Source organism: Tetrao urogallus (genome assembly GCF_951394365.1).
Source record: "Tetrao urogallus genome assembly, chromosome: 5".
NCBI lineage: Eukaryota > Metazoa > Chordata > Aves > Galliformes > Phasianidae > Tetrao > Tetrao urogallus.
In genome coordinates, this window is record NC_136818.1 from 47,093,610 (window position 1) to 47,165,698 (window position 72,089).

General features: G+C 40.6%; 3 protein-coding genes across 3 annotated transcripts; 2 read left to right on the forward strand and 1 right to left on the reverse strand.

Moving 5' to 3' along the window:
• Window positions 1–6,018: 6,018 nt before the first annotated feature.
• Window positions 6,019–7,756, forward strand: MSMB (microseminoprotein beta; the record flags this gene model as incomplete). Its single annotated transcript, XM_079535903.1, has 3 exons — window positions 6,019–6,133; window positions 6,662–6,764; window positions 7,630–7,756. Coding segments are annotated over 3 exons (345 nt in total), but the record flags the coding sequence as incomplete, so codon positions are not given.
• Window positions 7,757–36,319: 28,563 nt separating this feature from the next.
• Window positions 36,320–37,453, forward strand: NPY4R2 (neuropeptide Y receptor Y4-2; the record flags this gene model as incomplete). Its single annotated transcript, XM_079535197.1, has 1 exon — window positions 36,320–37,453. The coding sequence occupies one exon, from the start codon at window positions 36,320–36,322 to the stop codon at window positions 37,451–37,453; it is 1,134 nt and encodes a 377-aa protein (XP_079391323.1).
• A 22,048-nt stretch (window positions 37,454–59,501) lies between these two features.
• LOC306946576 (annexin A8-like) lies at window positions 59,502–71,396 on the reverse strand (the record flags this gene model as incomplete). Its single annotated transcript, XM_079535649.1, has 12 exons — window positions 59,502–59,558; window positions 60,837–60,959; window positions 61,310–61,368; window positions 61,589–61,684; window positions 62,831–62,924; window positions 63,425–63,484; window positions 64,099–64,178; window positions 64,773–64,863; window positions 65,627–65,740; window positions 67,183–67,277; window positions 67,556–67,649; window positions 71,376–71,396. The coding sequence occupies 12 exons, from the start codon at window positions 71,394–71,396 to the stop codon at window positions 59,502–59,504; spliced, it is 984 nt and encodes a 327-aa protein (XP_079391775.1).
• Window positions 71,397–72,089: the final 693 nt, after the last annotated feature.

Here is a 72,089-nt window from a genome sequence, read left to right on the forward strand (position 1 = left end):
TGTGCATGCACATTCATACTAGAAATGTTGCTTCTAAAGATATTCAAGGATTGTTAACGGACTTTTTAATTGATGGTGATGGTGTGCAGTTGCAGTGCATACATCAGTCCTGACAAACAGAAATAGTACAATAAAACTAGTCTAGCAGATTGTAATATGACATTTCCCTCCAAGAACATAACTGAACTCTTGCTTATACTTTGGGTTACTATGGCTTAACAGTAATGAATTTGAACTAGCTCATTTAAACCAGTGCAAAAACGTTGTTAACATAAAATGAATCTCTCCAGCAGTTGAACTGTGTTTACTTAAACAACTATTGCCAAAGTACTCCTTGAACCTGGTGCTAGATTTAAGTGACCATAAAGTTTACTAGACTTAAAATGGAAGAAAGGGTCTTATATCAGTTTAACTAGAAGGTTTTTAAATGGACTAGAAGTGAAACCAGGGGAGTAAGGCTTTTCTTTCTCTTTCCAGCTCTGAGTGCACTCGGCAAAAGGCCCAATAACAGTGGGTCACCTTGAGCTGCAAAGCATCGGTGGGTGGTGAAGCAGGACTGGGGGGACAGGACAAAGCTAAATGGCATCACCTTTCATTCTGCCACCCTAAATCAGCCCAGTGGGATTTCACACACACCTCATTTCAGCTCCTGTTAACTGAATCCCTTCCACCTTGCTTCCCACAGCTGCTAACTGCCTCGTGTCCCCTGCTGAAGATCTGCTCATCCAGCCAGATCACAGTTTGCCCAGGCAAAGACACCTGATATTATGAATGACTGCCACTGGTTCACCACAGACTGAATAAATAGTTGCTTCTCAAAATTACTGTGTCATACTTGGCTGCCTACTGGAAAGTCCCAGAAAAGTATTTCTAACTACTAGAGAAGCAATACCACTACAGCTGGTCAGGATGAGCTTGTCAGGTATTCCTTTGGGTATCAGTGCTTCTGAGAAAGTGCTTTCTGAGAAATAGAAAGAGACTGGAGATTTAGCAGCATTCAACTGGGAAACTGATGAAGCTCCCAGTATGAAATCCTTAGCAGTTTTTATACCAGCAAAGCCTTAAAATATTTCCTGATTTTTAGTGGTCTTAGTCAGACCTTCAAGGCAGTTTTGTCTCTTTTCTTCCTATGTGAGAACTAACATGGTATTACAGAAGAAATAATTCTTCCAAAATAAGTGTATTAAATTCAGCTCAGTGGAGATGTACCCAGATCTAGTCTTCAGGAAGAGGCTACGGAAACAATTTTCTGAAAGCAAGATCTGCATATCCTGAGACAAGAGGTACAAAGACAACCAGAGGAACACCACCAGCCTACCTAGACCAAGCAGCATGTCTGGCAGGGCTCCAGTGTGCTGATCAAAAACCCACTAGCAGAAGAATAAGGTGTTCTGAATAACAAGTGCCTTGAAAACAAAACCAGTCTTGCTTTGAGCTGTCTATGAAAAACCACAAAAGGACTGGCATAAAAATCCTTGTCAAGCCCATGGTGACCTGGGGTCAACAAATCCTGAATGTGGTAGGTGAAAGGAAGAGAATAATGCAGAACTGATGCAAGCCACAGGTTAGTGCACATGGTCTAAAGTTTCTCTATGCTTTTGTGAGTTATTTGTATCTAGTGATCACAGAATCACAGAACCCTTAGAGTTGGAATGGACCTTTGAAGGCCACCTAGTCCAACTTCCCTGCAGCTGTGATCTGTGAGAAAATATGAAATTGTTGTTGGTAAATTTTGCCAGATAATTTTTAATGCGACAAAAAATGACTAAGTGAGGTTGTCTTGATCGTGAAATAAACTGTGCTTGGTTAATCCTCCATGCTTTAGTGATTTTATACATTTTATAGAAATAGGAATTTTACAGGAGTTTCAGTGGGCCTGAAAAGAATTCAGGGATGGAAAGACAATATTATGTATCTAAAACATACTAGAAAAATACGTGCTTAAGACAGCAATTGTGACCCTTGTGTGTGTATACAGGAAATATATTATTATCTCTTTTCATAATATCTGTGGTCATTTTGACAGCACTGGCAAACTTCCATGCCTCTTTCTCTAATCAGTTATGAAATGAGATGCTGTCAAATTGGAAAATGTTTAGAAATGGGACACAGGAATGAAAGAATCAGTGCTACCCACCCATAGACTAAAAAAACAGTGTACGCATCTGAAAGAAGTTATATTTGATTTCATAGTCTGCAAGTACGGACAAAGGGAAGATTCAATGATAACAGACTATTACTTGGAATGCAGGAAGCAAAGGATGAAAAAGGAAAGTTACTGAATTTTGTCATTGATGTAGAAAGTTTTTAAACACACTAGAATGACAACAAAAAGAGACAGGTGTGTAGTCTGCAAAATGGAACGCTTATGAGCTTTTCATAAATTAGGTATTTTTTTACTAAGAGATTATCAAAACTGCAGAGACTTCAGTTTCAGCATTTTCTTTAAGAAGGTCATGGAATTCTGATGTGATGTACTTCTTTGTTGTTGTTGTTATTCCTGCTGAGTTCTTTAGAATAACTACATCCAAAACTCAATTAATTATTAGTGGAGCTCAGAAATAGGCAATATGAGGAAGTGAGTGAATGATAATTTCTCTTTCCACCACTCCAATGTATTTACAACTCCATGAATTATTTAACCAACTCTTAGAATAAATAAGCCCAAACTGAGCGTATAATACAGACAGATATTGGTTTTACTTGTTCAAACTTTCTGAATGTAATCATATACCCTATTCTGATCTGGTGTTAAATTTCCAGTAGGAAATTTAATGCATAATTCAATGCATAATTTTCTATTTCTTGCTAACATTTATAATGAAATATTTCTTTTTGAAACATAGGCAGGGCCACAGTTTATTGTTTCCTTCTGAAGAGAGGTTGCAGGAGTATGAGAAAGAGTATTTGATTGGCACTCTGATGTTTCCCACTGCTTGTAAAAGCATTCTGCACTTATAAAAATGGCCACATAACTTATCACAAATACGCATAATACAGTCTGCAAAGTCCCACAAGAAAAGCAAGTATTTGGTTTGTGAAATACTTCTTTTGGATGAAGTTAAAGAGAAATTTTGTGGTGTGGTCCTGCTTTGACCAACATCTGATTGTTAAAAAGTTTAATACCAGAAATCAACAATTTTGGTTATCTTACAGTGCATGTACTAGTATTAAATATGAATATCCAAAGATCTGGCAAGAGATCTCTAAGTTACTCCTGATTTTCTTCTCCAATCATGTTCCAGCCCACTGAAAGAAGAAATTGTCAGCACGAATTCTGCCACATCTGCAAATCATTTGGACTAGCCAGTACAGCACTGTCTACAGCTTACATATCAATACTTGTATTTTATCAAAAAGGTTTTTTTTAAAAATTTATTTATTCATAAAGCTTCCAAGAGAATCTTTGTTCGAGGTTCAGCTCTTTACCCAGGTCAGTGCTCCACAGAACCAAACATTTTCTCATTGCCAGCTGGCAAAATTTCAGCAGTTTGTTCAGAAATTTCAACATAAGTAGATTTGAGCTGAACAAGCTATTTTTTTAGACTTAAATTGCTCAATGTAAAGGCATCTTAAAATATCTGCTTTCAGATTCCACAGAAAGCACTTGCAGAGACCTTCTGGAGATTTGGACCTCTCTGGAAGCTGCACATTACACAATGGTGAGTAAAAGGCTTAGACTATTTTTAAAGCAGGGTACAGATCACTATTTGCTTTGAAACTGAAACAGAGGGATATTTAAAAGAATCACCTAATTATGCATTTTTAGGTGTGGGTATATTCCCCTAAAAACTGCCTGAAGATGTCAAGAAATACACTGTTAAGAAGATTACTATGATTTTCAGGTTTTTTTGCTTTGTAATTATTTGAGGAAAAAAAACAACTGTATGTATATCACTGGGTCTTTGATCTGTTGTTACCTTTTTCTCCAAATTGTCTGTGAAAATATTCACAATTTCATGGACAGTTAGAACGATGCTTTCTAAATCTATAGGTGTGAAACACAAGATTCACTTTACAAGGAAAAGTATAGTACTGTGTATTCTGTCTGCTTTTCTCTTTTATCAAGACCTGTCCTGTTTCAGCTTTCCAAGGCTTCAAATGTGTTTGCAGAATCTGAATCATCAGTTAGATATTGCTAAATAGATAGACGAGTCCTAGTTTTCTCTAACTTATGCTTACCTAGTTTCACAAACTACTGACATTAATTACTATCTCTGATGACAATCTATGGTATGAAGTAAATTTTACAGAAGAGGTAGCAGTTTCTGTGACATATGTAGATTTGGAAATGAAGGGAGAAATTATCATCTACTTATTTCTCTGCTTAATTTTCCTTAGAGCTCGATGGTACTCATTGGAATAAACTTAGCTGGTCAAGGTGATTCGTCATTTCATTCCACATCAATTCATCCATCCACTTGCAGAAGACTGTTCTGCAAGATGGTTGGTAGCATTCCCTTTGTAAGAGAGAAAATAAGTACAAAAGATTCCTTGAAGTGCCATGCTTTTGAAAGCCCAGAAAAACAGAAGCCGGATATAGAACTAAAAGTCCTTGTCATTAATGTAACTAAAATAACATCTCTCAATTAAATAAATAATGTCATTTCTACCAGTGCTCTCTTACCCTTTTGATCCTCACTGCTCAGTCTGCTTCCTGCTAGCTGTCTGTTACTTAGCTCATGTATCCTTTGGTCATTCCAGGAAAAGACCAGTTCAGAAGAGATCAAACACCATGTGCTTCCCTTTCTTTCTGTTTGGATTCACTGCTGGGTCCAGAACTTTGTTCTTTAGAAAGAGAAGCATGCCTGATTTCATTTGACTTGCATTTCTTTGGATAACAAGATAAGGACAAATGCTGGAGCAAATAAAGGATAAAACATTCACAGGACCATTCCATAGTCCCTTCACCTTCCTTTCACTACACTGTAAACATCCCTCTGTCCTGTAAGAAAGCAGCACTTTAAGAATTAAAATAGCAAGTGTCTTCCAACACAGAGGAGGTTTCCTTTGTCTCATCATGGTTCAGAACTTTCCATTATTTTTTTACTTTTATGATTTAAGTAACTCAAGGTGGGCAGCAGAGCTACCTAAAAGCAAAGACTCACACTGATATTTTTAATCATGCTTTCAAGTAGAAGCAATTTCAGGAGTTCTGAACAGTGACCTGGAAAGACCTTTTCTTATTACAAAACTACTGTGTAAGTCTGCAAGTGCTATCAAGAAAATTGAAGTACATTCCCCACTGCTTCTCAGCTTCCAGCCATTTCTAAACTCTTGCCTAAATTTATCCATCTCGATTAATTCATCAAATCAATCCTGTGCTCCAATCTCTCTACTCCCATATAAGTGCCTCTACAGAGTTATGCAAGTCTTTCCAAAGAAGTCCCGGATGTCCAGAAGGTCCCAGCTGACATCTCCAAAAAGCTCTTGCAGCTGTTTAGCTGTTGCCACCAATTAGCATGAAGGATGCACGGTTCCCTACCCAGATCTGCGTGTGTGGTTTGACATCATTCAAATGCTGCTAAGTAGAATATAAACTGGTATTCTGCCCTAAGGCACTAATCTACATCTCTCTTCTCTATCCAGCCACTTATTAGTAGAATTTAATTAGCTATAAGGTCCTCTTCTACTGCCACATTCAGTGAAATTGCTGTGCTCAAAAGCAAAACAATGGGTCTGCTACACAGTCCGATTTACAGGAGAAATAGCTACATCTGACTCAAAGGCAATTAAAAAAAGAGATAAGAGGAATCTGACAGGGTTTTGAAGTGTAAACCTCTATGGAAGCTTTTTGTGATTTCTGGAGATTGGACTTTGACAGGGAGTGATGCTGCAGCCAAAATTGTCATGTGATTTTGTCTCTTGTCACAAGGAAAATTAATGCTGTGAAAGATGTACAGTTCCCTTTTAAAACATATTTGTGTTCATATATGGTTATTCCTAATTTCTGTTTCAGGTTCAGTGACTTAGATTTTTGGAATAATTATAACCAAAGTGGAATTAAATTTATGATCTGTATCTCTTTTACAGAAAATCCTTCTGGCCTTCCTTCTTGCAATGGGCATCATAGTGACACAGGGTGATGCTTTCTGCTTTCATCAATTCTTCAAGCCAGGGGAGGCTGAAAAAGGTAGGACAGAAGTGGTCATCTCACTCAATAGTATTTTGTTGGCTCAGTCCTATGAAAAACTGCTGGGAAGGGCTCAAAATATCAAGAAGGTGGGAGATGTCAGAAAGACCTGGACAGGCAGTTCCAGCACCAAGCTTCCAAAGTTAGGGAAAAACAAAATTTTCCCCTGGACTGAATACAGTTGCAGCAATGTTATTGCTGTTGGTGGTAGGTTGCTAATGCTGTTCCTGCACATGGAGCTTCTGCTGGGGGTGAGAGGATTTCTGAATTCAGTCTGGTTGCAGATGGCGGCCTAAGCTGTTTGGTTGCTCACTTTCACCCCAGCTCTGTTACAATGAAATTTTCTCTAAGAATTAAAGAGGAAATAAGTTCATGCTCTCAAAATAATCCAGGCAATAGCTAGGGGAGCAAGATGAATTGCTTTACAATTATCAGGAACAAGCATTTTCAGAAAAAATGCAGTCATTTTTAGACTTTTCAGTCTCTAATGTGGAGGCTTAAAGAACATCTTCTATTGCTGTTACACAGGCTGTATGGTGGATGGAGTATTGTACCCCTTTGGAGAGATCTCAAGGACAGAAAATTGCCTCACATGCAGTTGCAGTCAACACGAAATGCATTGCTGCTCCCTGTAAGTCTGCCATCATTGCCCATAAATAGACAACAGGTTTCCATCTTCCAGGAATAAATGGGTTTCTAAAGACACAAGAGAGCATTTCTTCACCGCCCACAGAGCTGGGACAAGCCATACATAGCTTCTGGCTCCATTCTGTGTTAACCTTAGTTCAATTTCTGCTGACTGGGAGTGGAGACGAGCCTTCCCAGACACATCCAGTTAGTGCTTGCCTTTAACGCTGAGCAACTTATGAGATCCTTTTTCACTGAGGCTAAGTCCTTCCTTCTCAGGGAAAGTAGGAGGTAGAAAGGATTTCATACCTCATAGCACTTAAGATGCTCTGAAGGGTTTGTGATGACCTGAACCCCTTTTCAGTGATGCTTTTCTGCTACGAACACGCAGACTCTAGAGTGACATGGCTCTGCTCTGCTGTCCTCTCTGTCTCCAACATCCTCCTTTCCTCATATCCCACTTTCTCCAAGAGCTAAAATGGAGTGATTATATTCCTCATCTTTGCTCAGGTGACTCCTACTGCCAGGAGACAGAAGCCACACTCCAAGCATACAGAAGGTTGTGAAAAGTTACTGGAAGAGGGATAAAACATGATGAAACCGTGCTTACACCACACTTCAGAGTGCCATGCTAGATAATTTTTAAGCCAGTGTTGACCATACTGATACCTCTATACAGCAGAGTGCAGCAAGATATTTGTTGAGGTCCTGGAAGGTGTAGCTGTAGTCATTCTAGCTAGGTTGGTCTAAGCCATAGTTCAAGAGATTTCTCACTCAACACTACTTTAGGATAAAATTCTCAAACCATGGAATTATTGAATTGCTTATTGTTCCATGTCTAACATTTGCTTTCTCTTTGTTGATGACAGCTATACTACTCCTGTGAATTATGACAAAGAAACATGTAAAGTCATTTTCAACAAGAAAAACTGTGACTATGATGTGGTACAGAAGCACCCCTCAAAGCAGTGCACTCGATTCACTCGTATAGGCTAACAATGTGCCCTGCTTCAAGCCACTCTGTGATGTGGGATTCACCTGTTCCTGGAGAAGCTTTGCCCTCATAGAGATGCTCAAAGACATGAGAGATCTTATAACAAAGAGTACTCCAGTGGATCCTTCTTAATCTCCCAATTATTCTAATTCAGTAAACAAGATGCATAATCAGAGACAAAGTCTTATTTCTTTCATTACTTGCATTGATATCACTGAGCTTTGTTGAACAATAAATCCAGGTGAAATATTTAGAATTGCTTCATAATGATGGCTATTTGTACATAATAACATTGAAGAACAACACCTTCCCTGAGAGAGGAATGTATTTCCCTCACTACTCCGACATGCCAAATATCTGTGCCCTGACAGAAGCCACTTGCATACTTCGCAGGTTCTGTTCTTGCCAAGAATCAGAGCATCCATTTTAGCTCCCCATATGTCAAAATATGAGAATGATGCACTATTTTGTATGTATTCTGCCACTGCTCATACTTCAGGCACACAGCAGTCCTGGGAGGAGAGGAGGACACTGACCAAATTACCTTCAGCAAGCTCTCTTCTCCTCCGTGTCAGATTCTCTGAGACAACCTTCCAATACCTTCCTGAGAACGACTGGCACAGCTGGATCCCACCTGTCAGAAATTCAGAATTTCTGGAGTTTGAAAAGAACCCAGTCTCAACATAATTTTAGCTGTACATTCTTGGGGTGCCCTCTCATCCCAAGATCAATGTCTTCTCCTGGTCTGTAACACAGCCATTGAAACAACAGGAGTCTCCTCCTATCAAACTCAGTCACCTGCAGAATGCCACATCAACTAGCCTGGGATTTGAGGAGGAGAGTTTCTCACAGAGTGAATGGACTAAGTAACACAGCCAGTGACTGGCTGGGTTTTCACAAGAGAAATGGAAAGGAAAACATGCTGCAGGGTGGGTTGATCCTCCGTGTACTTCAGTTTCCATGAGGACAACCTTTTCATTTCAGATTCTGCCCCATCTCCACCTGCCATCTGATGAAATATTAACTCCAGTTCTCTTTCTCCTTTTTCATTTCCTCTCAATATGAGACCTTGTGACCACCTTACCTTCCAGAGTCAGCAAACATTCTCCTGCCTCTTTTTTTACTTGAACAGCCAAGCTGTGCTTTGACATCAGCTTCTGTTCTCCTGCTCTGCCAAGGTTGCCCCAAGTCCAGCCTCCTGCTGCATGCAGAGCTACCTGAGGCCTTGCAAATCCCTTTTTTCCCCCTGCAGACCTAAATTTTGGATTTGGTCCCTCACCAGGCAGAGAAGTGCAGCCATTGGTGGGCTTCTAAACAGAATCTCCCACTCGGTCCTATCCTAAATCAGAATTATTTATTGTGGTACATTTTTTCTAGCTTTGTTTTGGGTAAATTGCCTATGAACACTCTCAGACTTTCTTATGGTTTTGAGATTCCTTTTTTATTTTTCTTTTGGAGGGTGAAAGAGGGAGGGAGAACATCCAAGCATTTCACAAGTGCTAGTACTGCATTCTTAGTCTTTTAAAGTCACCTGCACTGTGGGCTGGATATTGATCAACAATTCCACGTTCCCATAAAACTGCTTCCTGTGAAACTATAGAAAATGTGAGGGGACAGAGAGAGTTAGTTCAGCAATTTTTTTCCAGTGCAAATATTTGCATATGCATTTTTAAAATTTTAGATTCATTCACAAATTTAAGCATGTAATTTCTCAAACTTATGCTTCCCCTCCCAAGAACAGCATGTGGAAATGAATGTTCTCCTGTTGCTGAGAATAAGTTCTCTCCAAAGAGATTTTGATTCTTGCAGAAGAGTTTTGAAGCTTGTCCTGAATGACTTATTCCATTTTCTGCCAGCTCATGTTGCAATTACAAAGAACACAGCCTAAATTGGTACCTGCATGGACCTCCTCACTTAAAAAACAGACAGCTTCTGCCTCTTAGCAGAAGTCATCTTTTGAATGTGCAGATTCCTACTTACAGTAACTCATGGAACTGCTTCTTGAGAAAAATGACTTTTTTTTTAATGCTCATTTCAAACAGAAATATTTTCATTGCTAACAAAAGGGACTTTGATGCTTCTCATGGATTACTTTTTGAATTCAAGTCCTCAAGAACTGCATACAACAGCACTGACAACCAGCTTGTTGTGGTTGGGAGCTGTGGCATGCCATAGAATATTTCAGCATTTCACATTTTGCCTCAGCATAGTATTTCTTCTGAAATACGCAAAAATTATTATCTCATATGGTCATATTTACCATTTTTAGTACGAGGAATTCCTTGGCACAAATCTCAGCTTATAAGTGATTTCCAGATGAAACTGACAGAGGCAAGAGCCACAACATCTCACTTTAGGTTTCTCTGGTCTAGCTGCTATCTATTTGTAGCAACAAGAAAATATCTAGAGCAAGAAATGGAAGAAACAGAACTTCATACATTACAGCGAAAAACAGCTGAAAAAAGAAAAGACAGCAGATACTATCAGGCAAGATTTCCCATGGATGTGGCTGCCCACCCCAACCCAAACTGAATCTATACAGCAGTAACGTCTAATCAACAAGTTTTTATCTTCAATCAGTGACTAGCAGGTTTAGAAACAAGCTGAGACTTTCAGAATAGAGCCAAAATATAGTGTAGTGAAAGATAAACAGAATTAACTTAGTGTTTTGTTGTTTTTTTTTTAAAAAAAAGCCCGGGGTTTCTGAATTAAGAAACTGAGAGTATAAAACTGAAGATAAGCAGGAAGATTTAATTTCATTTTGTGCATACATTGCAGATCTTGTTAAAGGTGCAAGACTGCCCAAATTTAGATATCACCTGGAGGACCAAAGGAGTACTTTCAAAGCTAGGGCAGCTGGACCAAATCTGCTGTTGACACTTGCACTTCCCACTAAACTAGAGGCAGAGGTTTGGATCTGTCCTTGGAATCACTGTATTTTGTCATTTCTGGAATAAGCTTTTCTCTGATTCTCTGGTTCACTGAAGATTTCTGAGATCTTTTTGCTACCACTTGACTTCAGTTGAAAATAAGGAGAGTAGGAAATGTTGCATTTCCCATAAAACAGAGCTTTCTTTTTGGCTGGCTCTGTCACTCCTCACCATTCTGTTTTTCTGCCCCTTCTTGGGGCTCTAGTACCTGTGGCTATCCTCCCAGAGCCGCTGCATTGCAGACAGAGCCATCCTCCTTCCAACACAGCTTGGCCTTCACAGTTGGTCCTTTAGATTATCTTGTTTTTATATCCCTTGCCTAACACTGACTTTCCTTTTGGTATCATGACACAATAGGATTTTCTGGGCCAGTAGAGGAATTCCCATACATTTTAAGAATCATGCCTTAGCAAGAGAGATTTTTTCTTTCCCGCAGTACTAAACAGGAAAAAAAATACATGAAGGGTTTCACTCCCCCTGCAACTGCATTGAATTCAATCTGAAATTTTACTCAGGGACTCTGTTACACACAGAAGGAGGGAGAAATGTCTGGATTAGGAAAGAAATTATGTTGACTCCAGCTGGGGCCTCCCAGACTGAACTGAGACCTCAGCTCAGACTTCTGCTCTTTCAGATATCACCTGGACAAACTAACCACCATCAGTGCTTTGTCTTCAACACTTACAGTTCCTGTATAATTCCTAGAGCAGAACAGATCAGGGGGACACAGGTTTTGAGGTTTGTGGGTGCATGAGCCTCAGAGTTAACAAAAATGTTCCCATAAATGTAAAACCTTTTTCTACCACATTCAAAATATGTTTGTGTGTCAAAAGCATGCCATACCCTTTATTACTGTTATTTAAGCTTCTCCTTAAACAATTGCCCTGTCTCAAGTGCAAATGTGGCAGACATCATTCAACAATTGTAAAACCAATATATATTACACCTAGCATTGTCAGTTTAAGGTCACTGGGAATATATTTGCAAGAGGGTGTTTACCATGATCTGTGTGCTGATATGCTCGCACTTCCTCTTGCTTTCTCACCTATTCAGTGTTGTTCATAGAGTAATCCTTTTCATAGGTAGTAGCTAGTTTTTTTGTTTCTTCTCTTTAAGAATTCTACTCCAAAATCACTCTGTGTTTCTCTGTTGACTGTCTGGCACTGAAAAATACTAATGTTTTTGCATTCCCCCTGTCATCTATGCTCAGTGATATGTATCCAGAAACTTCCCGGTAAAGAATGACTAAATAAAATGTTGAGGTAAAACTTCAAGGAAGTTTCGAAGACTTTTTACCTCCTTCAGAGGAAACAGGATACACTGGAGGCGTTCAGTGATTATGAAAAGAGCTTCTTCACTGTCCCTAGACATTGCAGCTAGTCTCTACTGCATTCCCAAGAAAGCAGCTGACAAGAAGCTCTCTCCATACCAGGCATAGCATGCACCTAGAAAAAACAGGGAAGGCCTCACAATGGGGGCAGCTGAGAGGTCAGTGCTTGTCTGACAGGTTGAAAGAAAATGCTCATGTGTTAGCTGTACTTTTGCCTTTTGAAGTTAAAGCAACAAGCACTTTCTCTGTGACTCAACACAAAACTAGCAATTTGTACTGAGTTTTGACAGGAGCAGATTCCACAAGTCACATTCTAGCGCACCTGCATCACAGATTATGGTGCACCTAGTGGTGAGTTCACATACAAAACCTGTTGCAGAGTATCTGTTAGGCAAAATATTGCATAGAAGATCCGTGTAAGAGAAAAAAAAAACAAACATATAGCTTAGTAATAGCAACAGAATCGAGGCAACATAATTTGATTGCTTCCCTCCACCCCACAACCCCCCCCCAGACTCTGATGGAATACTTGTCTCATTTCTTTGAGGACACACAAGGGCCAATACTTGAACAAGACTCAGTGGCACTTCCCACAGTGTCCTCAGCCAATGTGAAATAGCTACTTCCTCATAATATAAAGGTTACAAAATGCAGACAAGCAAAAATTTTACTTGTCTTCAGCCTCTCCACAGACTTAAGTCAGTTAGGTCAGGCAGCATAAAAACAGGATAATAGAAGGGAAAGCGTGAGCTCTATTTTTACTGCAATCAACACAAAGCAAGTCCTTGGCTGAGGACGAGGGTATACAAGTTTGGTAACCTACTGAACCTTTTCTTTCCTTTAATGGATAAATGCGCATGCTTCACAATACTTCCTCTGATAAGCTGATGGTATCCTAAACCATCATGAGACTTGAACTGGATTCATACGTGTTTGTGAGACGTCCTATAAGGATACTTGCTTTTTGCTGATGTCATTAAAGGCATTTTCAGTGCCTGTGCTCATGTACTAAAATATTTGATTCAGTTATTAGTGTTTAGGGCTCAAGGGTGTGAGCCACATGGCAGTGATGTTAGTCATCTCCTGTTTCAGGGCAGTGCATATATTGACGCCGCCAAATCCAACTTTTCAGTGATAAGCTGGTTCTGGGCAGTTTTCTCAAATTTATGAGTACTTGCAAACTCTTAAAGCTCATTTCACCCATCCTGAAGAAAGGTTTGGAAACTGAAGAAAAAAAAAAAATAGGGAAGTTACAAAGAAAAAAAAAGCTATCTATTCATTATGTGGTAGTTATTTACCCAGCCTACCAAGCTGGAAGCCAGCTCTCTTTACAAGTCCCAGTCACACCACAATACACATTTCAATAATGCTGGCTTTCTGAAATGGAGATCCTGAGCCAGCTCTCAACTCTGGAGTGTGGGAGTAGTCACCCCAGCTTGGAGTTCAGCCTCAACTCTCAAGTCCGTGCAATGAGGCAAAATAATTAAGCAATCAGACTGGTGAAATTACTGCAAATTGTGTGGTCCCGGTAACAAGAAGTCTTGCCCCTTACTAACAAGGATAGCTAGTTCTCAATATCTGAACCAACTAGATCACAGCTAAACAAAAGGAATTTGTACTTGTCTCCTTTACTATCAAATTACTACCCTAAGCATTTGGAAAGAGTGCCTGTTCTGACAAGGCATTGGTACTCGGGTCTTGTACAAGATGAAAATCTGACTAAAGAAGAAAATAGCTATTTACTACCCTTTTCTAAGGGCCTTCAACTCTCCAAAGGCCAGCAACTCCCCAGAGAAACCTGGCTTTCTACTTAACCCTTCCAACCACCATTCCTTTTTCACAAGAGTCTTACTTTTTCTTTAGCTAATGAACAAGGAAGTTGAAAGATTGCTCAAAGTTTGTCTCTTAAAAATCCAGATGGTTTAAACTAAGCGTACAAATTTTAGTGTGGGCAACAACCACAACCACATGCTCACTAATGGTCTTCTCATCATGCCAAGTATCTCTTCTGGTCTTGAAATTCTTTCTGAAGTACCTCCCATAATTCTCTTCTGGATAATGAGTTAAACAAAGCCACACCTACTCAGAACCAAAAAACTTTCCTCGTTCTAATAATGTCTACTGCATGAGATCATTTTGCAGAAACCTCATTGGAGTTATTCAAGTGTGTTCAGTTTACTCAAGGATTGATATCGGAAGCTTCCTTTCTATATAAGACCTTGGACAAGATGAGCTTTCTACAGACTATCTCCTTACTGGAAGCCTCATAATTCTGCAAGAATGGTGAGTCCTTACATCTTATAATGTAAAGGATATTTATAAGTTGCTACAGATTTTCAGAGAGATATTGTTGGGTTTACTTGAGCACTCAAAGATCTAAGTAACTCAAAACTGAGTTTTGAAAACAAAAGTCAGACATACAAGGACAGGCAGGGAGGAACCTTGTGTAAAAGATTTCAGCATTTACAATGCAGGAGATGTCCAATAGGACTGCAGATGAAGGCATGAGATGTTTGAATGTAATCAATTTTCTGGCAGAAAGTAGCTCTGGCCATCACTTTTATGAAGAGTCAGGATAATATTTGAATGTTTACTTAATCTCCAAAATGTTATCTTGATTTTTAGTCATTTTTCAGATCAAGTATAGCCACATTCTCCACACAAAAGAATGTATCTCAGTAAGAATTAAAGTTCTGTTTTCTTCTTTCAAGATATCAGAATATTTCAGTGAGATATGCTTAAATTCTTGATCTAGCACTTACAGGTTAGGTATGACTGTTCCCAGCTCTGTAGTATCCCTAAAGGCCTCGCAGTCAGAGTCATCCAACTAGCTCCATTCTAGCATGGTTCTGTAAATTTCTACCAAAATCCTGCTTTCTGGGTCCAGATCAAGTAGCTGCTTTAAGTGACATCTACAACATCATTTTTCGACTGAATTTACTTTATCATTGTTTCCTGTATTAAGACTATCTGCTCCATTCCATGGCACAGTTCAGTCTATGGAGAAAGCTGAGAAATGAGAACAGGTTCTGAACATGAGTGATGTATTAGTATTTTGCACCAGACTTGTCTAGGATGATCAGATGCTCATGATGCTTATGTTTGTGTGACTGTCAATGCCATGGGATGAATTACCACAAAATACAAATTACTTTATGGATTTCCTGCCTTCCAATAAAATCCCTTGTTTGCAGTGCTCAGGTTTATCTTATCCTTGTCCCTTCAGGAATGTCTGTCAATTTGTGTTTCACTTTTCCTCTGCAAAATTAAATGCTTGTTTATCCTTCCCTCCATATCTAAGGTATAACTTATTTTTAACAAGTCACCAGTTCTACTTTATCCAAAAGACATAAATGCACATATACACACACAAAACACAGGAAGAAAGAGAGACCGTTAAGAACCACATCACGGTTAAGAACCATGACAGAGAATAACAAGAGAAAGGAGTAAGGAGAGGAAAGGAGTAGAACACATTCTCTGTACAGTTTACTTCCATAGACAGTAACTGAGTCTACCAGTCCTGGATCAGGCAACACTTGATTTTAACAGTTGGGAAAGACAGACTTTTTTTTTTTTTTTTTTTTTAAACCCAGTCTCAAATGATGCTCTCCCTCTTATGTCTTCTAAATGGTTTGATATTCCTGATGATGTGTTAAAGTGTCTAAAACACAAATGACAACTGGATTTTCGTTCAAAACCACAATGTATTTTCCTGCTTCTTATAGCAATATTTACCATCAGTAATTTTCAGTATATGCTTCAGTATTTGCAATAATTGTGCTTTCCTCTTCAGAAAACCTTCTTGGCCTGCCTTCTTGTTCTTTCTGTTAGCATGACAGCATCCAATGCTTCCTGCTACTTTCTGCCATTGAATCCAGTGAAGCGTGGAGATGAGATTATAGGTAAGAAGCCAGCTGTCCACATCTTGTCATACTGCCCCACAAGCACTGCCTGATTGGATTTATCTAGTTGGTGCAATCTATCATAATTTAAAAATAAGTGGAAACAGTGGAGAGAAACTCCTGGGAGGAGAGTGCTGTATGGAAAGAAATGAATTTACAATTTGTTATAAAAGAGAAATTTTCAAAGAAATGTGGTACAGGCCAAATTACAAACGGATTTTGTCCAGAGAAGTAGCAAAGGTTTATTTTATACACCTGCATATGATGTATTTTTTCTTGTTTTTAGTTTGAAAAATAGGAAAATAAGTGATCAAAAGTGGCATGCAACAAGAGCTGATTTGTATCAGCATGCTAAATAAACCAAGAGACCCTAGATAAACCTTTTTTACCTCCACTTGGAAAAGCTATTGGTACTAGAGGAAAAAAAGAGCTCACAATGACAAAGAAAGAGAATACATTTGAAGACACTGGCATAGCCTAGAGCTCCCAAATCCTCTCCTCACGCAAGCGCAGTCCTTAAAGTTTTGCTTTCCAAATCACCTCAAAATTTATTTCGTGAATGTTAGACAGGAACTTCATATCCACTACATGCTTTCTTCCTGCAGCTGAGGATCAGGAAGAATTTTCCAGGGAGACTTAAACATGCTCCAAACGATGAGTTAAGAATAGTTAGTGATAATGGTGGGGTGTAGCCAAAGCCCTTGCATACTTCTGATCAAGTCTGTGCCTGGTTTTCTTCCTGCTTGGGGCACCTAGTTCCAAGATGAGCTATTCTAGGAAACTTGATGCTGCTGAGTACAGTGGAAAACAGCAGAGCTGAGGATACTCTTTTTCCTTGATTTAATACAATAGTAGTCCATCTCCGTTATTGGAGAATTCAACAGAGCTCCTATAGAAAGCGTGCAGGCGATAGCATTATTAGTGCAGTAAGTCTGACTGCTGCCTGCATGCTACGTTTTCAGGCAGCTATGACAAGAAGGGAGAGCCACATGAATTCAATTCTCATTGGAAGACTGAAGACTGCTTAGAGTGCTCCTGTTTAAAGTTTGGGATCAGCTGCTGCACCACGTAAGTTCAGAGCAGTGGGGTTCTCTCCACTGGCACAATGTGGCACAAAGCACTTACCTCACACACGTGTCCCTGAGAAACCCAAAGGACCCTCCTCTCATTCACTCCCTTCATATCACAAAAATGAGCATTAACCCAGCATCAACACTGAACACACAAGAAGTTCCTTCAAAAAATAGAGCTCAGGTTTTAAAAAAAAAAAAATTGAAATAACAAAAGGCAAAAAAGGGAATGGTTGTGAACTAAAATTTCAGATAAGATACTTATTCAAGAGAGAACATTTGGTTACTTAAGAGTCTTTTACCAGTGCTAATTAAGACCTTTCCAAGCACAAATTGCCTCTTTTGTCTCTGATGGGCAGTCAGCCACACACTGGCCTGCCTATAGTATTCATGTGACTGCATGCTGTGGCAAAACAGAAAAGCAATGATATTGGAGTAGCAAGTAAACATGACAAGCATCCTGTGGATATAAATCAAATCAGTAAACTATAACTCCACCCTGCTCTTATTTAAGCAGCAGGGCGAGCAGCCTTTTGCTGTCAGCTTCATATAAGCTCCCTTTTCTATCATTAAATAACATCTCAACATCACCTCTCCAAACTACAAGTGTAGATGCCAGATGGAAGCCACTTCCTTCTTGCCCTAATCATCTGCTCTTCTTTTCCCAATGACAGCTATGCAAGACCAGTTAATTTTGACGAAGAGAAATGCATAAGCATATTCAACAATACTGCCTGTGTTTATGAAGTAGTGGAGAAAGCCGATCACTCAAAAACATGCGAAGTACATGAATGGGTGGGCTAACCAAGGAGAGGCATGGATTTGGGGGAGATACCCTCTTTTCATTTCAAGGGTTCTCTCTCACAAATTAAAAAAAAAAAAAAAAAAAGCTGAAGAATGCAACCATAGAGTAAAGTCTACTCAGAAGATTCGTAAGTGATAAAGCAGAACCTAAGTACATAAGATTCCCTGTTTCTCTGCCTTCTGCCTCTCTGTGCAGCAAGAACTAACTTATTACTTCCTAGATATCCAGAATTAAAGCTGACCTTAAGGATCAGCAGCAGCTGATTATTTTGATTTTTCTTCCATTACACTTCAGTGCCAAGGAGTACATTCTGTTACCCACACACAGCTATATTTTAAAGCTAAAAATAAAGCTAGATGAAGCATCAAAAATTTGTGTGAGATTTTTTTTTTTTGGGGGGGGGGGGGGGGGGGGGGGGGGGGGGAGATGATCTAAAGAACGAACAATCCAGAAAACAAGGGAAAGCAATGAAAAGCAGTTAAAAAAAACAACAAAACAAAACAAAAGACAGAACACTTGTCTGAACATTGCCTTTCCTAAGACTATTTCTTTCATGATAACCATTTATACTGCTTGGCTCCCTAAAGCCTGCACAACCTATGGACTGCAAGAAGCACCAGCTACCCCACTTATCCACAGCACAACAGTCCCAGTTCTCAACCACGGGCCTGATTAACCCTAAAAGAATTCAAGTTTCTGAATCAGCCAGTGCTGTGAGTTACGTTCAGGAAAAGTGCGAGCCAGAAAATGAGAAGAGTACACGTGTAACAGTAACCAAAGAACAATGCACTCCAATTACATTTTTAAAGGCTATGCTATATTTTCTCAGTAATTGCAAAGACTTCCTGGGTCACTATGCCTGTTTCTGAAGCCTTGAATCATCAAATTCTTTAACAGCCAGCACCTTTTTGATCAATGTTGCAGCCTGAATTCAATCAACTTAGAATTGTGGCCTACTTTTAATGGAAGCTAAACTTTGTGTTTATGGCTTCTGTAGAGAAGAGATCAAGTTCTGTGCAATCTTCCCAAGAAGGAAACCACTTTCTCCCTTCCTGCTGGTTTTCTCTCAACCTCAGTTAGTTACTTTCCTTCATTACTAGAAACTTTTTTCCACCTCCAGTTTTTCTGAAGGCACTTACATTCTGCTACAGACCATGATCTGATCCCTGAAATAGAATGAAACCCACCTAAATCCATTCAGCCCTGAGCTCCCCACCATGCTCTGAATCTTGCTGGCTGTGGCTCTGTCAGACAGAGCTGGAGCAGATGAGGCATCCCCTTATGTAACCTTGTACAGTTGCCCAGAGGCTGAGTGCATTGCAACTCCTGAGGCATTTCAAGCTCAAAAGACATGAGAGGGAGTTTAAAAAACTAACCATTACCCTCTCCTGAACTTGCAGGCTTATAGAGAGGGCATATTCACAGAGCACAGCGAGTCTTAAGAAAGCTACACACCCAAACTCTAGAAAAATTAGCCTTACTGTCATACTTATGCAGTCCCAACCAATTTAACCACATCCCAAATGCACCCAGATGCCTTCCTCCATCATTTGCCGATTGTTGATATAGTATGAGGATCTACACTACTTGTCATTGGGGGGGGGAAGGGGTAGGAAAAAGAGATTTGTTTTAAGCCTAAACCAAAAAGTCTCCAGAGAGCTGCTCTCTTCTTGTCTGCTCCAAGTTCCAGCACGGAAGCAGATGATGTGATGACGTTACCTATCGCATCTCATTTCAGACACCAGAAGCACAGCAGGGACTTGGCTGTCTTCTCTAGGAGGAGCCAAGCTGTGGGAGAATGACAAAACTTTCCAAACTGAGAAAGCAGAGGCACAGAGAAGAGCTCCGCTCTTCCTCGTTTATCCAAGTGTTTTGTCATGACATTTCTCCTCTTAAATGTACACAGCTACTGTCCCCTACAAAGAACACATCCCCAGCTCAGGCCCTTGTGCTTCATGTGATAGTTCCACTAGCTCCACATAGCAGAGAGGAAACATTCATGTAAGAGTTTCCTGTAATCCTTACATTAACAAGAGGCTGCAGAACATTGGGAGCCTGGCACAGCCCCAGGAATAGACTGTGTGCTCTCTTCCACCCCTTTCCCTCCACACACCTAATGAAGCACTCCCACTAGCTCTGTTAGAAATGAGGTAGAATTTTAGGGGGGCCCTGATCCCTCCAATTGTAGTAATTCTTTTCAAGACAAGACTTTTAAATATCAGTAAGATGTTCTTGCCCTAAAATGAAATGTAATGTTTATCTTACCAAATAGCACATTTTAAACCCAGCACCAGAACACACATGCCATAATCTAAAAGTGTTCCTATTAAAGAGCATATGTGAAAAATCTAGAACAAGGAATGCATATATTTTATTTAGGTTATACTTAGTGGAGAAGCTAGGTAGTTACAGATCACTTTCTGCTTTGTTCTATTTTTTAAATGCAGACACATTCAATTTATTATAGTCCAGCCTTTTCACTTTGCTCTTCATTAATGCATCTATTGGTATGAAGGAATATTTGTCTTGGCACCTGTTGAATGCTTCCAAACTTCTGTTCAAATCTATTGTGTACTTATTTCTCAGAACCATGCTGTGGTTTATTAAGAGCAAAATGATTGGCTTTATAATAGCAATTTATATGAAACTTAAGAACACACAAGTTATATGATCAATGTAAAACACTCAGTAAGACGTATCCCCGCCCCAAAATTCTACTTTGACACTGATTTTCTTTCAGCATATAACTCTCTGTAAGACTGAGTCCTAAAAGAAACATTTACAAGAGTAACACTTAGAATTTCAGTATCTGTTTTGACTGTGTGTTCAGTATCAGGGAACTCTTCCACGATCTTGAGCAGGAAAGGATTTGAAAGTTAGGATAATCAAAATCATATCAAAAAGAGAGCAGAAAACTAGTGCTACTCCACCTGGCGCTCACCAGCAGCCAGAAATTGCAGGGAAGTTCTAACTGACTTCCCAGTAAGTGTTACAAGAAGTATCAAGAACTTAATACAGCAGATTGCTCTATCCCTCTTTCTCTGCTATGAAATCACTAGATGGCATCCTAGTTCTATAACAGTGCTCCTGTGTGTGAAGGAAAGGCTGGTCAAGCAAAATCTACAGAGAGTATGGAAACCTAAAGCCTGGTTCTTCTGTCTGGCAGATCTGAGCTTAATTTTTGTTTGTTCTAGAGGGGTTTAAGAATGCAAGCAGCTTTTTAGAAGTATCTTTAATCTATTAGTACAGAGAGAAGCTTCTGAAGAGGTCATCAACAGGACTGAGTTGGACTTGAACCCATCTTTGGACTTGGCCTGCCTATTGTTATCCCTTATACACAAGAAAGAAAGCTCAATGATAATTCTACTCCAAAGAGTAGAATACTCTTTATTCAGGAATTAAATGTATTAGATCTCTAATTTTTAACAGAGCAGAAACACACACACACACAAAACCATACAAAGACAAGAGTTTGTGATAAGACTGATCTCATTCTTTAAAGTCTGTGGTGGCAAACCTCCTTATATGCGTCTCATCAAAACCTGTATTTTTACCATACCTATTTCTGACTACATTGCCCCCTTTTTTCCCCCACTGTAATTTTCTTGCCTTCTAGAGTAGAAAAAAGAAGATTCCAGAAAGTAATTTTTGCCCTGTTGACAGATTTTTTGATAGTTCACGCTATGAACCACAGTCTGTGCCAGATTTAGAAGTTTCTTGTGCATTGTGTTAGTGCAGCATTCCTTAATTTGGAAGGTAACAGGCTCTGTTTGCTAAGTCCTCTGCTCAGGTCCTAAGGTTGTAGTAGATCACAACACTTAGCTACAATCAGGACAAAGTTCAGCCTGTAGCCCTGCACCCTGAGATTTCCAGCCAAACTCCTCAGAAGCATTAATTTCAAGAGACAGAGATACAACTGCTTGTCTACCAAGTAATCCTGGGCAATTCTTTCTCCAGAACTAGCAGCTCAGAGCTGATAAGACCATGGGCATTGGCTGGAAGGAGCAAGTGCAGAACATCCATCCCATTCACAGTTCAGAATGCATTCATGCCATCAGCTGCTGCCACCATTCTCCCTAGCACTAGTTTTTGAGAGTTGCCAGTCAGGAAACAATTCTATGGACTATCTGGGAACTACAGCATACTGACATACTGCAATTTGACTGCATTATTTAATTAATCAGACATATTTGCAAAGCCATGGATAGAAGTAGGATCCATAGGCATGACTAGCATACCACCAGCAAGAGGAATAAAAAGAGTTTTAAATCAGGGGTAGATTACTGGAGCTGCTACCGGAGTCCTGAGACTTTGTGACATCAGGTAGCTCTGGGAAGCTTGAGAAGGGCTAAATGTACAATGGCTCAAAGGAGCCACTACTAAAGCAGAGATGCACTGGGTACAGTACAGCCAACAGCATAAGATGAAACTGCTCTGGACTCAGATTCAAGGTTTGTGAAGGGTCAATTCCTGAGGGCAACTGGAACCTTGGAAAAGGGAAGAGTTTAAGTCTCCATCCACAAAGGTATGTAGGTCTCAAGCCTAGTAGTGGTGGAGGAAACAAGGTAAATTTTTCCTCTCTTCAAGGAAGTGGTTATGCTGCAGAAGAGTTTAAAGAGTCAGGCTTTCTGCAGGAGCAGCAGTAAGAAGACTCAATTTTTGCTTCAAAGAACATTTCTGCTTAAAAAACAAAACAAAACAAAACAAACAAACAAACAAAAAAAAAAAACCAGACATCCAGCAGACCATGTCTAACCACAGGCTCCTGAAGTCAGGTTAGGTTTTCAACACAAGCAAGTTTCACTTGAGTTACAGAAATGGAGACCTGGCCTGCAGTCAGAGCCCTGGTGACCCAGGGGTGACATCAAAGCACCCTTCTGCTCTGAGGTGTGGAGAGCAGTCCAGCCTGGCTCCAGGCATCTCTAAGTTACTCAGAATCCTCCTAATTGGCAAAAGCATCTTCAGGCAGAACTGCCTCCCTGGTTTGGCAATCACTGCGCTTGTCAAACCACTGCATTATTTAACCAGTTTAGCTTGGCAGCTTCACTGACAAACAGCAAGATAAACAGGGAAAGGCAGGGCTGGATGTTCTTCTCATTGCTTCACAGACCTCAAGCTAAGGACACCCATATATTAACTGCTGCCATATCCCACAGCTAGTGAAAGACTTACAGGCTGTCTGGAGCCATGCTGTGAGCTCCACTGGCACCACAGGTCAAGGAATAAGGTACACAGGCAAGCAGCGAGTTGTGACAGAGAGGCAGTACTCCATGTCTCAGGAGGCACTCAGCCTCCTCAGCTCTTACAGCCATCACTGGGCAAGATTGACTTATCCTTCTCTGAAGAGAAGGGACCCAATGACACATCCTACAGGGAAGTGTTCATTCACACCCACACCACAGAGAACTCCCTTCTCCTTCACTATCTATTTGACCTGGAAAGCCTTACTGACTCCAGAGAAGACTCCCCAGCAGATCAACAAGCATGGACAAAAAGACTGTCTTCGTCTCTGCTCTCTTATAGATCCCAAAAGTAACTCAAAATCACAAACTTTCAAAAGCACTTTGTTCCTTCATTCTCAAGTTTGCAATTTAAGTGACCTTACAGTGCCTTTTTTTTTTTTAAAAAAAAAAAAAAAAAAAAAAAAAAGTACTTTAAAGACAAAAAAAGAAATCACACAGAGCACACTTTAGCACACACCTGAGGTTAAGGACCAGCACCACCAGGCAGCAATGGCTTCAACCATAGTGAGCTTGGCTACCTGAGAAACAGCAGTGGTTTGGAAAAACTCATTAATATAGTTATTTTTTTTATTTTTATGAAAGAAAAATTACAATAAACTTATTGTTTTAGGAGAATTTAGAATGCACCTTGCCCTTCAAGGATGTTAACATTTCTTTGAAGCTATACTTTTATTACAGGCACTGCATACTTCAACTGTCACTCATCAAGGAATATGACAAGATTAGGAGTGACAGCAAGGTCAGCCCAGAAATTTGAAGGCTATCACGAATTCAAAGATTTAGTAGCATAAGAGAAATAGAATTTTCACCTTATTTCCTCTTAATGCTAATACAGTCAACTTGAAGAAATCATTCCCTTCAGACAGGAGTTCATTCAGTCAAGGATTACCCCAGAGTATTTCCTTAAGGTACTTCATCAGACACAACAATTGTTTCCTAAATCAGAACCACACACAGAATGCGATCTACCGAAAGTCACAAGATTAACACAGAACTACAAGATTAAAAGCAAACTGCAATGAAAGCTCTCAAGCTTCTCTCCAAGAACAAGAGCAAAAAACAAAACCAAACTAAAGACACTTACACAGATCAGCTCCTCCACAGTCACCTCCCTTGCTCTGGACCCCTCCAGAGACAACACTTGCTCTGCCACTGCACCTCTTATCCAAGAACCCCCTCCAGGGCAGCTTGGCTTCCTCCAACTATTTGTCAATCAGTAGAAGCTAATGAGTAATCAAGGTGTTTAATCAGGCTTGCTGAAAGAGCCCCATCAGCAGAATTAATGCAACTCATTATTCTGGGAATCCTCTGGCAACTTTCAGAGCTTGTCATGCCTGCGCCCCAGATCAGCAAAGCAGCGGATTCCTCCAGATTCTGGCATGGCCATAGATGGTCTGGGGTCTGTGAGAGTTTTCCTGAATGGTTGTGAGATGCAGCCTCACATAGTGTGTACTGCAGTAGTGCAAAAACCCCTAATACCTGCAGTAAGATATCCTGATGAACTCCAAAACTGACACTGCAAGATCCCAACTGCCTTGGAGGCAGGGTATGTATGAGGTGAAAGAAAGCTGGAATTTTGCTTTCTTTGCCTTTTCTAATCCCTAATGTCACTACTGTTGCTGTAGTGAGCTACAAAAGCACCCTGACTGTTGGCTTCACTTCTGAACTGAGACAATACACATGCAGATCATCTCACTTTTGCTGACAAAAAGGTGCTGTCTGTTCATGGTGATCTGTGCGTGTCTTGTGGGCCAGGGTTTGCATCAGCAACCTAGAGATACAAAACTTTGGCTAGTCCTTACAGGTCATTAAATTTATACAAAATAACATGTCACATATACATTGAAATTCTAATAAATCAGTTTGAGAACACTGGAGTCTCCACTCTGCTGCACTGTAGGAATGACCTGTTCCAGACCCAAGGTGATATCCCGGCAGCAGGTCAGGTGAACAATAGCACACCACTGCCTTGCTGCTCACATGCCCTTTCCCCGCTGCTCCTTGACGGCCTGCCAGGGCTGGAGGTGCAGCTTTTGGGGGGTCACAGGCTTTCTCCAACACTGGTGCTGGTGCGGAGTGACTAATGTATCTCCGGAGTTTCTTCAGATTTACACTGGCATAGTGAAGGTCAAGATGTACATCAGCGCACAAAACAAGCTTCTGCAAGACTTTTTGAGGTGACACCTTCTGATCGATGGTAGGAACAGGTTAGAGTGTCCACTGGCTCCAGGGTGCTCATGGTGACATCACCTCCCTTTGCCTTGACCATTGTTTCCACGCTGTATATAAATACACAGCTGCCCCTCACTATGAAATGTGGGCAGCCCATGCAAGTATGGTAAGTCAGCAGTTTATATGCTAGGTGTGTAGCGTGTGTACATACATGGAAAGTATTTTTCAATCTGAGCTTGTTTATAATAATAGGACTTGTCCTTAATTCTACACAAGTGGGTCAGTTTACTAGACCATTGAAAAAACACTTGGTTTAAAGAAAACTTCCTGCTTCTTTTTTAGAAATTCTTGCTGGTCTTCTGCTTGATCCTCTTCTCAAGGACTCTGTGCGATTCCCGCTGCTACTTTAGAACATCCAGCAAGTATGGTAAGAATGGCAAATACTGGACATCCCTGAAGTAGAAATTCAAAGTCTAATTTTGTTAGAAATGCTGGAATAGTATAATGCATTCTGTGTTGAAGATTGATCCAATCAGCAGGATGGTGGGCTATCAACCCACCTGAAGACATCTCCAGGCAGATAGACAGATGCTATTCCATGACAGAGGCACACCCTCAGGGTTAATGTATAGCTGAAGCCATTTCTCACATGGCAGAACACATGAACTGTCTAACTTGAGTAGGGTACCTAACACTAAAATCAAAGCAAAGGCTGCAAGACTGGTGTTGTTGAAAATTTAGAAAAGTTGAGGGAGAAGAGGGGAGGGAGAAATTACAGACTAGATCTGTATGCTGAGTGTAAGAAAAGGCATAAATATCCTACCATAGCCATCAGCTAATTTCTTTAGATCTATCACAAGAACAGAGGAGTATTTCTCTAGCATGTGGTTGCTACCACTTCATCATGATATTTTGTACTCTCCTGTGCACTTCAGGAGCAAAGATGTGGTATCTGTACTGCAAAGCACCAGGTCAGATTCTCTGCTGATGTAATTCAGTGTAAATCAGAGTTTTGATTGACAGCCCATGAACAGAAGACTGTAAGTTATGTCTATTAATACATGCCCGTATTTATTTGCTGACTATTGCTTTCTGTTGTGTGCATGGAGGTTGCATTTCAAACAGAAACCTCTACGTTTTTGGTGCAGTGTGGAAGACTGAGGATTGTTACCAATGCAAGTGTAAGATGAATGCGATGGTTTGCTGCAGCTTGTAAGTTCCCCCAAATTATTGCTTGCTTATTAAGGAACTGATTGATATGTTCAGACTTAAAGAGCCTTGGTGAAAGCCTGAGCTTGAATATCATATTCACTTGAGCAAAATTCCTCTTCCTATATCTCAGTTAGCTCTAATCACAACTAAGTAGAATTATCTGATAACCACATAGAACTTATTTGGGAAGAAACAAAGTGAAAGACAGCAAAGTTCTTACGGAAGGCACAGCTCTTCCTCATCACAGAATGGTTTGGGTTGGAAGGGATCTTAAAGATCATCAAGCTTCAACCCCTTCTGGTTGCAGCCCCTCAGTGTTGATAGTAATGCAGTCCGTGAGCCAAACCAATCCATAATGTCGCTTGCTACAGGATGGCTGTAGCTCATTAAGCATCCTTATCTCTGTCCAGGTCTTGGCTCCTGATTTGTCTCCTTGCCTTTCTCAATGACAGGGTTTCAGTCCCCAAGAACTATGACAGAGTGAACTGCGTTGGTCTCTTCCACAAGAAAAGCTGCTCCATCCGAGTTGTGAAGAAGACTAATCCTGACATAAGCTGCAAAGTCTACAATGGGGTTGGTTAAGGCTGTTGGATGTGTTTGTCCTCTTTCTTCTGCACATCCCCTGGAAGTTAGATATATTCTACATCTCTTACTTAGAGAAAATAAGCAAAGCAGCATGGTTTCATGAGGAATGGGTTCACCTCACGTCTTTCACAGCTCTAGTTGTGCCATCTGTCTTATTTGTGGCACTAGATGGTTGTCTTATTATATACACATTTGTAACAAGGCTTTTTTTTTCTGTTGGGATGCAGAGATAAATAAATTTTCACATATAGTAAATGATTTATTTTTCTTCCAAGCACTCACTGAATAGTCTTGTTAAAAACAGAAGAATTCATGGTATCTGTAAAAACGTGGCAGTAAAGCTAAATATTGATTTTGAAATAATCTAGCAATTAGAGTAATCGTTATTACACAAAGCTGCCAGACAAAAGGATTCATTATGCTGCTACACTCATTGACATTTCTCCCAAGGACACGTGGACTAGGAGAGCAGGATGGAACAAAACAGAAAAAAGACCTTTGAAAGCCTCTTCCACCTTAGGGTCTTCTGTAGGTCAATCCATTAGCACAAATATACAAGGAAAAATATTTTCAGGAGGTAAATGGTGTCTTACAAAAACAGCCAGCTCATGCCTTAGAATCCAACCTATTGCAAAGAAATGCCATATAAATAGCTCTGTAGCTTTCCATTCCGGGGTAGAATTTCCTGCAATAATCTTGTTTGGATCAAAGTCCAGTGACAAAGAACCCTGTGAAAGCTGTTTGTATGGAAAACCTAGACTATAAAGCATGTTTAGAGAGTAGGCTTCAGGCACGACTTTGTGCCCGGTACAAAGTCCATGAGAGTGGTTTTTATGAAAAATATCCTATAAAACATGTTTAGACAATATGAATAGCAATTATAATAAGAGCACCGTACAGCACAGAAAGCCCATATAAATTGTTTAGTGGGTTCAGTTTATTTAAGAGTAACACGTAGATATTTTCTTCATGTTCTTTTTTCTACCTTGCTGAAGTATATTACAAGGGCGTATTTCAGCTGATGGAAACCCAATATGTTCTGCATATCTGTTGAGGAAAAACACAGTCACACAACCTATTTTCAAAGGCAGTGCTGAGAGCATGCAAATAGAAAAGCTGTACATACTAAGGAACACTGTTTACTAAATTTTAGAAAAAAACTCATTCATGGTTCCAGGTACTTCCAGAAAGTCATTAGGGTGATCTGAGAATCTAAGTAAAATGAGAAATGCAATCTTAGATCCTTAAATCTGTGTCCTTCAGGATTAGCTAGACCTTCTTGGTAGTAACTCCTTCAGACAATACCTCGCAGCCCCTTCTTGGAAGGCTTAGCATATGCATGGACTATGTGCTGCTTTTTGCTACGTTTTCTCCGCAGTATATTTGACATTAAGTACCTTATACTGTTTAAGAGTGCCAGAAAGATCAGGACTCCAAATGCTGAACCACAGTTTGATTTGCTGAATGTGTTGTTGGTGAACTAGCCTCCCAAATACCAAGCGCAGAGGAGAGAAAGAGAGACAGAGCACCAGGGCTCCATCAATGAGGACCAACGTGGATGGAAGGGACTCTCAGAGCATCCAAGGTGCAGTCATAATCCCAGTGCTGTGACATCCCCCTCACTCACAGGAAGGTGCTAACTGTACCAGTGAATGTTTCTTGGCAGGGGCCTTGCTATTACCATAGCCTCTTTCAGAAAGGAGGTCTAACCATCACAAAGAGTGCTGTTTCCCATGCATCCCCCCCAGAAACATGTTGTCTTCAGATAGTCCGAGCGTTACATAAAAGTACAGCAGAGGAAAGAGGCCAGATCTCTATTGTCTTCCTGTATCAGGGGCGCATGCTGTGGGCAGCAACGGGAGCATGTGTGCTTATCACTGAGGTGGGAGGGCAGGCTCACACCATGCCAGCCACAGTTTTACTCCTTTCCCTATCAACAGCAAACAAGGGCTGGTCCGTTGATTGCTAGACTATGTAAACCTATTGACATGAACGGGAACAGCCAGCCTGCCTAACAGAGGACTTACAGTAGCAGAGAATACTGAACTCCAGGCTGCTTTCCAGCAGCAAGTATTTTGCATATGAAGGAATTTCCACTCTTGGAACCCTCATATAAACTCTTCTTGTGCATTTTCCAAAAGTCTGAGCAGATCAGGATCCCCACCAACTTTCTGCAAGTAACAATTCAGTAGTCCCTGTTGAACAGTGCAATTAAACATGTCCACATTCAAATCAGCCAGCTCAGCTACCAGTATCCCTTTCAGCAAGGCACTGAATCAAGCAAGACGACTCACTTGGATGAGGAAAGAGGCATCTACATCTTTGTCTTCCTGCAGCTTCTCTTACCCCGTGCTGCTCCAGCGTTCTCCTGCAGTGCTGTAGTTGGGACAACTGGGCTTGGCAGCCTCAGCATCACCATATCCTGCTTCAGCAGCTGCTGCATGTTTCCAGGTTCAGACACAAGTGCTGCTCCCATATCAACTTGTTAACAGTGAGCATCTGGGCTGCACGTGGAAAAACTGCATGAAACAGGACTCTAACAAAACCCCATCCACCTCACCAAATATGGCCAGAACCTTGATACAGAAATTCATCCCAAAAATCTGTCAAGAAGACAGATCTCGATATTGTAGCCCAGTAGTCGTGGTCAGGTCATTTTCTGCAGAATCCTAAGCAGTCTTTCAGGACCAGGGCTGCAGCTTTTCTCTTTTGACCATAAGAGGAAAGCAGATGCTAATTTGATGGTTGCAGGCTATTCCCAAAGGTATGGGTTGAGAGAATATACATGACACAGCATAACTTTAACTGTTTGGGAAGAGTGGAGAGACAGCTGGCTGAACACTGTTGCAAGCTGAAGGAGACAGGACGAACAGCTCCATAAATCAAAACATTCCCCAGAAAAAGTTTTGTCTGCTTCTTAGCAGCTTCTCTCCCCTTCTTTGATGCTTGGAACAGCAGAACTAATAAACATGATAAACAAATTAAGGAAGAAACAGAAGTGAGCAGGCCAGATAAATCATTCCAGCTTCTCTGGCTCCAGGAGGATGTGAAGCTTCTACTGCCCAAGGAGTTGGAAAGAAGATCTGGGTCTGACTGAGTGCCTCCTGCCGTGCTGGCTGCACACCGCCTTCCCCGCATACGGGGAGATGCTTGTGGCAAGAAGGGAGATGCTGCTACAAACCAGCTGGTAAATAAAGCTCCTGAAAAGAAGGCTGGGAAAAATACTTAATAAGAAAAAAAGCAGACATGCACTGAAGAAAGGAGCAGCAAATAAGGACTGTTCTCCAGCTTAAAGCATTCAGCATATTTCAGTTTTGAAAGCTCTCAGCATCACAAAGCACAAGAAATACAAGCTAGAAATACCTTACATATTTCTACTTCTGCTTTATTCCTTTAGCGATGAAAAATGTCAGGCAAGTGCTTAAAGTAGATTGACACATCTCCTCTAACTGGTACCAGGAAAAAAAAAAAAAAAAAAAAGGAAGGAAGAATACAGTACAAATAAATGACAATTTTCACAATTAGTTTAGTTGATAAGAGCCTGTCATTATTTTTGATATTGAAATGTTTGATTTCTGTCAGCATACAAATGTAACTACATATTTGCTACAGCTACTTATCACACCTTGAGAAAAACACCAGAAGAGCAGCAGCTACAGGACCAAGTGGCTGGCTTCAGCTTAAAGCACATTTTAAGTAAAGTTGAAAATTACATTACCCTGCTATAGCTCTTGGAAATAAAATATTGTCTCTATGTTCTGTCAATGCAAGTGAAAAATTTGCAGCTCTGATTTCTGCCTTGGGTTTTCACAAGAAAGAAGCAAGCTAAGAAACAAACAATCCAAGGAAAGCTGGTAGTGGTGCAATCTATCCTCTCTATTTCCAAATCTTACATTTCTGAGTTGTTTGCTTGAGTTACAGTGCACCTCTCCCCTTTCACAAGCTGGGTGTTTAGAGTTTGAAGCCTGCATCCTCCTAAACTAAAATTCCAATTGTGGTCTATGATGAACTGCAAATAAAAATGAGAAAACCAATACTGGCAATGTTAAAAAAAAAAAAAAAAAAAAAAAAAAAAAAAAAAAAAAAAAAGTAAAATCCTCTTCGAAGCCTGCAGAAATCTTTCCTCAAGAAGAAGAGAGTGGGGCTCGGTTCCTCTACTTTCTACTACTATCTATCTGCTTTAGCAATTCCACTCATACACGTGTTAAAAGTGTAGCATGAATGGGTGTTGTGCTTCAATCACTTTGTAGCTCTTTCCTGAAGCTGCTCTCCATCTCATGTATCTGTAGAATTTCTGCACTTACGGAACAGCAGAGGGAGCCAGAAGTTCGAAGTCAGAGCACAGGGATGAAGCTGGATTCATTGGCTAAACTGAAGAGGAGAAAGGAGGGAGGGGGGTAAAAGGAAGAGAATTGCCACCCAAAATTACCTACTGAAGCAGCGAGCAGAACATCTCTTCTAGATTGCTGAAACACAGATGGTCTTACTTTGCTGCTGTAACAGCTCTCCCTTCTTCCAAGACAGAAACGTGCAGCAACAGAGGTTGTTTCCTCCATCAGAGAGAGGTAAGAATTCTTTGAAGTGTTTATTTCAGATTTATTAGATCTCAGATTTCTTTAATAAAGGTATCACTTTTGATTGTCTACATTTGTTCAGCTTCACTTGCTGACAGATAATGATATCATTATTAATTCCTTTATGTTCTGATCTCCCTCTGTTTTGGATGATGTTTCCTGGTCAGAAACCAGTCAGCTCAGTGAGAATTCACCTGAAATTTTAACCTAGGACATGAGACAAGAACTATATATCTGAAATGTATAGGTTTGCTGAGTAGTTACTACATTCATACAATTCAAACAAACAAGTTTTAGAAGAACATGAAAATACGGATTCAGAACAGTTCTGACATGACTTTTCATTCAGTAAACTATTATGGTAACAGGAAATAATGAAACACATTCAATTCATATACATTTTAAAATTAGGTCACTGGAGCTGATGGGGGATGTAGTTTAAATTGAAGATAAGCCAAGGAATGAAAGCCTATGCCAGGTTGGATTCCTGAAAGCAAAGAATTCTTACACAGTTCTTCAGTTCCATAAAACTGTTGTGGATTTCTTGGTGGTTTTAAAACCATACAGAAACAAGGACGGAAAGTGAAGTGAACCTGATCCAAAGTCCACAAGGATCAATGAGCTCTGAATCCAGTCACAAGGCAAGGAAAAACAGTAATAAATACTTTGCTCTGTTTGTATACTTTTAAAGCTCTTTCCCTTACTGTGTTGCCAGAGAGAGCTTTGTCTCCTCCCCTAGACCTGAACAGCACCAAGCACTATTCTCAATTAGATTTTAATACTGCCACAATAAACATTAACACAATTATTAATAGTAATAATTTAGCAAGAAGGTTTATAAAAGCAAGAGAGGCCACAATAAATACTTAACTTTATCATTCAGCGTAGATTAAGGCTGTGCAAACAATTGATTTGTCAGTGCTGGGCTGATACAGATTTGAGCTTGCAGAGGATGGGTGCACCAAACCATTGCTTTCCACTAAGCAGTGACAGTTTTTGACAGATGCGCCCAGCCTTGCTCATTTCTGTGGGTATTTAAACCATCTTTCAATGTTATAGACTTGTAACATATTAATTCACATGTCTTGTACCCCAGATCTTAGAAAAACTCAACATTAGCTCTTTCAGTAGCCTCTCCCAATACTTTTGGAATAGCAGTTTAACTAAGAGTGTAAAAAACGCTCACCATTAAATCTCACTGTATCAAATGCTTTATGGATTTTGTATGGCTGTGGGATTTCTGTGCGCACTCAGTGATACGTTTCAGAGTTCTGTTAAATATTTCCAAATACTTACTTGTTTCTAGTTTAAAAGAGACAGCCCATAGCTGCTTTACTCCAGATAATTGTCATAGCTCTAAATCAGTAATACAGCCATTTGGCTGTAAGAGTTGCTTCTCTCATGAAGACTTATGGACTGGAAGCAGCAAACAGGGCTTGAGCTACCAATTAAGTTCTGAGCCAGACAAGTAATTGTGTCTGAGTACCACATAATGAAGCCAAGAACTGCAAACGTTTTTTCCCTTCTACTTATGTCTAATGTAGGAAGTAACCCACACTGCCCATCATAGCTATACAGAGACTGACTCAAATGCAGAGAAGAGCTGGTGCTGGTCAGCTTTGCAAGGACAGTCTGCCCCTTCCTGGGTAGCTGACAGAGTACAATGTCACCAGAATTCCCTTTCCCTCAAAGAATTTTTCTGGCACATATAGGATATGGCAGTCAAGCTGATTATAGTTTGTTTTCAATTTTTTCTTTGGGATATCCTGAGTGACTTTTCTTAGTTTAGAAGACTGTGTTGTTCAGTGAAGCAAATCCTTCAGACCTCAGCTGCTCTATTTCCTTGCTTCCAAAAGAATGACAAATGTCTGTGAAGGAAACAAATGAAGAATTTAACAAAGATTAAGTCTGAATGTTCCCTATTGTATTCTTCTGTATCCAGTAAAGTTGCTGCAGACTTTTGTGTCACCCACTTTTTAGAAATACCATCTCACATTGCATCAACTAAAGAAGACCTTGTTTTTGGAGCATGTTGATTTTCATAGCTGACCTCTTTCCTGAAGTTCATTGATGATTCTGAGCTGGTATATCCTTTTTTTCTTTAAAAACAAAGGAACAGCAATTCAACTCTTTCTCCCAACTTCCCCCCAGCTGATTTAGGAAGCTCATTGCTCCTGCAAGCCAAGAAAGTATTATTTCACCTTCTGAAGACAAAAGCTGTTGTCTTTGACCACAGTTTTTGTTTGTTTGTTTGTTTTTTATTTTGTTTTCTTTCTGTATTTTACTGAGTAATCAACGTGCTTTTAATACAGTGAGGGGAGCCAGAATTCTTTTCCACTTGCACTGGTGATTCAGTTTGTTAGTCAGCACTTAATTCAACTCTCTAAACAAAGTGAGTCCATATTGATTATTATTGGTTTGTAACTTAGACCAACTGAATAGCATTAAATACCTTGAGATGACAGGACTTGGCAGTGACTGACCCCAAGAATCTGTCATCTAGGGGTACTGTAACAGGATACATAGATATTAGGTCACTGAAATACTCACTGTTCTATTTTCCTAGAAATGTTTTTTACATGCTAGACACTGGAATATGAGATACAGAGAGCTGCACACAGGTGATCTAGACTCTGACTTTCCAAAGGAATCAGGTCCAACAAGCAGTTTCACATCTACTTAATGTACCAAAGCTTTCCCTGAGACACTCACATCTCATTTCCCTGCCTCATCCCCTAGCCTGTGATATGAGTGTGATAATTTATTATGAACCTATGGCATCACCATGAGAACACATGACTGGGAAGCGGTTGCCAGTCATCTTGTGAGAAACACTACAGAATGCAGTGCATTAAAAGAGATGCCTAACCCAACAAAATGCAGAGCCTTCAGAGGCACGACAATACCATCTGCAACAAATACACAGTCACACTCTCTCTTTGGTGTCGCTCTTGGGAGCATGCCCCTTAAATCTGTGGGATCTGGTTTAAACTTTTACCTTGACGAGTGAACTTGCTCAGCAGTTACTGCTACTCCAACAGTGAGTCTCATCATACCATTTAATGTATGCATTGTTATCTTTTCCATTTGTTTTTCTGAAGCTCTGAGAAATTTATCACATCCTCACAGATTTGAGTAGCATCTGATTGCAGAGGAAGGGCTTGTGTATTGGGTAAATGGTACAAATTCCTGTGTATTTATTTACTTCTCAAGTCAGAAGTCTTCATACAGCCTGTAACTGCTTTTGATTGGATGAGAGCTCCCAGCAGGGTCAGATTTTTTTCTTCAATTTCTGGATGTAGATTTGGGTTCCAGAGTAAGAATGATAGAGAAGGCTCTACTATAGCAAGGGGTATTCACTTACATCAGTGGGCCCCAATGGCCAGCTGGAGGAAAGGCGCTGGTAACAAAAAAGAAAGGGGATATCACCCCCCATGCGGAGTGGAAAAGGAACCCAGGAACGTACCAGGTGATCATAGCAGCCTCCCAAGTGTCTTCTGGTAGAGCCCAGGCACTCCTGTGGTGTAGATTTCCAAAACCATGCAGCCTCAATTAACTCTGAAGTCTTGGTTCCCTGAGATGTCAATGAAAATCACAGCTCAGAAGCCATGGCTGAGCAGCAGATCCATACGCCTGTGCAGAAACAGCACCCTGTGGACAGCACGTACTGTTAGAACATTTGAACACTCTTAGTTATTAAGAGTGAAATTCTGCTGAAAGAGGAATCTGGTCATGTGGAATTAAGAAGGGTTGTCAAATACAGCTATTCAGAAAGCCAAAATGGAAAGCCTGGAATATATTCCTGATAAGCCCTGTGATGGCCACACTGGCCACCCAGAGGGAGACATCAGTGCCTCATGGGCAATGGGGTTCATCCAGAAAGGGGAAGTAGGGAACTTGGACTGCAGTTCCCATGACCTATCACAGCTGTGTAGAAATGGAAAAATGTTGAAGTGATTTTGAATTATTTCAGATGCTTTCAAAATTGTCCCATGTTATCCCTCCTGAGGATACGAGCCTGAATTTTTGCATGGTGATACTGTCTCAAGCAAACGCGTGTTCTGGCTGCAAATACAATTTCAGTTTGCAGAGTAACTTGTATTTAAATATTTCGGTGTTAGCTTTGTGTATTAATATATTTGAATGTTTTCACTGATGTTTTACTTGAGTGACGGAACATGCCCCCAGTAAAGTGCCTTTCACACAGCTGTGGATCAGAGTCTTGCAAATGCCCTGACCACAGCAGCGACTCAGAACTTGATCCTTAAGGTCCCTTCCAACCTAAGACTTGTTATGATTCTATGAAATACAAGATCATACATTATTTTTACCGCTGGGTGTGTTTTGATCCAACTTTCTACTGAATTAGTAGCATTCAAGGTGCTGCTCTAAGTTGATATTAAACCCTGTGGATAACTTCATGCATGGCAAAGTCATATTTCAGTAGATTTGCACATATTTCCATACTACAGTCTAGCAAATCATTCCATTTCACAATCTGATTAGCCATATAAAAAGGAACTGAAGAAATACAGAATTATTGCTTGCTTCTCTTACTTTCCCCCACTGCACTTTTGACTGATCTCTTGTAACATAACTAAGCAATCTTTTTCCTTTCCTTTGCAGACCTACCCAGACCTCCTGCAGTGAAATAGAACAGATAACTTTTTAGGCCAGCTCCAGAGGACTCAGTCTGTGTTTGGTTATCACCTTTTTGGATAAAAAGTTTGGGGCCCAGGATGAATAAGACAAGGGCAGTTAATGACGCTTTTCCTTTCCTGAATAGTAAAAACTTGAGCTCAAATCGAAGCTTCCCCTCACACCTTTCTAACCAGTGCAGGAATGTCACTGACCTTACTGTTTTTCTGGCCACCTCTTACAGTCTGGAGACTGTTCTAGGCATTGTGGGAAACATATGCCTGATTGCTGTTATAGCCAGGCAGAAGGAAAAGACCAACGTCACCAACATCCTCATTTCCAACCTAATAATTTCAGACCTGTTTATGTGTCTTGTCTGCCTGCCTTTCACCGTTGTTTACACCATGATGGACTATTGGATATTTGGGGAGGTCATGTGCAAAATGACCTCTTTCACACAGTGCACATCTGTGACAGTGTCAATTCTTTCCCTTGTCCTTATTGCTTTGGAAAGACACCAGCTGATCATAAACCCAACTGGTTGGAGGCCAAGCATCTCCCAAGCCTATTTAGGAATTGGAGTCATTTGGACTTTAGCATGTCTCATGTCTCTTCCCTTTTTGACCACATCCATCTTGTCTAATGATCTGTATGAACAGCTCTCACACATCATGAATTTTTCCTATGACAAGGCCATATGCATTGACTCATGGCCTTCTGAGCAACACAGGCTTATCTACACCACTACTCTACTTCTTCTGCAGTACTGCATCCCGCTGTTCTTCATTATACTTTGCTATCTGCGTATCTACTTACGCCTACAGAAAAGAAAGGACATGTTTGAGAAGAATGAATACAGTAACCGAGCAGTTCAGTTAAGAAGGATAAATATATTGTTAGCATCCATGGTTGCTGCTTTTGCTGTTTGCTGGTTACCACTGCATGTTTTCAACACCATTGTGGACTGGAATTACAAGATCATTTCACCTTGCCACCACAATCTGATCTTCTCATTGTGCCATTTGGTAGCCATGGCTTCTACCTGTGTCAACCCTGTCATCTATGGTTTCCTCAACAGCAACTTCAAAAAAGAAGTGAAGTCATTGATTCTGAGCTGTCAGCATAATTCAGTAACTGCATCAATGGAAGAATATGATCATTTACCTTTATCCACTATGCAGACAGAAGTCTCCAAGGGCTCACTGTCATTGAATTGCAGACATAATTCTATCTAGCCAGCAGAAAGCACTTCAGAGGTTGTACTGACACCACACTGCAGTCATACCTGCAGGTATAAAAGCAACTGGTGATGCCAAATCTGGAATGCAAACAGGAGCCCACTGTTGCCTGATTTTTGTAAGAACAAGCAAAGAAAGTTAGTAAATGCATTCAGTAGCTCCTGGGATGTGCAAGGTGTTTGTGTCTTTGAGGAGGTGCAGACTGGTGAACAAACAGCTGCTCTGCCAGCTCAATAGATAAGCCATGGTGCACATAGACTGACACCGGGTCTATCGTCTACGTTCACATCTCCAGCATGGCTGAGGTAGAACCTCATGCAATCAATGTTACCACTGCAGGCTGCCAAAGCTGCGTTCACAAAGGCTTCATTTTTCAGTATTAAGACTTTTTATGCACTGATGACACACCAGGGAAACAGAGACATGTAAATATATATGTTTTTTTGAGCTTTCCTAACTGACAAACCATTAGCATTCAGCAGATCCAGTTTGCATCAAACGGCTGGAGGTCAGTCTGGAACTTCTCCCTCTTGTCACATGGGCTTGGAAATTGCCATTGCCCTCAGAACTTGGGGCAAAGAACAAGAAAGATGAAAGTTACTGAAAGAGGAGCAGTGGGAAATGAAATTGTTACTTTGCAGGTTAAGCTCTTGGAACACATTGACGTGATGGCAAAACGCTGTTTTCAAGCAAATGAAAAACAGTTGCAGATCTGCATGGAAATGAATCTGGTTGGTTTTGCAATTTCTGCTGCTGGCAGTTACAAAGCTCTGCAATGTTGGAAGCGTACATCATGATGAGAAAAGGTGACTGTATTACTGTAGCTGCTTCATGCCTCGGTAGCAAGATTTCACTTCTGCTTCAGCAGCAAAATACTCATTAGTTCCTTGGTGCTCTAATTGTATCTAACTCAGAAAGTCCACACATGCATGAAAAGCTGTTCGAAGAAGCCTTGTATTTTCAGAGTGTGTATAGTCCCAGAGAAGTAAATATACACATGCAGACCATTTCCTATTAACATAAAAGTGAATATCAGACATCAGTTCCACTCACTGGCAGCAACAACAAAGGTAGTGCTGAATAAGAGTACATAACTGGAATCCAGGTCAGGTGGAAACACAAACCTTAAGGCCAAGCTACATGTAAATAAGTAGTACAGTAAGGAGATGTTGCTCAGTGACTGGTGAGGAAATAAAGAAAGTTCATACTGAGGAAAAAAAGATAAAGAAAAAAGTGAGAAGTTCATTGTAAAAAAATAATAATAATAAAGAAATATGGAACTGTATTCTGCCCTGTGTTTTTAAACTAACCTTAGCAGTAGCTAAGTGATTTGCTTGTGATTTGCTTTTGCATCTTCCTCAATTACTTGGCAAGACATTTTTGCTTTTTTTTTTTTTTTTTTTTTTTTTTTTTTTTTTTTTTTAAATTACCTCTTGCTTTTCTTGGTTCTTTGTATGCAACGTCACTTCTAGACTGGATATTATGCCCATTAGAAGAAATGCAGAACAAGGGGACTCATTTTATCTTATCCTGAATTAGAATTTTTCTAGTTTTCTGTTGTAGCTGAAAGCAGAGCTGATACAACTTTGCAATGCTGAGTAGTAAAAATAAATTAATGTCTCATAAACAACTTCACTCTTACCAGAGCTGTGCTGTATTGTTTGAGTGCATGAATACCAATTAAATTTTGGAGTGTTTTTATATTCAGGGTTATTTATCTGATCAGTTGAGTAATTCTGTCTGTTCTGTGTGCTTGTTACAATTTCAGCACCTAACTAATGTATGTCAAGCTATAGTAAGAATATCCTGCTCAACATGAACATAGAAGACTATGATTTATAATCCTACATATGGAGTTTTTCAAGAATCACTCTCTTAAATGGAAACAGCTATCTTCAGAGTTTTTCTTCTCAGTAGTTGTGAATCTTTGCTGTAAGATCTAAATCTGAATGTTTTTGTGGAGAAGTATCAGCAGGGTCTGACTCTCCTTTGAACTGCAACTCATGCTGCCATTTGTACCCACACAAAGCAAACCAACCCAATTTTACAATAACCCACACTTACGTGAGCAGGAATGTGGCTCCCTCCAGTGAAGACAGGAAGTGTCAAGTCTGGAATCGAGTATTGTTTATCACTAATGGACTTGGTACTGGGTCGACACTAACTCCCACCAAACTCTGCTTAAAGATACCCCAGGTAACAAAAACTTTAGAGCAAATCCAGAAAATGAATCTGGGTTATAAAGGGCTGACTATCTGTGTCATATGTAAGTTCTATCTTTGATTATACACTGGGCATCATGCTCTCACAAGTAGCCAGGATACAAACAGTACTTTTATCATCGCTCCTTCATTTTGCAGGGACATAAGGGTGCACAGAATGTAGCCGTGCACAGTAGAAAGTAATATGCTATTCATTGTTGTGAACAGCTCTAGCAACTGTTCCTTGTTCCCATTGAAGGCAAAAGCACTGAGTTGGATGTAATTTTGTCTGCATGGATGTTGAAAGCCATTTCATTTGTTGCTTTGAGGCTTTCTTGCAACCAAGGGGAAAATCTCTCTCTTTAGTCTCAGAAAAAGGTAACAGGAAAAACCACAAAAACACCAAAACTTACATATATTTTACCCATCTGCAAATGTGATCTTGATTAGTTATTTAAGAAGGATCAACCAATTTTGTGTTCATTGTACTACAGCAATACTTTTGAGTAAGCTCTTTGAAAAGCCTTGCTAGTGAATCACAAAGGTAATTCAGGAGAAACATGCTTAAGTAACAAATCATCACTTCATGGAATTTTAAGACTTTATCATAACATTTATTTTTTATAAGAAGGCTTTTAATGATCCTGCACCTATGATGTAGTTCAAAAAGATTGTAAGATTTTCAGAGCAGAAAAACAACTTGTTACTGTGATATAAGCAGCACGTTTTTAGGAACCTGGTAATAACAAATAAAATGCTATGGCTTGTGTTACTTTGTTTCTGCTTTTATAAAATGGCATTATACTAATCACAGTATTAAATACAAAAGATTTCGTTCTCAAATAGCATTTATGAAGAGAAAACAGAAGTTGCAACACGTGATAAGTGTCATTGATATGTGAAGGATTAAAACCTTGATGCAAGGACTCCCAGGGACATACAGTAGTGTAGCACAGCCAATTAAGGAGGAGATGACAGGTATCAAAAATTCACCATGGGACACCTGAATATTCTGATGCCAGGATGCAGCTCACCTTTACAGACTTGGCAGATTGCCGGAGACGGGGCTCTACACAACATACTGTCCCAAACTGAAGTCACAAACACAACCAGAAGAACCAAGACTGCCAAGAGCCTACAGTAAGTGAAAACATCGCATCATGAGGACCCAAGAAGAAGTTCTTGATTCTTTTACATTGACCTGTGAGTCTCCTTGCATTTTCCACCTGACATTTCTTTCACAGAAAGACAGTTCTCTTCAGAATTTCTAGTGGCCGGATTTTCAGGGGATACTGAACATTAATATCAGCATTGTTGCTTATTATCACTGCTTATTATCCACATAGCTTTTATAACTTTCCCTCGCTATCTCAGTTTGCTTAACAAAGCCATTTCTTTGAACTCAGGAAGTCATAAGCAGAATACTGAGAATACTGAGATAAAGCTGAGATTTGTACTTTTGTATAAAACCTTTTCCTGCCAGACAATGCTAGTTAAGCCTTAGTCTGAATTTCCAATCTTATCCTATTCTTATCTTTCCGATAACCACTCAATAAACTTGAAGTCCAGTAGCAGCATAGAGACTGTATGATAGAAACCCAGGTTGAAACTGAACGCTGGTGGTTGTTGATTGTTGTTTTTCAGAAATTAAAAACTTTAAAAATATATATTTAGTCATGGTACACAGAAAATACAGCACTGCATAGTTTTTTCTTTTTTAATTAACTGGCAAAATATGGTGGGTTATGCTAGACACAGTGACACCAACATAATAATACATTTTTACTGTAGGATTACACCAATGCAAGTACAGCTTACTTTTACTAGACTCAAGACATTCCTGGTAGTAGAAAGATGGCTTTTGGCAGTCGCAAGCTACGATAACATGCAGAACATGAAACTTGCACTTTAACCCATAAACATGAAGCTTTGTTTTTTGTCCCTAAGGCTCCAGCTAAACATCTCTGCATGCAATAATTATAGCTCATGAATTATTGTGCCCTCTACCCAGACTGTAGGAATACAAAGACTCCCTGTCAACAGCTAGTGGGCAAACACTGCTTCATCATTCATATATATTACCTTGATTACATTTTATTCCAGCATGACTGTAAGCAGAATGCACTTATCCCATGCTATGCCCTTGGTGAGATAACTGCCACTGATTCATTTGCTTGATAGGTTGACTTAATGACTATAAATAACTCTATGTAATACTAAGTATTTATTTCACTTAAAGGCAGACAGTAGAAGAGGTACTGATGTCCTAAAGACCAATTTCTGAAAAACAGAGAGACAGCTGAAAAATACCAGAAAGTTCTGGTATCCTCTGCACTTCTGTTAAACTCACAGCAAATATATTCAAATGGTGAACTTTGTTCAAAACAACAGCAAAGACATCGACTGGTTGAGGAGCATAACGTGCATGTGCCCTCTGCCCTGTGCTTTTGGGAAGACTGATGGGATTCAAAGACAACAGAAGCTGGCTGACACTTTTAAAACTGACAAGATCATCCAACCACACCATTTCCTCATGCATTCAGCATGAATCTAATTCCATCCACCAGAACTACAGCTAAACTGTTGCAGATCGTGAAGATTTCTTTCACAACAACCCACATTTCCACCAGCCGTGTCAGAAGTCCCACACAGCACAATGCACACAGGCATGCACAATTTCACACCAAGTGAGGTCATCGTCACCAGCAGACCAATTGGGATTATTAATCCTGCTGGCCTCTAGCACAGTTGCTTTCCCTCAGGAATACTCTGTGAAGTACAGATCTTTACAGGATGAATTTATTCCCCGCGCATTGCAAAACGGGTTTCACAGCAGTGCAGTTGCATTCTCTGAGTTGCTTACATTTAGGCAAAGATGTACTGCTAAGGAGCACCTTACCATTGCTGGGAAGGAAGAGGGGACCCATCTGGCTGAAACAAGGGGAAATACTCTATCTGCACTCAGAGCAACAGGCAATGTATTTGCTAACAATGTATCTTGATCCAGTTCATTTCTCTGTACTGCAAAATCAATGTTTTATGGTCCAAAATTGCAAATGCTAAGCTGTAAGTGATAACAATAGGCAGCTTTATGGTTGAAACTATTTCCACCAATCAGTTTTCCACAAACCACAAATAGTTCAAACAACAACATGCAGAGCATTCCAGGATTCATGTATATAATTACCATACCATTTCCCAGGATCAGGGGTACAGTATATTATACATATTTTAAAATAATCCATAAAAGCATCCACATCCGAGACTGTAGAGCACACATGAAAGCAGAACTGTGACTGGTCTGTAGTTGAATGCTGTGATTTTGTGCAGCACAGAACAGCAAATAAGCTTCTCCTAAGTATAGTAAGAAGAAATGTGCTTTTACTTCAACTATTTCGCCCATGGCAGGGAAGGTAGAACTAGATGGCCTTTAAGGTCCCTTTCAACCCAACCACGCCATGATTCTTTCTTAACATCATGAAAGATGTGGTATTGAGTGTCTACGCATACAGAGAATATGTGAGTGTAAAGAACAGATTTAAACCTCCTGCATCTAGGAGATTGTAGAAAGTATTTATTAGTTTTTTAAACTTGGAAACAAATTAATTGATGCTGTTGCTATGACTCAGCCAACTGCTAGGCTGGCTACACACACTTTTGTCTGAGTGGTCTGTTATTACAGTTGGAGAACAAAAATAAGCAGTGTGATGTTTAATCTGAGTGTGTTTATTTGTAGCAACACTATATTTTATACTTAGAATATGTTTAATATTTCCTTTTACAGCTAACATAAACTAATTAGAGGCATAGGGCCAATAAGTAGTAACAACACCAAGGAATACATACACTTTATCAAACTTATTTTTCAGTGACAGTTATTTCTATTGAAGAAGACATCAGCAAATGTTTTAATAGAAGTTTACAAATCACAGTAGATTTCATGTGCAGCAGAGAAAAGACAGCTCAGAGCTCTAAGATTAGGCACCCAAATCCCAAAAGAAGATCCTTGATAGTTCCTAAAACTGTTTTGAAATCTAACAGCAAATGCAGCTCCAAGGTGACTAAGGCCACAGCTGAGCAGGTGCGAAACCCAGCCCTGCATTTACTATCCAGCCAGCTTCATGAGTCTGAAAACTGCAGCCCTGTGTCTTAAGGAGTAAAAGAATTGAAAAGAAGATGGGGCTGCACAAGGTGACCCAAATACAAGCAGGCAAACAATTAGGACATTCATCCTTCCTGGAGAGTCACTTGATTTTGTAATTAACTTAGCTTGAATGAGTTCACTTCTCACAGCCTCTGAGGAGTACATACCTGTGCAGAACTTGCTGGATATACTTTCAAGCAATTTCAGTTCTTCTTGGTTAACTGTTAGCTCACTACTCAAGTGCACTGAAGGAGGCACACGTGATTCTGCATACCCATACAGGAAAAGCACCCAAGAGGTAGAGTCAGATGAAGACTGACTTTAATTACTATCAGGTAATACCATTCCTGCTTTCAGCGAGACATCGTAAATCAGTATGCAATTACAAACTGTGTTGTGTTCTTGAACTGTGCCAGTGCCTTTCCAGCTCTCTCTATTCACTTGTTCATCACTCCATGAGACATGGCAGTGCATCCCAGGAGAGCTGACAAATGGAAAACTGAACAGATAAGCATTTAAAAATAAGAAAAGCCCAAGCACAAACATTTAAAAAAAAAAAAAAAAAGTTATTTTAAACCTTGTCATGTCACTGATCCAGTTAATGCTGCATCATTGCAATTAAAGAGACAGTGACGTTTCAGCATGTGAACAAGCAGGGGGTTGAGAACATTGGGGCCTGGGATTCCTTAAGCCAACTGTTCCACTGAAGTCAGTCTTGTGACCCACTAAGCCATCAATCATGTTGTTCCTCACCCACTGAGGAACAACATGAAGTTCCTGAGCCTCATCTTTCAGGCTACTTTGCAACCACTAGCAGTAGCAAGTGTGGTGCTGGGTACTTTCGCAGCAGAACACCACCACAACCTTAATGAGATATCCCTGCAGCTGCTCAGTGCATCCCAAACCTTCAGGGAATGGAGTAGATGCATCGACCAGCAAAATGTCAGCTTATCTTTTTTCCTCCTGGGGTATTATTTATTTATTTATTTTAAAGCTTTTTGTTCTTTTCCCCTGAAGCTGCCCTGATTAGATAGCACTAATATCATTAAGCTAAATTGGTTCCTTGGGAGATGTCCCAATTAAATGGCTATCCTAATTAAGCACATCCTGATTAAGCAGAAGAACCTATAATTATGATAATAGCATGTAATAAAAACTGACCCATAGTTTTGTTCAGACAGAAAGCATTTTGCACACTTTCTTTACAAGGAACAACTTTATCCAGGATTAATACACAGCCAGCTCCTGAGTGAAATACTACCTCTGTTTAACAACAGTTGGTATAACTGAACAGTCTTTCAGGGCAAAAAAATGAAGAATACTGCACCATACTGACAACACAAACAATATAATGATAAAGCAGAAGGCACTTAGGCTGCAACTGGGGCTGAGTATCTTTCCTACTCTCAGCAAATACATCCCAATCCTATGTTAGTACTGTTAGCACCATGGACTTTCCTCAACTTGAGAAGAATGTAACATAAGAAGGTGGGTACAGTACAGCCCCATTTAGGTTCTAATGCAGAAAAACTATCAAGTCCATTTTTTCCCCCCAGTGAGTGGCAAATCCAAGCTCTGTAGCTATTGCAAATATATGGCATATTTTCTGAGTACAACTGTGCCAAGGGGAATTCCTACTGTGTGTTTTGGACGCCGTTTGTGTTCCAGCTTGCATAGCTGTATTCTGTTGTCCCAGTTCCTCTAAGGACAGCTCCATTTTTCAGTTTGTCCTATACAGCACTGCAGAGATGTTAAGTGACCCTTACTAAGCAATGAGAGCTGGACAAACAAATCTGAACAAACATGTAGTTATTAAAATCTTTTCTTTGGCCTCAGTGTAACAAGGAGTCAGCTGGGAACCTCACATGCTCAGAATTGTTAGCTGATAAAGACTGACTTAACATGTACGTATACAGCTGTCAACAGGCAAATTATCAGTAAGCAGGAAAATTAGAAAAAGAACACAACGAATCTTTATTTCAGGGAATATTTCCAGTAACTCTATCCCTCCCCGATTGTCCTGCTATCATCACATCTGAACACCCCAGTTCTCAAGAGATACTGCAATATCCCTTTATATAACACTAGCTCCAGTGCTTCAGCTAGGGCTGAAGTTTTAATTGGGTGGGCATGGAGGCCTAGTGCCCCTCTGTGGGTGTACACAAAAGTGTTAAAGTTGCACCATAATTCCATGTTGGAGACCTGAAGCCAAGTTCTTAGGGATCAGTACAAGATTTTACAGTGCATTTCCCAGAAAATCATTCCCCAGTCCCTTGTTTGTGCTGTACCAAGCCTGCTGCTGCTCTCCCACAGAGAACTGCTTTACCCATAGCATATGCAGATTGTTCCTGAAGTAGTTTATACTAACTCTTGACCAATCCATCCCATTTTAGTATTCTCAGGAACGCCAGCCATTTGGTTGGATTTCCATTACCCAAAACAGGCTTGAAAGGCCAAAATCTCAATGAACCTTCTCAGTACGAATGGCATTTTCACAAATCGTATAAAAACAATGAAGTCTTGAATCTGTTTAGCATCCTGGAGTAAAATAAGCAGCAGTAGTATTTGTCCCACAAGCATATAATTAAGTTGTACTCCATTTTGTTACCTCATGCAAGTGCAGAAAGAAAGATTGATGGTTGGACTAGATGATCTTATTGGTTTTTCCAACCTTGAAGATTCTATGACTGTTATCTAGTATGGAAAAGACTCTCTGAGAGAGTAAGGAAATTCACTCCATTCTGATCCAAAAATCAAGTTAACCACTTACTTTGTTTCTCATTAGGAATAATAGTGTAGCACAGATTTGCAAAGGATGAGATGACTAAATCTGATAACCAGAAATTACTGCCAGAAAGGTGGTATGAAAACTCAGACAAAAACCAACCCAGTGCTGCTCAACAGAGGAGAATCCAATCATCCACACCTCTCAGCAATAAAAGAGCTGGCCTAATAAATACATGAAGTTCCTTTCCAAAATAGAGACACAAATAATTCAAACATTTATGAGTTTAGCTTCAGTGTTATATAGGATTTCTAAACACGAGCAGAGGAAAGGTAAAATTTGAGTCCTGGAGGTAAAGAGACAATGCATATTAACCATAGGGAGCATATGCAAGATTAGCTGGCATCTCTTACTGGTGATCTCACTTACTTCATTTGAGCATGGCAGCATAGCAAATTCATAGCGAATCTTTGCAGTTAAATGAAGCATTACAAGGGGTTTCAGAGGAGATGCAGTTAACAAAAAAAAAAAAAAAAAAAAAAAGAGAAAGATTAAAAATCTTTCTCCAAATTTTATTTAAAAAAAAAAAAAAAAGCATGCTGCACAATCAGTAGAGACAGTGGATTTTTTAGAAACAAAACACATTCCACCAATGGAACAACCTTACTTTAAATTTTCTATTGTGGCCTGGACAAGTGCAAGCTCTAAACTTGGAGGTATCAGCAACATTGAAAAAGGATGGGACAGTACTGAAAAAGGGCACAACTGCTACACCATGAAACTTAATAGAAAATGCAAGGCTGTAACAAAGAGCCTGATTTGCTTTTTAAATAAGCTGCATAAAAGAGAGCAGAAGGCTCAGAAGCCTGATATTGCCAAGGGTAAGGGAAAATGTTGCCATCTCAGAACAACGTGGCTCATAACACGAGGCAGCTGTGAGAAGGAAAAACACAGTCATCACAAGGCAACAAATTTGCAATACTTGACAGATGCGCTGTTGTGTAAGGACCTCATGCAAAATGCAACGTACAGTTATCCTAGTTGAGGAAACAGCTACAGAAACCAGGACAAGATGCAAAGTAACATTAAGTCAGAGGAATAGAAAATGAATGTGCCTAAAAGGCCAAAAAGAGCCTATTTATTTAGACTACAGTTACAGATTACACCTTCATTGAGCAGATTAAGTCAGAGAAAGAAATGATACTGAAGGTAAAAGGGCAATATTAGCACAAAATTAGCACAACTACTGTAGGGCTGGAAACTGGAAGGCTTTGGTTGAAGCCATGTCATTTAAGAATAAAGCCTGCTTAGCTAGTAAAAGTGCTTACCTGGTGCTGTAGCAGATGATAGCTGTGCACCAGCCCTTATAGTCCTATGTTCTGCTGGCAGGTGGTTGGGACATCAAACAGTGCCACAAGCTCAGTGCAAACCCTGCCTACAGTCTTCCTCCTCCAACCTGCCAAGTCTTAAGCACTCAGCACCTTTGTAGGTTTTTCTGTGATGCATGGCAAGAAAGATACCAGTTTTACAGAAGCCACCTGTGGGCAAGCTTCCCCAGGATAATTCCATTTCAGAATACCCACCTCTTCGGGGATCAGTATAAGTCTTTCAGCAGTAGCCCAGTAATCACATCCTTTTCCCTCCCAGTAAGTGCAGGAGATTCAGATTTTTCTTCTTCAGAATAAACTCCTTTTAAACCAAACCATAAGAAGTTTCTAGACCACCAGATAAATATCACTCTATGTATCAGGTGCTTCAGAACAGGGCTTTGATAACTTTTAATTGTTGTTGAAGACCTAAATACTTCATGGGGAAGCACACTAAGCTTTCACAGTAAAATAGTTTCCTGCTTCTTTTCAGACCCCCTTTATTCAGCAACTCACCTAGGAATCCAAAGCCCAGCCCTTAAAACAGCACAAATGAAGAGCAAATCTTCTTGGACCTTCTCTTGCAGTTACTGCTTGAGCTTAATTACCTTGAATTGGAATTACATGGAGCTTGATTTTCTCACCTCTTCTTGTGTCAGGTGATGATTTTATACTCAAGTCTTTCCAGTTAGTTGCAATCAACATGCTTCCTGATTTTAAGACTGTTTTTAACATTAAAAAAGGCACTAAAAGCCAGTTATACTTTAAAGTCAATTTTCTGCAAAGCACGAGGCACTTTTGGAAGCATCAAGAATGCCTCACAACAATCTTGGAAGTGGGGCTGAGGTTAAGATAGATCAAGTGGCAGCTGCCCCAATAGGGGAGGCTGGAAGAGCATGTTATTTTCAAAAACCTATTTCCAGGCACTCTAAACTTTCCCAGACTTTGGGAATTAACATTTGGCTGAATTAAAACCATATTTTTGCTTCTATAAAGCAACAGAGCTCCACTAGAGTTAGTGAAATACCTTTTGCTCCTGTGAGTGGAAATGGCCTCTGCCACCCAGCCAAGCTGGGGGGGTGGGGGGGAGCTGGGCCACCACGGAGGTACTGCCCAGGCTCCACCAGGTGTGAAGCATCCTGAAGAACACCTAGTTAGCAGGATCCTTTGTTCTGCACTTAGGCATCCTAAATTGGGAACTCAGGCATGAACAAGCAGGCTAATTTTTTCCACATACACATCATCAAGTGCACCTGTGTTACAAGCTATTTTTGTTCCGTCAAAATGGCAATCATTTTCTGCCTACTGTAAGTTGGATTCTGCTAGATGATCCCACAGCTGCTGAGAATTTTTTTCCTTAAATCAGGGTTTCACTTTCAAAATAGCCAACTACTTTACAATTTGGGAGTAGCATTAAAGCATAAAACGTTCTTCACGTGAATCTGCTGAATTTTTTCTCTAGGTGACCTTTTTTTATTTCATGATCTAAAGACCGAAGTTTTCTCCTCCTAATGCTTCCACTCTTGTAGGATGAACAAAGGCTAATGTTTCCATTATTATATTACAGAAGGCATTGTGCAGGTCCTGCTCTCTTCAACAGGCCTTCTGTTACATTGTAAGAACTTCAAAATTCAAGGTGACATTTCCTGCCTGCTTTACACACCTTGGCAAAATGGAGCCCCATTCTTCCATGTGCCATGACAAAAATGCTGTTGCTATAGCAGTCGTCTTGGGAGCATGCACAAAAGACAAGAAAAAGATTTTCTTCTGTAATAAAATGTCAGCCAACATGAACTAGGCATTTAATTTGAGTTTCCCACTGACCAAGGCTCAGATTTTGGCAGGTCTGGTACTCAGGAAAAATATGACCTTCTGGTCCTGTAGCCTGGGTGTGTTAAAGCAGAAGTTGAAGCAAGCTCCATCTAGCCTATGAGAAACCATGCAGGACAGTCACATAACACAAGCTACAGGAAAAGCAGGATGCAGTGAGTGACCTCCCACAGGTTGCTCTGGCAGGTCGTCACAGAGAGTCCCTTCAGATTGCTGTAGTTCAGAATTCGCTTCTGTTTATTTACTATGATAAGGACTTTATACTTACACACTTCTTCATTACTACATATGCTTAGCCTCCACACCTCTCACTTAAGTCAACTGTGCACTTCACTGCATCCATTCATACATCATGGTCTTGAGAAGACGTTGACTGGACCCCAGCATACCAAGTGAACTTCAACTAAATCCATAGCCCTCAGTTCTCAGTGCTTGAAAATTCTCCTACCAAGACTGGAGCCCAGACAAGCCAGGATGCTAATGAATCCTTGTAAAGTGAGTTATTTCTGCAGTAAGGTTTTGATTTTCTTTGCACAAAACATCAAAGTCTCACTGATAACTGCGTGCTGAAATTAACAAGAAACATGAGTTTGTTTTTTTAACTGCCTTACTTTAGAGGAAAATGGGAAATATTTTAAGAGCTATGTTGCAAGTCTAGCCTGAATGTCTTGACCGCGGGGATTACTTAGCCTTAACCCTAGATGTAGTAACTTCACCCTGTCTTTGAGGCAGAAATGTTGTTCTTGGCAGGATGCCCATCTCAGCATAAACTTTTGAGGCTTCAGAATATAATGTCTTCAGTGATCTCCAGGTGAGGAAAATGTCCCATTGATTAATATTACATCTCAGAAAGGCTGATACCATCATTCATTAAACTGACTCACAAGCAAGTATTTTTAAAAAATATATATATATATATTTTTTTTTTAATTGAAAAAGGTCATCAGGTCTCACAACATAGGGCTGTGGTGTTGAACTCTCAGTTCAACCCATAACCCACAGAACCCACAGGCTATTTGCAGACATAGCTATTTGTTGTGGCAAGGTTGTGCTGCTTCATTTCACTGGTGAGCAGGAGGAGGTGAGCCTGCCAGGTCTTGCAGGTTATTTGCTGCATTGTCACCTTATCAGATCTATCACAACAGGGCAGTGAAGGTCACCTTCGTACTTGAGGAAAAATGTAAACACAAATAACTTTATTTATACACAAGTCCTTGAAAATGGGTGTTTACGAGCAGAGATAGATTTGAGAGGTATGTGATGCTCAGTCAAACATCAGAACTCAGTTCAGAAGTCTCAGGAGTTGATTCCAAGTAGGCAGAAAGGCAAATCTTGCTGCAGTTCTACCCAATGGTACAGCATTTTCCATAAAAGATCAAACTCAGTTACTTGAGTCAGAGACCTGAAGTCAAAATAAAGCTGTACCACACGGTGAATTCTGCCATATCAGCTTTATAAACATCCCTTACCTTTCAGCAAACTAGTGTCTGTCAAAACTTCCAAGTGAGGATTTTATTTTACCTAGAATTAAATGATCATAAAGACAGCACAAACTCTCCTGACATGCTGCTGTACTTACATGGGGAGAGAACACAGACCTATTTTTTACTCATCTCACTCAAGTCAGTTTTAGGCTAAGATGCAAGTTGTTTAGAGACTGCAAATATTTGTCTGGATCCACAGTAAAAGTGTGAGAAATAGTTGGCAATGTACTGGCCTTGGACCTGGGAAATTGCGATTCTGCTCCTCAAGCATCCCAGGTTTCCTGCGGGAGAACAGTGCAGCCAAGCTCTGCTGTGGGGAGCAGCAACAGTTTCCACGTCCACTCAGCTCCTCCCTCTAAAACTGAGGTAAAATGTAACAGGAGTACTAGGATGAGAAACACAAACCAGTATTCAGATACCATGGTAAAAGTGCTATGTATACACTTCCAGATAACAGCAAGAGATGTTTGTTCTACATGATAATCATTGTGACATCCCAAACTCAGTGCACCGCATTCATTTATCAGCAAGACACTACCATAAAAACATCATGCCTTCCAAGCACTATGACATTCTCTTCCTGCAGATGGCTGGAAATGTTCTTAGATACAATATGTGCAATTAGCTTGCTGATGAAATTAGTGCTCTGAAATGGTTAGTTTTATAAATGTCCATGTTGCTCCCCTTGTGGTTATTACTGCTTTAACCTCTTCGAGACCTTGGCTGAAAGCATCTTCTCAGGATTGCATTACTGAAAGGGCAAGTCAGGAAAAAACAAATCCCAGTGCAAGTGGAGAGGAAAGATGGTGTTCCAGGGAGAATGATTTCCCTGTGGCTCAGACAATCTGTGGTCTGATCCACTGCTAACAGACAAGTATTTCCATTTCTGCTTCAGCAAAGTAGGGATGGTGCTACTGACTGCCCTGGCTTCTGGCCAGTTACCACTGGCTTCTGGCTCTATCAATAGGACACATTTCTGAGAAATTTTCAAAAGACCTGAGCATGTATTACTAATGTATTACTAATGAGTGAGGAGAAAATCACCTGGGTCTGGTTACAAACATGACGTTTAAAATGACTGTCAGTGGGTGAGGTTCTGCTAATTCATCACCAACCCAGGTCAGTGCCAGAGTGAAGGAAGTCCCTGTGGCCTGCTAGGGCAGCATGTAGCTACAACAGCAGATAAAGTGGATCATTAAAACAAATTCTAAACCACTTGTTTTCTGCACAGCTAACTCTACCACCTGTCCCATACATTGTGTGGTATTTCTGGTTAAGCTGAGTTCTGAAGAAGGAGCTTCCCCTTAACTTGCACTTGTGCAATGCATAGCAGCGGGAGGATCTGATCCTCATTGTATGCAGAGAGATCATAACAAATGTTTCAGCAATTACAAAAAGAAAAAGAAAAAAAAAAAAAAAGGAAAAGAAAAGCAGTCAACTGCTGCCTCCAACCATGGCAGTTCAGCAGGGCTCCCTCGTCACAGTAGTATATGCAGATCTACTTTGGTGAACTTTTCCATCTTCTCCTGTTTCCTGCAGGGGTATTATCTGTGCTTGCAAGGATTCAATTAATGCCATTGATGTGGAATGTTGTTCCATTCATCACCAGCCACTGCATCTAATGAATAGGATAATCTAATTCTCCCCAAATAAATATGACACCAAATTAAAAGAGTTCATAAGCAGCCTCCAAAATGGAGTGAGTTTGTTTCAATTTATTGCATTTTAAATTACACTGGATCTCTCAAGTACCAACCTCATATAAACAAGTGAATGACTGAGGCTGAATGTTTATTATCACAAATGTTTGCCTCTTCTATACCAGAACTGAGTCTTAGTATTAGATGGAAGAACAGCTAACAGAAGGTCATCCAAATGCCACAGTTTTTAACCATGATTTTTCTAAACCAGTGAGAGAGTTTTAAAGCACAATGCACTCACAAAAATTATTTTTCTTGTGTTTACTGTCATCAAAACATTTAACAAAGTGGCTACAACCTACTGATATAATATGTGAAAAGTTCACCAAAAAAGTAAAAGAAAAAAGTAATAATGCCCACTTGGTACTTGGCTAGTTTAAGAAGAGGTTTCTCTCCATCAGTAAAAAAACTCACACCAGCAGCTCTTCCAGCTTTTTGTCAGGTCTCATTTCCTTTGGGAAACAGCAGTTACTCAGATGATTGCATACATGAAGACAGATGAGCTTGTCAAGCTCTTTGAATTTAGCCTGGATTTCAAGGTCCTAGGTTGTAGGACCAGCTTTACAAGGTTACTTGGCAGGAAAAAAAGCAAGTAGTGTGGCTATGGATTTATTTATTTCAGGATGAACTAGATAAATATAAAAAGAAGAGAACTAGAGACTTAGTTTGATGCTTACAAGCTGTATAATACTGGATCACCAGTTTATTACTCTACGTGATATCTGGTGCTTCAGAAGAAACAGATCTTGTTATTTACTGCTCTGAAAATGCTATTTATTTAACAGTTTGCACCATGGCATCTGAACTCTTTCCTGAAATTAATCAATTTAGCCTCATTACAAGCAGTCCCAGGAAGTAAAGATCTATCTCAGCTTGGCTTTTACAGTTAGCACATTGCTCATGGTGTGACAGCTCTGGCTTAGAAATACAGAACTACCACATCTGCAGAGCTGAAAACTACCTTGAGCAGGGATTTTCTTTCAGTCCCAGAAGCATGAGAAGCAGTGAGGAATAAATGGATTTACATAATGATTTTCAGATTCTGCAGGACATCTTTTGTTCCAGCCCCACATATTTCATGTGCAATGCAGGGACTCAGAAACCCTTGCTGGCCTTGCCTGCATGGAGAGAGCTAAGGCTGAGGTGGTGGTGGCATGGAAGTGACCGTGAGATCTTGTCATACTGAGGCAGAAATTCCTTCGATTAATGTGAATGATTGGTATGACCTCAGTAAAAGTGGTATTTCTGTTCATTTGTGAAGGAAATTTTTTTGAGTCTAGCGAGTCAGTGAGCAGAGTGTTGAATGAATATTTTAGTATTTCAGGTTAGGAAAACTTGTTATTAAATAGCTAATAAGTCACATCTGGTTAAGGTGAAAAATCTGGACTGTGTAGAAAGGAGAAAATAACCAGCTATCATGGGAAGACAAAAGAGCTGTTTGGTGATTCTGATACACTTTTAATCTGGCAAAGCTAGAGGTTGACATCAGCTATACTCTTCCTCTTCCCTTCTTTTCCAGCTCCTCTGTGGTCTGCTTTTCCTGTTTAAAGTCATCCAGAATTTAGTCCTCACTATGTCTTTTCTGCTAGAGAAGACAGCTTGTGAATTTAAAGCAAGGACTCTTTCCTTTCTTGTGAAGAATATCAGCCAATTTTACAGCAAAAAGAATAAGGGATCTTTCAGATCAGTGACTAAACCACAGAACTGAAGGAAAACTGAGATGAGTCAGCTTAAATTAAAATAGAAAATTTTAGGAAAGTTAAAAAAAAAACCAAAACACAACCAATCATATTCTGATGCAAAGTGAAGTAGTGTTTTCTTCTCCAAATGTCATGTCTCAGGTTCAGATTAATGAAACCTTTAAATAATTGCTTTTTAACTTGAACTAGTTTCTGAAATAAAGTTGCCATTTTAAAATCAATATATGGAAATGTTGACTTTCACTTTTCCCTCTTTTGCTGTCTGACATTTATTTCTAAGTTCAATTTAATTTACGTCCCCCAGATGCTATTTTTTCAGTGCATATACTGCTCTCAGTGATATTTTGCCCACTCCAGACTGTGATTGTAAGCTTCTCTAGAACATTGCTACACATGACTCAGTTCCTGCTTGGACTGTAACTCAATTTCAAAGCTTACTGTCATCTGTAACTCCAAAGAACAATTTGAGCTGAAATCCTAAATTGAATTACAGATTTGTATTGCATTGCTCACTATTTATTAATAATACTGTGCCTACAACATATCCTGTTCTTCATTACCACAGAGAGAACAATACTGGTTCCTCTCTGTGTTCCAGAGCTATTTATTTCTCTAGTGTTAGATTCCTGCATGTACATGGAAATCTGCATTTCTGTAGTAAGTGCTTTTATCCAGCAAATAATGCAGAAAAGGTTTCTTGGGATTACAAAAACACTCAGATAGATCTTTATGACTTCTATGCCACAGAAAAAATGTCACCATATACATTCTTCTAGTTTCAAAGAAATACTAAGTATTAGGGGATAGTCTCTAGGAGACTTGAACTCCCATACCAATGCCACTCTTACGTACTGGGTGCAAAATTTTTGGTCTGAAATGTCAGCCCCAAGCCTCTGAAGGATGCAAGTAATTCAAGGCATGATGCAGACACATGGACTAATTGAGATTTGGAACAGGAAGGGGTATTGGGAAAACAGAAGCACAGCTTGAACAAATCACACTTTCCTCGAAACTGACAGGAGCTCAGGTCCCCAGGGCTGACTGTTTTTGTCATCTTCTAGGAGGGCAGTCAGACATAAATCACAAACTATGATTTTTTAATTTATTTTCTGCAGCTTAACAAGACGGTTTTTTAGTAAACAACAAATTTTCTATGATAATTTCTGGGAAACTCAGGGATGAGTCCTTTGAGTTCAAATGTATGACACCAGAAGAATGAACAACTGCTTACAAGCTCAGTATTTTTTGCAGTGATTGGAATGGTGGAGATCGGAGTGGCCCTCTTGTTTACATGTGGTCTGAGGAGAGGAGGTCACTGCACTGCATTGAACAAAACATCTCCATACTGCTGCTGTGGTCTCCCCAGCACGGGGATGTACTGAACTTACTGACCCTGACCGCTACAAGACTGAAGAGTCTTTAGAGTCAGCTTAGGCATTGGATACGGGGCAGAGGCTGAAGTAAAACATGCTGTGCCTTTGCTGCAGTCTCACTTTTGCAGCTCACAGGTTAATACTATCTTCCCTGCAAGGGAGATACCTTCTACAAGCCACAAGAAAGTGGTGCAGTTTTGTCAACAGGTATTGAACTTGCCAGCAAAAGGAGATCCTTCAAGAGATCCTCAACACTAACAGACTCCATCATCTAGATGCTTGTGGCAGGCACTACTTTCTCATCACAGCACACTACATTAACAAATCAATGCTTATTTCCCATGAATTTATGAAGTTAACAATAAAAAAATCATGTTTTCACTCAGAAAAGCAGCGCTTTGCTCAGTATGGAGGACACTCTCCCTCCAGACCTCCCTTCTGCCCAGCTTATAGTGATGAAAGCAGCTGTCCATTCTAGTATGACCCATGTCCCCGTGTTGCTCCCTGTACACTGTGCTGTCTGCTTTTTAGCTAATCCTGTGCTCAGAGCAGAAGCACTGCTTGGGGTGCCCCACAGAACAGGGGTGCCCCTGTTGCCTCATCTCTGGCCTCTCGCTGGGGCCTCCAGCTCAGCACCACACATCACCCCTGGGGTGCCTCCGAGAAATGCTGGAGAAGCTGTGTGGAGACAGGAAGACTGAACCTCCTTCTCATGTGTTTCCTTACACACAACTATATTAAATTAAATCTTAAGGGTAGGAAGATGGGAAAAAGAGCTCTCACTTTCCCTACTCACTGTTCAGTTCTTTCACTTTCTGACAGTGGCTTTACTAATCTCTGTTCGAACACTTAAAAACACTTCACCACCACATGACTCCAAAATTGTTGCAAAACAGAGGTGCAAATGAAGCCACGCCAACCCAATGTTTTATTCATCTCTCCAGAAGTCCCAGCAATAAGACCACTTTTGCCTGTGGCTGGCCACCGCCTGGGGATCCTGCAGTCATTCTTTGGGCTTCTAGGACACATACACTCCAGGATGCTGAGAGAGCTGAACAACAGCTACCTTTCTCCATAATCTGAGCCTTGGTGGGGGGGTTAAGCATTCTTCAACTTGACATCACAACTTGAACAGATTTCTGCGAGTTTTCCTATGGATCAGGAACAGCACTGGTAGCTGCAGCCCACTTATCACTACACACATACAGGTGTGAGACAAGCAGAGAGCTGCAGCACCTACAGCCTCCAGCCTGCACCCAGGCAGGGTCTTGGCTCTGGAGCACAGCAAGGTGCAGGGGGCAGCCCCTAAGCCCCAAGCACTCAGCTCCGCTAGCAGCACGGGCAGCCGGCAGGCTGGAGGAAGGCTGGCATACAGGCAACAGAAGGCAAGCACTAGGCTCGGGCATTTCTTACTGCTCATTTCTCACAGCCTGCATTGTGTTTTGCTTTGCCAAGCGTTTATCTTGATTTTTTGTTCAACAAAATCGTGTTACTTAAACTGCGAATGAATAGAAAGACCCTGAGTCAATATTTGCATTTGGAAGGGACTGGTTAGAACAGCTTAGGAATTGATTCCGCTTTATTAAAGCACCTGTTCACCCGGGGAACATTTTAGCAGCAATCAATATGTAATTAAATCTTTATTGATGTTTTACAATTGTTTTGTTTCCCAGTAATTACGTCGATAGAATGAGCTTCCCTTAGCGATTCCTCCTTTCCAGAACTACTCCCAGATCACCCGCATCTACGGGTTCCTCATCTCATCCCTCCTCCCCCTTCAGCTGCCGTTGAGAAATGGGGACCACGATGACACGGAAGCACCTCCCATCCTGGCTCACGAGGGCCGGCCGGGCGCTGGCCGCCTCCCCGCGGGCGACTCTCGGAGCGGCCTCAGGCCCGCGCTGCAGCGCGGCCGCCCCCCGCCAGGTGACGCTGCAAGCACGGCTATCCCCGCAGCCAGCAGAATCTAGGAGACGTATTTCAGCTGCCCTCAGCTCCCGGCTCTGCTCTCCTGTAAGCGGCCAGAGATGCATTTGGAAGCGTAACTGGAAGTACAAAACCCTTTCCTCTAGCAGTCAGGGCCCAAATGCTAGCAGAGCTTGCCCTAAAACTGTATGAACTGTGCCCTTCTCCTACAAAGAGGCCCGAGGATTAAAAATATTCCAGGAGAGGTTAGGCAATACAAGATTGTAGTCCTAGCACTTACAATCAATCAGGAGCATCAGTGAATAACAGCAGCATAGTTAACTGCACTGAGGGAAAAAAAAAACAACCCTGCAATATGAAACTACCAGGAAGTTCCGAGATATTCATTGAAGGCAGTTTTCTCTTTCCCCAACATCTGTAAAAACAACCAAAAACCTACTTACTCACCAGTAGCAACCAGGATGTTTATGACTCAGCCTGAGTGAATATTTTTTCAAGAAGAAAAACTTTTCCCTTTTCAACGTACGATATGCATTTGCATAAGACATTTCTGAAGGGAGGAAAGAGACTTTAGCAGAAAGAACATGTAATCAGCAACCAGGCCACTGAAAATTACGCTGTGAAGAAGTTTTGTACTTTGCTTAAAACTATTTATTAGAAGTCATTTTTGTTCTAGCCAAGACAACGTATTTGCCAAAAATACTTTTTTCTCCCCCAACCACAAAGATATGCATAATCCCCATTTAAAAGAAAAAGCTATCCCTCTAAACACCACCTTATTACTCATAACAAAATTTTCCTCAGCCCAGCTTCTTTATGGCCAGCCCTGGACAGACACCAGAGCAGTATCACACAAGGCAGAGTCAGGGGGTTCACTGAAGAAATCTGTCCCTGTGCCAGAGCTGCTTGTTCAGGCAGGACGTGGAAAGCAGATAAAAGAAACACAAGACCAAGTGTAGCAAGTCACATAGGTGCTACTTGAAAGCCTTGATTCTGCTATGCCTAAGGATGTCTGGGTGGTACTTGAGGAACATGTCCATCAGCTTATACCATCAGTTGGTATCTGACCTAAAGATTGCTTAAACCTCATCTTGTGTTGAGTGTGTGCATCAGATTTGACAGGTGAAGGAGTCCAGGACAAAGCACCTGAAGCAGAATGCTCCTAGGGTCATTTACTTGTGCATCTGGCCCTCATACTCCAAAGACTAAGTGAGGAAACCTTCCTTGCTATTCAGACTGGAACAACACATTTTAGTTCAGGTGAGAAACCAGGATAAATGCCAGGAACAAGCACTTAAGAGATCAGAAACTTCTTTCCTTCACAACATGTTAAAAGAAAAGGGAAGCTGCACAGATTGAAATAGAAGCTGAAGAAAAACCAAACATAATTGGAAGAGTTTCTAAAACTGATAGCAAAGTGAACAGATTTTAATGTGTACTGAGCAACCATGCTCTCAGGGAGCTTTGGATATCTTCAGTTTGATCATTTTCTCTGACTTGTATCAATGCAAAGATTTTCTACATGTAAACGAAGAGGTGCCTGAAAATGTAGTTTTCTCTTTGTATCCATTTCAATATCTTCTTCCTCGATCTTGTCAGTCACTGCCACAGAGATTCAGCAAGGCTGTCTTGTAATCACCACTGGTGTCATCCTGGCAGGAGGAAAAAAAAAAAAAAAAAAAAAAGAAAAAGTATGAATGTCCCCCTGTTCAAGCTGACTGCTGCCTTTATCAGTGGATGGAATGTGCCCCCAACAAGAAAAAATACTTTGGAAAGAAAAAACAGACTTTCAGACAGCTGAAACCATCAGAAGTGAACAGAGAAATGAAGTCCGTAGCTTCTGCCTAAAAAAGCCAAAACATTTATGAAGTATTTTATTTGGAATCCTGGTGATCAGTTGATGAGGGTCCCATTCCACAGATCAGGAGAGATATCAAGACTTGTGTTCAGGGTATTCATGTAGTGTTCTCTCCCTTACAGAAAGGGAAAAGGGAAAGGGAAAAGGCAGTTAGCCCTGCGAAAGGACATTTTTAAGAAAGCCACAGATATGGTCACTTTGGTCTAATGTACTGCAGAGCACGTCCTGAGGTAAAAATTTTTCTCCCTTTGAATATTTTGTGATGACAGGTGTAAAGCCATTTCAGCTTCTCAGGAGGAATGAGTCTCCCATACAGACCCTTGAAAACTGATCATTAATCAACGTGACAGACACTGACAGTGTCAATTAGAGGAAAGGATCTTCATTATAGAATGAGACTTCCCATAGGGACTGATAAGGATAGGGCTCTTGTGCCATTTGCACTAGGGGAAAGAAATGCCCCAGAGTCCTTATCCAGCAAATGATAAAACCCAACATTTCAGCCCTAATAGAAAACATGTTTTTTCCACCAGGGGAGGGTCATTCACTAAGAACCAAACTCCAGAAGACAGTAAGCTCTGACAAAGTTTAGTTTATAAACTTATCTTACCACAACATGGAACCAGGTCTGCATGTAATGGTAAACAATAAAACCAAAAAAATAAAAAATCACAGCTGCTTTGACTTACATCACACTAGCTTAAGATAGTTAAGGACAGCAGAGAGGCAAAAATGGCATAGCAGCATGGGAAAGGTATAAAGAGGAAGATGAATTTAGGATTCATTTAGGAGACAATATAATGCACATAAAAGGCCTAGAACAGTCTCCTCTTGGGTTTGGTTTTGCCCAACTTACCCACAGAGCACACAGTCTGACTCAATTTTCATATATATATATATATATATAATATGTATAAATGAGATAATTTCTAACAAACCTAATGAAGAAGATCTGTGAACTTCACAGAAATATTTTTTACTGAAAAAAACTATCATGGAAGCATCCCATAGTATTGGGCAGGTTAGGAATGCACACAATGACTAAGAACCATCATATCAAGATGTCGCTTACCACAATCATGCTGGAGAGAGGCTGTCCTGCAATTCGCTTGAATTCATCCTTGATAAGATTTAAGTCAACTTCATTTCGAGAAACAATCACCCTTATGAGGGTCCCGTCATCAGTGCCAGCCCCCTGGAATAAAAGATACATAAGTCTGCAGTGTTAGTAAGCATTCCAGGGATAAGCTCTTGCAGACTGTTCTGAGGCTTTGTCCGCAATTTTTTTTCATGTTACGAAGGTGAGACTGGGATCCTCACAAACTCCTAAGCCAGAAAAGATTGATTTCCTTCGTATCTCAAGCTTGAAGTGTACTTTTCTACCCAAGATACATGAAGGAATTCTGCTATTATTGCAAAGAAAATCTCTTAAATTTGTTGGACTTCCCCACAGCGTTGGCTCTTCTAAATGGCATTGGCAGGAGCCAAGTTGCAGTTGCGTCTGCTATGACAGAAAAAAAAGTTTGTTGCAATAAAAAGTCTTACCTTTAAAGCATGGTACAGCCTCTCTGCAAAGTACTGACGGATGTTCCTTGTGCATCTCACTAGTCACATAAAAAGGCTCAGTAAGAATCAATGGTAATTGTAGTCCAAAGCAGCAGATTCAACACCATTTCCAGTCATTCAGCCTGCCCCCAGGAAATGAGCTAAGGACCCTTTATTTCCCACTAGAAAGCTTTATAAAGTATATCCATCTAATATTGTCAGTGCTGCAGGAGGAAAGACAACAAACTTGGACTAAAGAAAGGGAAAGAGGGCACTTACCAATAGCCAGCATAGCATCCTCTAGTGAGCCTTTAGTTTCACTCTTGATACTGTCTTCTATGCTTTTACCAGCAAGTTTCTGGTATTCTTCAAACACTGTTTAAAACACAAAGGACTTTGAATTTCCACCAAACAACTGCTCAGACATTTTATGTCCACTATTCAGAGGTACTGCTTGTGTGGTGATACGATGCTGTGCTCAGGAGCATGATTTAGCAGAGGGTTGTTAGGGTAGTATGGTTAGGTTGTGATTGGACTCAGTGATCTTTAAGGACTTTCCCAACCTAAGCAATTCTATTGTTCTATGAAATCAGAAATCCCTCTGAAATGGACATTTGAACCAGTTTTAGTCAGCATTAGACAAGCCCAGAAGGAAATTAAATTCATTTCCTTGATGATTGAGTAGGCCTCAAAGGTAGGCTGCATCTGAACCAACTGTTGCAAATCAGTTCTTAAAGGCAAGCACAGTCAAAGACCAGAAGACACCTCCTTGTTTTCAGAGCTGTTGGGAAATTGTTTGAAAACACAAGAGGGAGCTGGCCTCCAGGGGCTAGAAGACTGTCTCAGAAGACTTCAGCTTGAGAATGCTCAGGCATCAACAGATGAATTTATCAACTGAGCTCTAGTAAATTTAAACAGTAGTTGAAGTGCTTAGGTTCAGCATACATAACAAAATCCAAGTCAAAGCCTTGGACTGACTCAGAAGTCTTGAGATGATGAGACCAAGTCTCTTCTTCTTGAGGCAATGCAGAGCTGAGATCCCCCTTAGCTGGAGCGGGGTTAGTGAATTTCCTCCTAAGTAGCATCTGATGGTCTCAGAAGAATCCAGGAGAGAGCTGCAAGAAGCACCCTGTGGCTCTACAGCACTGTACAATAACAGGCCTTATCATTGACTTTTTTTTATCCCCAGAGGAACTCAAGTCCAAGGAATCATGAGAGCATGTTCCTACCTGGTCAGAAAGGGACTCTCTCCTTGGGCTTATAAAAATAACTTTATCATCTAGCCATTGCTACTGTATCAGGACTCCTATACAACCAATCTGAGTATCAGGGGCACTAAGTCTTCATAAGCCCTCACAGAAGCTGCTGACAGCCTTTAGGCACTGATTAGCCAAGGATTTGTAGACAGATTAAAGTGATTATTTCTGACTACCCAGGTTTTGACATCTATAGCTCTGCCTCTTGTTTTTGGCAAGAATTTTTTTCTGTTTTAAAATCTCGGCAGCATGGCCTGCTTCATACCTTTCAGCAAGTGTGTAGCACTCCTCTTGCACAGAATGGTGATGAACTGTATCTCATCAGTGCCCTTTATCTTCTCCCCAGCAGAAAAGAGAGCCTGTGATTTAACACACTATCATTACTTTTTCTGTGCATGCAGCTGGTAAAGGAATAGAGTTTGACTTAAGATATTGCTTTGGTAACGCAGCTTGAAGTAACCTAAAATATTATATGAACTGGATTGTCCTGGAGTAGTTGACTGTAGACCCTTGGCTGTGCCTTCTAGCAAAGGCAGTTGCTATCTCCATCCTTCCTGCGGCAATTAGAGCAGCCAACAATGCTACTGAAATTTCTTCCCTGCCCTTCAGCTTCCCACTCCACAATGCCCATGTTTCCACATATCAAAAGTAACTGAGCCTGAGACCATTTTTCATCTCTCCTCTTAGGGTCAGAAAGGCTCAGGCAAATCTGAAGAAACCAAAGCTGCTGCTTTTTCAGGACAATCCCTCTTCCCAGATACTATTGCTCCAACCCCATGCTAATCGGAACTCTGTCACCTCTGAGATTCAGGACAGGTGAGATGCAAGCATATCACTGATGATGGGCATTTGAGTGTACCTCTGCATCCTGGCGAGCCAACGCTGTATCCACATAGAGAGAGGCATTGTCCCTCTCACCCTACGGGAAGAAAGCAGGTAATTCATGAGAGCAAGTAGTTATCTTCCATGCAATGAAGATAGATTAAATACTAGACAGATTATTTTTTCCTCAGCTATTTTCACAGAGCACTTATTTGTTAATATTTCAGTCAATATGATTGACTGAATATGATATGACTCTTGACTAAAAAATAAGCAACTTCTTGGTTTTACTTAGTATTACTAAGTTATTTTGATGCTGGGTAGGAAAATTTAGAAAATTCAATAGGATGAATGCATCCAAATACGCTCTCAGTATTGAGGAATAGTGATGAATTGTAAGGAGAACTGTTTTTCTGTAGTTGCTTTTTTTATGTATAGATATCTGAAGTCGCTTTAAATTATAGTGACTTAATGCATATGTAAAAGTGAGGTGTTTCTCTGCAGCAGAGCTGACTGTTCTCAGTTCTTAGCCTTTGCTGCTAAGGAAGAGCTCCCTGCCTCAGTCACACTGAAGCTGAAAACACAGAGAACCAGTCCAAGTGACGGTATGTCCCCATAGTTTGTGATGGTCATGACTGCATTGTCCACTCTACTGCATATCTTCTCCAAGAAGGCAGAGAAAAGTGTGAACATCCTTTTTTATAACATCACCTGAAGAAGGCAAACTAGAATCTGTTTGAAGTAGCCACTTGTTTCCGATGCTATGTCTTGTTCCAGATCAGAACCGTATTCTATGCAAGGAAAAGAGAAAGACAATGGAAGTGATTATTTGGGTGTTACATAAGTATCTACAACAGCCTCACACTAGTCAAGAAAGTTGCTGGTGGAAAACGCAGACTGAGATCAGCATATACCCTCAGCAACACCCAGACAGGCATTCCCAGCTCAGTACACCATTGCCTCCAGTGACAAAGGTGTAAACTCATAACTGATGCTAGGCATATACTTTAAGAGTTACAAGCATTTGATAGATTTCCACCTACAGCCCATCTGAGAGAAAAAAAAAACACTAGAGGATAGCTTAGTTTTATTTGCATCCTAAAAACATTGGGCTTGGCCCCCCCCCCCCCCCCCAAAAAAAAAAAAAAAAAAAAAAAAAAAAAAAAAAGATTTGCTGTCCTCTTCCTCTGACTGAAAGAAAGGGAGTCTCAGATTCACTCAGCTTAGCCACATTCTGTTTGTCAGGCTGAAGGCGGTCAGGTTGTACCTTCTTGCTCTTAAAATCCGTTTTCCTGCTGACATTGCTAGCTGGTAGCATCCCTGCTGCTACGCAATCAGGCAGTACATTGCTCTGACCACATAAATCAGAGCCTCAAGCACTTTACCTTCTTTGTATGCCTTGATAATCTCTTTGATCTGCGCCTTTGTTCGTGATGCCAGGATCTCAATGATAACATCTTCACTTGTTCCCACACCCTTTAGTGGAAAACACAGTGGAGAAAAAGGTAGAGAAAGATGGCCAAATGAGGAGTCTGATGGCAGCAAAATGCCAGGCTGTGCGCTGAGCTGTTAGAAACTGCCAGCATGAAAGTTGGAGACAAAGCATATTTGGCTTGGATGCAGAACCATTTACATCAGTTTGTGAAGGATGATTTCATGTAACCTCGTCCTTCTGTAGCACATTTATGGATCTGGACCTTTAATAATGATCCATATTAGAGGGATGTGGGTATACCAATGTTTGTCTGCTGAGTCTATCCTTATACCACAAAAAGATACTGTGCCAATGGGTAAGATCCCAAGAAATCTCATTTTCTTTGAAGAAATCAATTTATTTGATTTCTTAAAGTTTTATCTCCTCAGTTGGGGGTATCATGGCAGTAGCTTAGGCCCCCAGGTCACTGAGTCTGTTCACAAGAATCACACTGCAGAAAGTAGGAGATGCTTAGCTGGAATCTCATCTATGGATATTCATCTGTTGCCAAAGGAGAATTTGGCTCTTCTGCTGTCTTACCCACTCTGAAACATATACGCTCAGAAACTTGCATACATCCCAAAATAGTTCAGCAGTATTTTGAATGTACACTGATAGTACAACAAAGTATTTCTCAAAGGGTACTGTTGATAATGAACTTAATCACCTACTAGTCTAGTTACTATCATTTGCATTAATAAACACAGTTACAGGAGGTTAGTACTTGATATACACTACCAAAGTACCAGAATGCAATTGTCTTACCTTCATGGCATCATACAGCTCCTTGGCTTCATATTTGTATGGGGGGTACATGAGAGCTACAATGAGCCTCTCAAAATCACCACTCAGTTCAGATCTCAGGCTGTCAATCAGATCCTGTTGAACAGACAAGAATCACATTATGAGCCTCAAAAGATCTCTACTGCCTAGTGCTGTTTCCATCCCCATGACCTACATCCGTGAAGCTGAATGACATCAGTGTTTATAGTTTAAGAAGAAATCTTGAGGTTGGAAAGGACACCTAACTACAAAATGAATTTTGCCTAGGTCCATCCGCATAGAATGGAATCATAGAATCGCTCGGGTTGGAAAAGATCTTGAAGACCATTGGGTCCAACCACAACTTAACCATACTAGCCTAACTCTAACAACCCTCCACTAAATCATATCCCTGAGCACCACATCCAAATGGTTTTTAAACACATCCAGGGATGGTTACTAAACTACCTCCCTGGGGAGCCTATTCCAGTGCTTAACAACCCTTTCCATAAAGAAGTGTTTCCTGATATAATTCACAGCTGATATAAATCACATTTCTTGCTACTCCACTGCTCTAACTTCTTCCAGATATAATTAATTCAGCATCAGAGGAGGAAAGAAAGAACTTCCTCTAACCTGTTTTAGGCAGGGAGCAGAAGAGGCAACTGAAGGCCTTGAACTGAGGACGGGACATAGACAATATCCAAAGCCTGCACATGCACCCAGGACTTCTATAGAATCTAGCACGCAGCCCGTTTAAGGACAGGCTTCAAATCTTCCTGCCGTTATAATATAGGTTGACTTATTCTGTTTTAAAGGGTACATAGCATTCTATTCCTTGTCCTGTACTCAACCCTGCACATGTTTACTTCCTTCTCTTAGATCACTGCAAGGCAGTTCCTTTTGCAACAAGGTCACTGGTGATTTCCATTTCTATACTGATCCAATAGCCTATATTATTCTTTCCAAAAACATTCCCTCCCCCCACTCCTTCAGATGCAACTCTCACACAATTGGCTCCATAGTGGGAAGAGTTTGCAGCACAAAAATTTTCCTCCACAAATATTTTATCCAAGATGGAAAGACAGCCACACAAAAACAGGGGTGTCAATAATTGCAGTATGTTTTCATTTTTAGAACTTTCAAATAAATGTAATGAAATAAGTATTTAAATAGAACTTCCTTCATCATTTAAAAGAGCCCCAAACCAACCCAACATTCTACTCAAAAGGCAATTTAAAAAAGTATAAATTTTTGTTATGGGTTCAAAACCAAAAGAATTTACAATATAAGTCAAAATAGTTTTTTTCTTTTCACCCCAAAGAATATTCCATTCAAAATATCTTTCATGAGAAGATCAGAATCTTTGGGGGGAAAACAGTTTATCCCACCAAAAATAAATTTCACTTATTCACCTCAGGCCTTATATTAAACATTATCCTATTTGAAAAAGATCTGTACGTTGTTTACACCATGCCTGCAAGATGAACTGTACACTCATTTACTACATCCCACACACAATGAAACAGTGACTGAATACAGCTTTGTTTTGGAAGCACCTTTCCAAACTGTGCTTTGAAGGATTTGGCAATCTCTTGCCGCTGCTTGTTGCTCCTCTTGGTTAGGACTTCAATTATAGCTTGTTCATCAGTCCCTATGGAGAGCAACAATAAGTTGTAAACACAGTGCACACAATAATAATAATAATAATAATAATAATAATAATAATCTCAATTCAAGTAATCACAGAGCCTTCCCTTGTTTATTGCCTTCATGATGTGAAATTTCAAATATGTCTTGTAGATATTTTTTTTAATTAATTTTGAATTTTCCACATCTGTCATCTGTCTGCAGTTCTCTTAAGGAATGGCATTCATCTGAGGAATCATAAACACAACATAGAATTTACACATGTGACTGGAGTCAACTCACCAAGGCCTTTCATAGCTTTGTAGAGAGTTTGAGCATCAGGTGCAGGGTCAAAGTTTGAATAAACCCCTATCACAGGCTTGCCCTCCTCTTCACTCTGAAAAATAAGAAAAATACTGCACTTGTTGCTGCTTTTCAGCACCTGAAGAGAAGGTATTTTAGACTGTAAACTCAAGTTTCTTGCCTCCACCTGCCTGTATCAGCCTCTGGCTCCTGGCAGGAAAAACGAGGTCAAGTGCTGTTGCAACCATCATTAGCTGCAGTTAGTCTGGCAGAAAAGCAGAGTATCCTGGACTTTACTATTCAAGCCCTTTTATACTGCTTCAGAGCATGCATACTGTCTGCCACAGTGCTATCACAAACTATGTTTTCCAGTGCTTCAGTACAGTTGTTTAAAGCATTGCCTTTTGGGCTTAGTGGAATACATGTGTTTTCAGAAACCACTTTTATAGGCAGCAGCTTTTTTCTGCAGCTCCTTCACTCAAATACAACTTGTTTTACATAAGAAAGCACCTCTACTGGAGGCAACTGGATTAAGAGGTTGCTTTGAAGGAAAAAATCTGACTGGAGAAGTGCAGTTACAAAAAAGTCCTCCCCGAGCTGAGAACCAACTACATAGGATCCCTCCAGACAGACCCCTAAACAATTTCCTGGGGCAGAAAGACACAGTGAGACTTATTCCAGAAATTAGTGAGGTCATAAACCAGAACTCAGGATTAAGAGCTTCACTTTAAAGCCATTACTCAAGGGAATGACCTTGAATATATTGACACCTCCACCAACAATGTCTGTCAACAGGGAGGTATGTGGATGGTTAGTCATAAGTCATTACCACTTTACTCCAGCAATGGACACAGTTCTCTCTTCCTCAGCAGTGGAAGCTGCCCAGGAAACTACAGTGTTCTCATAGATGGACTTGTATGGTTATGATTAATATTGAACTAATTATACCAGGATGACTTGATGAATTTTCCTACAGGGACACTCTTACAGACAGGTAAGAAGCACCTTCAGAACAAAGCTTACAGACCAGAAGTAATTGCAAGAGTTGTCCCATCTTACTTGCGTAACACTCCAAGCACCACCTAGCAACCTCCTGCTTTGCTGCAAACCCATCCTGCTCCTGTTCCCTACATGATAAATGTTTTTCCCTTCTCCTCCTAGAGCCTTTCCAGGATGTTCAAGCCTTCCCTAGAGCTAACCTTCAAGCAGTCCTTGCCAAGTAGAAAAGGTTGTGGAGATTTTTCTGAGCACCTGTATTCCTGACTCTGGAAGATTCCTAACAGGTGCTCCTGAGCCAAAAACTGCGATGTACACTGTCGTGCCATAGTTAAAGACAGTCACACTGCACTGTATAGGCACTCAGGATGGCTCTCGCAAGCCAACTCAAGAGTCCTTATCTCCAATGCTTTACTGGTAGACATATCTAGTAGGTGTTTTCATGATGAGCTTTGAGAGAAACAGTATGTTCAGCAAATAGCAAGATCTGAAAGAACCTTTCAATTTGCTGAAGTTTGCTTTTCAGGCAGCCCAGGGTCACCTCCTGTGCCACCACGCCCTGCTCCTGGCAGAGAGAGCCACTAAGGAAGAGACAGCATCAACAGGAAACTTCTAACCAGATGCAGCTCTGTGTTTCACCAGTTACTGAGCAACAATCTTAAGGCTGTCACAAGCTGTGAAGCTGTCACTGCAAAAAAAGCCATCCCCAAACATTTATCATAAGCTCAGAATAGGTGGGTTGATGGAGCTAGCAAGACCAGCGCAAGCTTTTTCTGCTAGCTTTTCAGCTTCTCTGTGAAATCAGCCAATACCAGCAGATCTCCCTGGAAAGCAGGTTATGCTCATCTGTCTGATTTTGCTCTGAAAAAGCTGCACAGTCCTCTCTAGGGTCCACGTCAAGAACGCTCTGGATCTGTGCCTGGTGACTCAGGGTGAGAGGCAGTATAAAGCTCAACTTTCATTTGGAGGCAGTGGAAACAAATCAACAATGGTCCTTTTTTTGGTATTAATTCTAAGGAACATTACAGCCAATGCTGGCTCAAGGAGCTTACTCATAACTCACTCATAGGCTGATCTGCTGTGTTTAATCACAGGTACGATCACAATTGGTTTCCAGAGAAACCCTGTTCAGTTTGGTCTTGTTTTCCAGATGGATTGATGTTATAATTGTCTAACTGAAACTACTCAAAGCATTTGTGCCAGTCATAGATGAATAACTGGCACAAAAGCGATGTAATATATGTACCCTACATCTGATGCTTTGAAAAGCAGTTTATCAAAAACCTGAAATGTGGATGATAATTGGGACTACTGTTTTTCAGTAAACTTCTGAGTTTTCCATTTGCTTTTGAATTGTGTTTTTTTATGAAGGATTTTAAGAACAAAAACAATTTCAATCACCTTTCCATTGCCATCTCCTCTTCTCCTCATCTCTCTACCCACAACATCACAGATAAGAGACGTCTAGAGCTCTCAATGGCTCTCCTCCTTTTCTCAATATATATTCAAATGATTTTCAGCCTGGGGGAAATGGGGGGCACAAGCAAGCAGAAAGGGAAAAATTGAAGCAAGAGAGCTTCTCCAAGCTTTAAAAAATAATCTGTTTTACTAAAATAACTTCCAAAATGAAACAGGGAGGCAGAGGTAGATCACCAGGAAGGAAAACTAGTTTAGTGTTAAAAAAAAAAAGAAAAAAAAACAAAAAACCACAAAGAAACCAAAAATCTCCAACGCCTGAGGTTGGGAGAGCTTTCTACCTGAAGCCTTGGGAAATAGTTTGGAATGAGCTTGGTGTTCCATGCCCTTTAGGTGTTTTTCCCCCCTCTGGCTCCCACACTTCTCAACTACAAAACTATAAAAGCCTGAGAAGTGGTCATATCCATGATTTCTCCTTTGTAGGATGATGGCTCCCTGCCCTCCCTGGCACAGGTCTCCTGCCAGCCTCACCAGCAAAGGACTCTTGATGCCATCAGCACCAGGACTGCAATGCCCCAGGGGGGAGAGAAGCCCGCCAGAGCCCTGTGTACAGACTGCACCCCATCACGTGTCACTCTTCAGTAGCTCTCTTCCAGGTCTCAACTCTAGATATCTGGAGTTAAACCCCAGGGAAACCCAGCCTCCCACAAAAGCTAGTGTGAGAGCTTCCTTGATGGCTGCAGAGCTGGCACTTCACCCTAGCACTGCCTCTTGGCCTCAGCTGCGTGAGATGCTGCTTCAGGGCACTCACGAGTATCCCCAATCTACCACACACCTCCCAGAGCCACAACAGTTTGGAAAAGAACAAACATGCTATTTCAGGCTCCTAGCAGACTTATAGGGTGTCCAAATCCACACTGTTGCACCAACATTCAAAAGCCACCAAAGACAGACACAGCGGCTTGGCAGACCACATCTCCCTCCATGACCACAGCCTACCAGAGCAACTGGGGACCAAACACGGATAAGCCAGTGCCCTGAAGCAGTTGCAGAGGTGAAGAAGAGGACAAGGAACTCACAGTGTTCAAACTTAACGCAGATTTCAGCTGCTCCAATCTCCAGTGCCATATTCCCATAACACAAAGCTACACAGCCATAACCCTGCACCACTCAGTTCCAAGGCAGAGGGAGCCTGGTCTTCTTAAAGGCAGAAGCAAGTTAGCACCTTCATTAGCCATGGTTTTGGAAGTGCTAAAAGGTATTTTATAATCAGAAAACCAATAAACAGGTTTGGATTGATTTTTAAGGGGAAAGACTTCATTCCCACACACTGCCTAGCGCAGCTGATAAGTTACCTTATTATAATGCCAAAGAAACCAAGGTGTCTTACTTTACTTTCTTTACTTACCCAAGCCTTCCACCATGCCATTGTGATCTCAGCAGTGATAGCTGTGCCTGTTGATGAAGGAAACCACACACATCACACCTTGCTGTTAGGGAAACTGAGATTTGAAAAGGGGTGGAGAAGAGGAAGAAAGATAAGTTCTTTTCAGTAGACTTACCACAAGAAAATTAGAATAACTGTGCTCCTCACGAGGCTTATTCCCTCTGGAAGCTGCAGAATATAACTGGCCTCTGTGCCTGGAACTGGCAGGTATAACCTGTCCCTATCTACAAATTCCACGGGGTAACGCCCGCAGACATGGCTCAACCTGTTTTGATGTATGATCTCACAGGGAGAGATCATGTTGCCTAATAAACCACGCTTTCCCTGTGAGGAGCCCTATGTTCAACCTCAGCTGACTAAAGCTCATTGTAATACTTCCACCGCTTTCCCCCCACACCCTTCCCTGCCAACACTTTAGTCTCTGGCACTGATACAACATACAAATTACAGCCAGGTAATTTCTCGGCATTATACTCCACTGAGACCCAGCAGGTTCTGCTGCAATGGAATAAGCCGCTCTCACATTATTCTGGACTCTATTTCTACCAAACTGGACCACAGCAGACCAGGACTCTCAAAGCTTAAACCTTCTCCTAGATTACTTTAATAAAAAAAAGTCTAGAAAAAAAGGCAAAAAACCCAAACACCTAAACATATCCTACAACTTGCAGCAAA